At 36.6% G+C, this 72089-nt stretch overlaps 1 protein-coding gene and 1 pseudogene across 5 annotated transcripts; both read right to left on the reverse strand.

Moving 5' to 3' along the window:
- Positions 1 to 4810: 4810 nt before the first annotated feature.
- LOC148949558 (uncharacterized) lies at positions 4811 to 6248 on the reverse strand (annotated as a pseudogene).
- Positions 6249 to 16409: 10161 nt separating this feature from the next.
- LOC148949559 (uncharacterized) lies at positions 16410 to 55772 on the reverse strand. 5 transcript variants are annotated; one of them, XR_016142146.1, is made up of 7 exons: positions 55387 to 55770; positions 44731 to 44868; positions 36203 to 36634; positions 29557 to 29967; positions 26329 to 27359; positions 20617 to 21069; positions 16423 to 16546 (listed from the first exon to the last, which is right to left on the reverse strand). XR_016142146.1 is itself a non-coding variant. In XM_089093589.1 (5 exons), the coding sequence occupies exons 2-5, from the start codon at positions 44786 to 44788 to the stop codon at positions 26422 to 26424; spliced, it is 1839 nt and encodes a 612-aa protein (XP_088949715.1). In that variant the 5' UTR covers positions 44789 to 44868; positions 55505 to 55772; the 3' UTR covers positions 25443 to 26421. The 5 variants fall into 5 exon arrangements, 2 of the variants coding, with proteins under 2 accessions (XP_088949715.1, XP_088949714.1); XR_016142145.1 differs by lacking the exon at positions 20617 to 21069 and having other exon boundaries at positions 16410 to 16546; positions 26265 to 27359; XR_016142147.1 differs by lacking the exon at positions 20617 to 21069 and having other exon boundaries at positions 16464 to 16546.
- Between the last annotated feature and the right edge of the window lie 16317 nt (positions 55773 to 72089).

Genomic DNA, 72089 nt, shown 5'->3' on the forward strand with positions numbered 1-72089 from the left:
CTTCAATGTTATATTATGATTATATAGGCATGTTTATTTTTAGCTAGGCCTATGTAATTAGTGATTTAATGGGAAAAAATACCTTTGATTCTTTCCCTTTCCTCTGAGGGACAATTATAAATTGTTCAAGTCATATATTCTTTATGAATTTTTGCCATAAAACACTTTTGAATCCAGGAAATACAGGCCTGTATAATTAAGGATGGTGAAATAGTCGAGAAAAAGCAGGATGATGTAAAGTACTTTAGGAATATTATAGGTAAGTATTTTAGTATTTGTAATGTTGTTTTCAGAATTTTATGTTTCCTCTTAAGTAGGCCAAACTTTTAGCTAATACAAATCAATATAATCCACTAATTTTTTATACCACCTTCCTATAGGTTAGATATATGGCTGATATTATTTATTCTCCATGATTTTTTTTTATTGTTTGATTATATTGATGTCTGTTAAAAATATATTGTTAAAATGAAGTTTCTTTTTTCTTAAAAGAAAACATGAATTACTGTTCTTTTACAGATAGTATAAATTGTGATGGAGTGCTTGGCCCCTCATTTCAAAGATTAGACTAAAAATCTTCGAAGTATCATATCAAAATACATCTGATACAATTTAATTGTTTTTAGAGATAATAAAAAATAGCATTAAAGCAGTGCATTGACTTTGCTGAAAATTTGTCTAAAAAAAAGTATCAAGTTTAGAAATTTATGTTGATATTCTTCTTGCTGATTGGCATAATTGTTTTTTAAATCCTTTTCTGTTTAAAGTATTTTAGAGATAGTTTAAGCCAACCATGGGCATATTGTTGTCACAAATGATTTTGCTCAAATTAGCTGGTGGAAAACAAATAGAAAATATAAATTTCCTTTTTTTTTTATTATTTAAAGACTAAAATATCACAAAGCATTCAATGTGCTTGTTTGTATGTTATGTAAATACAATCCCTGCTGGAGCTTCGTTGATACCTGTCTTCAAATTAATTTATCTAAATGAAATATATTGTTTATGGGGCAGTAGTGAAAATGGCAGTAAATGTGACTTGTTTTGCTTTTTTTTAATATTTTCTTTTTTCAAATAATTGTTTTTCTCTGGTCATATTGGTGTTTCTGGCTTATTGGTTGGTGCTCTGGATTGGAAATCTTTTGTCCAAGGAGCACAAGTTTGACACCTGGTCTTGCCACTTTATTTGGTTTGGGATGGGGGTCAGTGGTGTGACTATAAGCTCATCCAGGGTCGACCCAGCTTTTAATGTGTAACCAAAAAAATCTGGGAAATACAAGCAGGAAGGGTGTGCAAAAGCACAAGATGGATGGCCCCCCATAGCACTTCATGGCTAAAGGGCCACAAAATGGAGATCAGCACTGCCTGTTTGGACCTAGAGGGTCTAGTGCCACGATACTTACACAGTAAGTAAGTAAACGTGTTCAGTTTGCACACAACATTTTAACTTCATGGATTTTTAAAAGCATTTACTCAATTAGCCAAAGGTCTGAAAGCATGATTAGTATTAAATAATTTTTCAGGCCATGCTGATTTTCCATTGAAAACAAATATGTATTGTTGTGTATAATGTAGAGATTTTAAAGTAATTGTTTATTGAGAAGCCCCTTCTTCAGTTTTACCAAATTTTTAGAGAATAAACCTTTTTCAATCACCTTCAAATATTTATTTATGTCCCTTACCGGTGGTCGGCCTTTCTATTGCATTTGGCAGTGATTGAAATGTATTGTGGTCACTAAAAATTTTCAAAATATAACCTATTTAGCCAACTTAAGGCTGCTCAAAAAGGTGTAAGAAAATATTTAAGTACTGACTTAGCCACATAGACCTTCTTTTAAATCCATTAAATGTAGGATAGAAATGAAGAAATATAAGTAAGATGGTCCTTATTTCTGCCTGAACTGTGGAAGTATGGATGAGAGTGTGGGCCATTTGATGTATGTGTAGAATTCAGTGAGTTGAGAAATAAATGGTGGTTTTGATGAGAGATGGCTGGTGAGTGTAATGAGGAATGATTTTTTGCCAGATTTGAAAACATGGACAATTGCTCAGGTTGGCAATAGAGCACAGAAGCAAAATTTTTTGATTTGTTTTGCTTTGTTTCTACTATGTTTATGTAATGTCAATTATTTTTGAAGTAATTTTCTTTTTGTTTGTTTAATATTGCCATCGCTCTAGAGTTCTAATGCAATAAAATTTACTTCTGTCCTTCCATTCTCTTAAAATTGACAGGAGATCTGTGTCTCCTAGCTTCAACAAATTCAAATATAATTTTTGAGACCACGGATTCCAAAGTAGGTCAAAAACTTGCAAATGACTCTCTGGTATGACTGAGTAATTTATATATATATAAAAAAAAGATATATCAATTTAAAGATTTAAAGTTTGTACCCTTTCAAACATATTGAATGAAGTGTCATAAATCACCCTTAAGATAGAATAGAACAAAGCTTCAATTATGCATCTGTTGTCCTTAAACAGACAGAAGGGGGTAAACCTCCAAGCTTTGACAAATTCAATCTCACTTTTTGGCTCTTTCCTTTTCAAAGGAAACTTTCTTCAGATTTTCTTCCATCCAACTAAAAACAGTAGGGACAGCGTCAAGTACAGTTGACCATCTACTTAGTCTACATATCCAGGGGAGAATCATGCAGCTCTACTATACTTTACCCCCAACCCCCCTCATGGGCAAATATGTAGCCCAAATTATATATTTCCAACGCATTCTGCGACCCGTTATTTGTTTTTGCAGTTCTGGTTTTTTCACAGTTGATTCAATTTACAGGTACTTGGGTTGAAACAGGAGAGACAGATGGGCAGAATAAATGTGAAAATATTTAATTTCAAATATAAAATTTAAAACTAGGAGGGTTTGGGGGTTAGATAGAGCAGGGCTATATGTAAAATGTGTTAGCTACAATTATTCTGCAACTTATGAAGCATGAATTGTTATTTAACATGGTTTTTTTTTCTCCAGGTACTTAGGCTTATACCTAATCAAATATTGTGTATGCAGAGGAAAATTGCAACAACAACAAGCTATATATATATATATATATATATATATATATATATATATATATATATATATATATATATATATATATATATATATATATATATATATATATATATATATATATATATATATATGTATGTATGTATGTATATATATATAAACACACATTATTTAACTATGACTTCTCTAGGACTTAACCATGACCCCTCAGTAGGAGATATTTGCCTATCCTACACAATTTAAATATTTACCCTTGTACAGCAGAGCATTAAGACAATCCATTACAATAAAAGATATCCAGTGCAATTTGAATGGAATGACAAAAAAAGACAAATGAAAACTGCAGTATACAATCTTACAATTATGCTTTCAGCAACACACATTGTATTTCCCAATTCTGAAATAATTGCTGAAGATGCATTTGCCTGGATATTTAGACACAGGCCCAAAGCACCAGTTTCTTCCTCATCAGAACTTCAAAATTTCAAACAATGCAAACACACCTTTATAATATGAAAATATATAGCCTTTTCTATATTTCTTAGACATTTTCAGTTTTTTTATTTGGTCAAAATTGCTCATTTATCTATTTCATAAAAGGATTCATGCATGGCAAAATGTAAAGAACATATATAATTTGAGCAATTTATTTGCATATAAGGAGGGGGGAGTGAAGTGCTTTTAGAAATGATATAGGCTTAGCAAGTATTTTAGGGTTCTTTGAACCCATTTTCAGAATTTTATAGCATTTTCTTTGAAGTAAACTTAACTTTACATAATATCAAATTATATTTTCAAATACAAGTCATTGAAGACATTGCTACACTTCAGAGCCAAATTTGTTCCTGAGTCTTATTCACCTAGTTCAACTACTTCCCAAGACAACAAGTAGCCACTCAATCGGAACTTTAGATAAGGTTTGCCAAAAAATCTAGCAGGAATTGACAGAACATGGATGAATTACAATGAATATCATTTATTTCTAACAACAAATACTGATTCATGTTCTGGCGAAAAATATTGTTGATCACCGAACGCATTCTTGCGATTGTTCATCAACATTATGTTCGCCATAAAACGCCTTATCTAAGCATCAAATGAAATTTGTGAAAACGGTAAAAACTTTACTGTAGACCAAAGAGTATGGGAAACTATAGTTTCCCATACTCTTTGCCGTAGACGAAGAAATACCATATATGCGTTTGATAAGAATTTTTGTATTCCAGTGTTTTTTTTTTACTTTTATTTTAAAGTCACACTTATACTAAAGAAGAGGGAATTGAAGTAGCAAGAAATTGGTTTATATGAACTCTACAGTCAATATACTCCGGACTATTGCTTTCAAATTTGCCACTGGGCCAAAGAAGAAAGTTTATTGGAAGGGAAAGGTCAAAGGCTGGTCCATATTTTTGTCCTATGTGTGGAGGTCTGAATGAAAATGTAAGTCACTTGATGCATTAATGTGAAAAACTGAATGATTGGACAATTGACGTTTTGGCAGGGAGGATTTTGAGCAGTTGGCGAGAGTGTGTGCGGATGAGTGCTTTATGGGTGTAAAAACTTTGGCATGATTTCTCTGTCTTGCAATGGATCATAGAGCTAGGTCTCTGTAAGATTATGTTAGATTTTTTATAATGTCTGTATAATTGTTGTTTGTTTTAAATATTTTGCCATGGTCTTTCGGCTTTAAGCGCAAATAAGTTCTATTGAATTGAATGGAAATGGATGGTTCCTCCTCTTCCTGCAAGGACTCAGGAGGCTTCTTGTAATCACTATACTAGCCTACTTGGTTTATATAAGATGTATCCGATTAATATCCTTTAAAAACTTGCATATCAATTTAAGTCCATGAGCACAGTCACTATTCAATCCCGCTCCACTTAGTTTGTCGCTACACTGTGAAATTCTTTTTTCTCTGCTAAACTTTCTAATATCCTTCCTCTTGGCTTCTGTTCCCGCACATTCAAATAACAGATGTTCTACCGTTTGCTCGTTTCCCTAAAATGCACATCTCGGATCTTCGTTGTAGAAACGGGCTCTGTATTCCTGAGTTCCTACATGACCTGTCCTTAGTCTGAATATCACCCTGGCTTTAGATTTACTTAGCGGTCCAGATATTTTCTTTTCAAATTGCCTTTCCTTCCTTTTGTATAACTAATATATTTGTTAAGAACGCACCGTTGTCCTCGAATGTCTTTATTCTCAATTTGTTTATCACTTTTCCAATTTGATTAACCATCCTGGGCGTGATATCGCAAAATGTTTGCCCATCTTCTATGGATGCTTGTTTTACTACAGTGTCAGCCATTTCATTTCCATTAATGTTCGCATGTCCCGGTACCCAATCTTATGTGATGGTTACTCCCTTTTTCAGTAGTTTCTGTAATTCCTCATGGTAAAAGATCACTTTAGGAGCTACTTTATTTGCTAGATAAATATTCTTGATTGCCTCCAAACCACTTTTTGAATCCGAAAAAATTCTATATTTTTCACCTGTGTATCCCAAATATATTATGTATCTCACTGCATTGACTATTGCAACTACTTCTGCCTGAAAAACTGTAGTTGCATCACTTAATTTAATCAGTTTAAATATATTCTTGGAGGGACTTACAAAAGCAGCCCCCACTCTATTATCCACTTTGGATGCATCTGTGAAGATATCCAGAGTGTCAAGATATTGCATTTCTTTTCTCATCTTGAATGATTGATCATAATCTAGATTATCCCACTTTTCAAATTCAGTATTGCACTGGTATGGGATGGATTTCCACTGAGGGGTTATAAACATATTGGACACTCTCAACATTGATGTCAACTGACAATCCATTTGAAACTCTTCCATTATCTCCTTTGCCCTCACAATACTGAATAGTTTCTTCCATGAACACCACAACCTTCCCTCTTTTAGCATTCTTGATTTAATTGGATTCGACTGGTCAGAAATCCATGTCTTCCGTAAGAACTTTAATGTTGCTATGTCTCTCCTGCTACCTAGCTTCTCAATCCCACTTTCTGATTCGAGAAAGCTTTTTGGAGTTGTCTTTCTTGCTCCAAAAGCTGTCCTTAAAGCACTGTATTGAATAGTTTCCAGCTCCTCTAACAAGGACTTAGACGCTGCCATGTAAATTAGTCCATCATATTTTAATTTCGCTTTTATGTATTTTACGTAAAAGCCCTTAAACTAATCAGGCTTAGGCCCAAAGTTAGTTCCACACAGCACTTTCATAAAATTTAATCTTTTGTAACATGTTTTCTTTAATTGTCTTACATGAACTTTAAACGTCAGCTTTCTATCAATGGTAATTCCAAGCCATTTGAATTGATTCACGGTTTCAGTTTGTTCCCCATTTAGAAAAAGACAAAGAGCAGAATACTTTTTTGTTCGCGTGATTACCATTGCTTTGGTTTTCTCGACCGAAAACTTCACACGATTCTCCATGGCCCACGTTTCCATTAATTTTATTTTCTCCTGGGCCACTCGTTGCCCCTCCTCAACACTATCACACACTATCCACATTGCGTTATCATCAGCGAAAATCCCAGCTCTATCCTCTCCTGTATCCAATGGTATGTCAAATTCACTTATATTGTAATAATCTGGCCCCAATGAGGAGCCTTGTGGTACGCCACGTTTTCTCAGTACCTTTCTTTTCGAATATACTTTACCCACTTTTACTGTCACTTCTCGTTCACGTAAATAATCATAAGAAAATCTTAGTAAACGTCCTCTAACTTGTGCTGCAATCACTCCTTCTAGTATATGTCGATGAACCACACTATCAAAAGCACTACTCACATCAAAGAAAACTGCTAAACAGATTTTTCTATTTTCCAAACAATATACTGCATCATTTACAAACATTTGTAACACTTCTATAGTAGATATGTTCTTTCTAAACCCACCTTGATCATCTTTCAAAGTGTTTGTTCTTTCCACTTTCCATGTAAGCCTCTCCTTAACCATTCTTTCATAAACTTTTCATAACACATGTAGTAGAGTAATCATCCTAAAGTTTTCCATTTTTGAATTATCTTTGCCTTGTTTAGGAATTATAGTTACTACCCCATCCTTCCATATTTTTGGAAATTTTCCGTCTTCCCAGGCTTTGTTAATAATTTCTAACAATGTTTTTATCCATTTGTCACTTAAATGTTTGACATACTGTGGGTAAATCATGTCTAAACCTGGTGCTTTTAATGGTAATTTTCGAATCACATTCTTTAACTCCTCTACCGTAAAATATCTGTTATAATCCATATCATTTTCTATTTTAGAGAGTCTTATTACCTTAGCAAATGTAAGTTTTTCATCCTCCTTAAAATCATCTGGTCTTCCAATCACTGACTCTACAAAATCTACTGCTTTATTCGCTTTTTCTTGTTCTTCCACTAAATCCTCTCCATTAACAGTCAAGGGTGGGCTACCATTATCATCTTTCTTCCCTGTAATCAGATTTTTTACTGTTTTTTATACTCTTCTTGCAGGCTGTCTAAAATCATACTTTTTCACGAATTCTTGGTACAAAATTTTCTTTGCTTCTACTGTTTGGCGCCGAAATACTGCATACCTTCTTTGACGCATTAAAAATATTTCAAAGTTTGGAAGCTGATTGTACCTTCTTCTTGCCTCTATTAGTTGTTTCTTTGCTACTGTACATTCATTGTTCCACCAAACACTCAGTTTGTGGTGAATAGGACCTCTTTTACTTTTTGGAGCCAGTTCTTGTGCTATTTCTAAGAGTGAATTTTGAAATACATCCATCTTTTCATCGACATCTTCACAACCATTCACCTGTAACTGAACGTCTGTTTCTTGTAATTTATTTGTAAAATCTTCCCAGTTAATCTTCTTTAAATTCACTTTGCTAGTTTCTTCATGATTTTTGCATACACTATTATCTTGAGAAATCTCTACCATAATGGGAAAATGATCACTATATAGAGTGGATTCCATGTCACTTGTTACTGATACTTTTGGTGCCAATGAGGCTGATTCTATGGCCAAGTCTATGGTCACTGATCTTCCTGTTCTGTTATTGATTCTAGTTGGTAGATCCTTTGGAGTAAACAGGCATATATCTGAGTTTTTCATTAAAAATTCAAAGATTGTTCTCCCATTTCTATTATCACTTCCGCATCCACACCAAAGACCATTGTGTGCATTTAAATCACCTATAATCATTAGTTTCTCTCCTCCAGGCACTGTTTCTATAATTTTTTCTAGACCTCGATCACTTAAAAGTAAATTACCATCTGGGATATAAATATTGAATATATTCAGCTTTACTTTGTTTTTAAGATGCATTTTGCTTCCAACAACCTCCATATGATAATGTCCCTGTATAGACAAATCATTTTTGATGTGGTTGATTTCCTTGTTAATACCAATAATCGCCCCACCTCTCTCTTTAGTTCATCTATCTATTCTCACTACATTATAGTCTCTGAATGATGGATGTATATATGGTTTCAAGTAAGTTTCTTGAATGATAAAAACGTCAATATTATTATTAATAAAATAGTCTAGTACTAAATCCTTATTCACTTTAACTAATGATCTTGTATTCCAAGACATAATTTTTATGGATGATTTAACAGTCATTTATTTACACACTGATTCAAAATAAGGCTGCTGTTCATTTGCATGATTCCCAAACTTTCAATAAAATTACAGAGTTTATCTACTTTTTCCCTGATAGGGCAAGTTTTCTATGCTTAAAATTTCTGGTGACAACACTAGACCAATCACAATCTTGTTTATAGTATTACTCACTATACTTTGCTGCATCTGACCAGTTTCTTTATCCCTAAGGGGCACGTTGATTTTTACTTGTTCTTTATATGCCTGTTTGTTAGTCATTTCAGCATATGACCTGTAAACTATTTCAGCTCTTCTAAAACTCATTTGATGTCTTTCAGCAACTTTTTAAGATCTCGGTATTCCTTTGTCTGACACTACATTGCATTGAAGTTGATGGGTGGTTACCATAGCAATTGATGCATTTATATAAATATGTTTTATTTTGTATATTGTTGTTCTTCATTTGACACAGTCCAGATGTATGCTTGCCAGCACATCGTAGGCAAATTTCTTCTTTTGCTGGGCAATATTTCTTTACATGTCCATATCTTTGTCACTTATGATATTGTAGTAATTGTCTCTTATATTCATGTACAATTCGTCTCCTTCCCCCCATCCATACAACCGGAGGAAGGAAATTATTTTCAAATGTTAGCAATATTGCAAGACTGTCTTCCATTTTTCTAATCTCTCTATTAAATCTTTTTTGCCTTTTGGCCCCAATTATTACAATTGGGCTATCTATACTATCTAAAATATCATCCTCTGATACTTCAAGGGGTACCCCCTTTAATATCCCTCTTAAGGTCTCCACTCTTCTCTTGGCCTCGAGTGCCAAGCCACACATTTGACTTTGCTTCAACATTTTCTCAGCTGCGATGTCATTTTTTACAAAAATAAATATTTTCATTATTTCAGCCAAAACTTCGAACTAACTCTTGTTTTCTGTTAATAGTTCTTTCATGCACTTTGAGAGTCTGGAATCTTCTGGGAATCTTTTTGATTCATCTTCCTCCTTTACTTCAATGACCATTCCGATCTTGAAAAGCTCTTCTTCTGGAATTTCAAATTCTTTGTTGATATTTAATTTTTCTGACACCCACTGTCTCTGTTTTGACTCCATATTTATCTCTTTTCTTCCATCTTTTGGAGCCTGGGACGAGTCTCCACCATTATTCTCTGAATTAAACTTTTTCGTTTGAGGTTGTTGACACTTCACCTTTGTAGCTCTTCTTTTTGTAGCTGAATGGTCTATTTCAGTGTTCACACCTTCTGCAATATAGTGGTTAACACAATCGAACATGTCTATTTCCTGTTCATTATATGCTTCTCTGCTACTTGGTAAGGGTGGATACTCCTGATCAAATAATGGACTATATCTATTTTGCGTGGGTACCATTGGTACATAGGATGATACACTGGGTAAACACATGTTATTAGGGCTATTAGATTGGAATTGTATAAACATTTGCCCAGACTGGTTAACTACAGGCATTGTTGTTAGTCCTTGCATATTTTGGTAGCCATAGGGGATTTGGACAGGAGCCCCTGATGGCTCCATTATTGTCTACTTTCCTCTTCTTGCAACAAATATTCTTCAAGTTTTTTCAAATTGACAATATTGTATCTCCTTCAACACTACAGCTCTAGTCTGTCCTTCTATATTCTGTTGCGATTGAATTGGATAACTTTAAAATGTCTCAAATTCATAATTAGTAATTTACTTCAATCTTTTCTAGGCAAATTTCTTCAATAAGTTCTATTCTATACTCCTGGTTCTATTTTGAACTATTTTGCCAACTATTTCATACTCCCGATTCTATTCTATTCTGTTGCCAGATTCATCTTACAAATAGGAAAGTGCTCTGCCAAATAAAAAAAGAGCGCATTTTATTCTAATTTTTAAAATCATGGCTTTAAATCTTTTATTCTTCACCCTGACTCATCAAATATTAACACACTTGTTCTACGTTTACACATGAACAAAACACACAATTGAGGCCATGAATATTCCCTAATTTGATTTTATTTCATCAGTTTAACGTAGCATTTTAAAAAGTTTATGATAAGCCCGCAAATAGCTCGCCTGACTTTATTCCTTGTTGATTATATTATTGAAAATCGAGGACTTGGAGAATCCATACAGAATAATTGAGTATATAATAGAACCCGGCACCACTCCAGTTTTCTTTTCGGCAGCGAATAGCTAATTATAAGGGAAAATGGTGGCGTGTCTCCAATTTTTCTTCGGTGGCGTGCCGCCGATTTTTCTTAATAAGAAGAAGTTTCAAATCTGCTCAAAACAACCCCTAGTGACGTATTGTTCAAATCCAAAAAAACAGACGACTCTGTAAAACACATTCGGAACTCCGTGGGCACGTACTACACGACGACACACGTAGATTCGAGGGAAAGACGACACAAGCAACAGCGCACAGGGTCAAAAGTCTTTATCAGACTTTTAAATATCTTGCTATTCAATAAACAGTATCGTTCACAGGGGCAAAAGTCTTTATCAAACTTTTAAATATCTTGCTATTCAATAAATGGTATCGCTCAGTGTCTGTGTTTTCATGATACCGGTCGTTATACTCAATGAAACCTAGAAATCACAGTTTCACGCCTTTCAACTCAGTGCGTATCACGATAGTGAAGTAGTTTTTGTTCTTCGCTTCCAGCAGAACACAAAAGAAGCTAACGATTCTGTTTGTTAGGGAGAAGAGGAAGAAAAACAACAAACAAAAGCTTCTTGCAAATGATTTAAAGCATTTCAGTTAGACCTATTTTGGAGGCCTTAACTAGGACAAAATTTGAATAATGGAAGCCGCAATGAATGTAAAAGCAATTGAATGCTTCTTTCTATCTCAGTTCTAGCAGGCAGGCATTACAAAGGAGGGGGGGGGGGGAGCATAACCCAAAACTTTTTGAGAAACGGTAAAATTTGTATCAAAAGTCCAAAATTATACTGAATCCAAGAAAAAAGTGGATTAGTTATAGCAGAATATTAGGGAGTCCAATATTTCAATCCAATTCCCAAGATCTGGTAGAGAAGGTCCAAAATTTAGTAGTACAATTTAAAAATACTGCGAAGGGAGTCTAGTAGCATCTCTCTTTTATATCCTTAAAGTCTAAGCTCTTCAGTTTCACCCAATCTTTCCTCGAAGGTTCGTCTCAAACTCTCATCATCGAGTCTATCAACATCTTATTTATCTGGAAGGTAGGTATCCTTCTTAAATTGCAGCTTTGGATTGACTCTAAACCCTACAAGATTGTGTTCTTTGTTTTAGCATCAGCAACAATATTTCTGTATATAAGACGCTGCGCCGGCTTGGGGAAAATTTTCGACGGCGTACCACCGGTACCATCGGTGCGCCAACCGTCTGTATGTTTAGCCTTTTGTTTTTGCGGTGATTTGTTGATTTCGGTGTGGTAAGTAAGCTCACATGCTAAGTAACTTTGTAAAAGTCTGTCAATATTGATTTCTAACCAGAAAATGGGAATAAGAGCCTAGAAATAGAGTAGACAGTGACTTATTTAAGGGAAGCCCCGGCCCTCCAGAAATTTGTCAAGATTGTCTTAAAGAGCTTATTCTTTCACTTGCAGCAGTCCTCTTGATTTCTTCTAGCATAGTTTGACAATTGATTTGAAGTGGCTCACAGCAGTAAAAATTTTTCCCTTTTCAGATCTTATTCTGCTTTTATACTTCTGTTAAGATTATTCACTTTAAAGATTTATCTTACATCATGAGCCACAATTTGTCATTATCGCGTTTGTTTACAGCGTTTTTCATTTTTTTTTTTTTTTTTTTTTATTTTATATCTTGGGACTAAGGATTATCAGTTTCCACCTTTCAAGTGACTCAGTATGCCATGAAGTGGCCAAATATTTGGAATTTAGAGGATTACAAAGTATCTTTTCCCATAAAAGTTTCTTCGTTTATGAAATGATCTCATAATGTCATGCATTAACAAAAGATTTAAACTGCTTGGATCTATGATAGTGTCTAGAAAGCCATATCAGTTTTGATTTGGTTTAAATTTTGCACACTGAAAACTGGGGGGATAATATACCTTCACCTGTTATGTTTGTTAAAAACGCAGATTCAATTCAATTTAATTTATTCGAATAAAAGCATAACACAAACATCAATAACAATAAAGATCCTTGAAGAGAACTTGTTAAGGACCAAAAACTAAAACGGAAAAATTAAAGTAACACTGAAAAAAAGATAGAAGAATAAAACATGGGTAATTAAAACAAATTGGTTAAAAGTTGAAAGATTAAATTATACAATCAAGTTTTGTTACACTGTTGTACAGCTTGCAGAAATTTGTGGCTAGCTCAACACTGGAGGCATGGGTGCCCATAAGCTGAATTCCAGGGGGGGGCAAACCTCATCTAATTGGTACTTTTGATGCTATATAATAGAAATCTCCGAACAAAAAAATAAAAATAAGACAGCATCATTCAGCCAGGGGGGGGGGGCGGGAGCCCCCCCCCATATGGGTGCCCATGACTGGAGGGTATTTTGTTCCATTGAATAATAGATTTGTAAATGGGAGATTGCTGGGCAGCATCAGAAACGCATTCAGGAATTATAAAGGTTCTATTGGATGATGGTTCTATGGTTGACCTGAAAGAAAACTATCCAAAGCTCTACTCAAGTTTCAAAATCGGTCAGTTTTTTATAAGAAGAAGCGATCGGTACTGGGCTGAATTGTCACCAGATCTAGTCATTGAGCAAGATCTAATGCGCAGTTTGAAGACACCAGATGGACTAACTCGTGGACGAGGGGTCACGCAAACTCAGAGTCTGATGTGGGCGTTTTCGATGCCAATCGGTCCAGAATTAAATATCTCAATGCAAGGTCTGACTAGCCTGAGTTACTCAACAAGTTATCAACACGTCGAAACGCTCCAGTGGCGGATGAAGAGAGATACTGATGACACGGAGGTGGTCTTAGATTTTTTGCGAGCCTTGATTCCGTTCAGAGAACACGGAGGGCTCCTCAACATCGTTACTGGCGTAACTGCATCAGCTAATGTAGATGCGGACAATGCAAAAGAAGTTGGAGCCTGAATTCTAGACGAAATGACTGGGAAGGCAGCTGAGTCATTTTTGTTCCAGAAGAAAAACAAGGCTGTTACAATGGCATCCAAATCAGCTGTTAACATAGATGATGAACTGGCTCATGTAGATCAAGGGATTCTGTTCCAGTGCTTAGCTACGGTGGCGAACCGGGAAGAATTCGATCTTCGAGACCTTTTGTCGTATGAGCTTTGTACGTATCCCCCATCCCTTTTTGGATCCTATGAAGTTCTGCGTCCTGCCAACAAACCATCTCTGTCAAACGCAATTCGAAAGGCGTCAGGGGACCATTCGGATGAGCGCTTAGACTTGTGCCACTATGTCGTTGACGACGGCTGGCTGCTCCAGAAACTAACTTGGCAACCAAACTCTACATTTGACTTCATTTGCGAAAGTTACGTCAAGTATGTCACCACTAGATTTGGAAAAGCTTCGGTAGTTTTTGACGGATATGACAATGGTCCTTCGACAAAAGGTATGGCTCACCTCAAACGTTCCAGGGGTAAACAGTGCCCAGTGGTAGAATTCACTGGTACAACAAAGTTAACAAGAAAGAAAGAAGAGTTCTTTCAAAACTGCACAAACAAGCTGCGGATAATTCTAGCGATAGGAAAAAAATTGTCCTCAGCAGGTTGTTCGGTACAACATGCCTTTGCTGACGCGGAAGTCCTGATTGTAACCACAGCCATTCATAATGCATGAACTCAGTTGATGTGTCTCATCGGCAGCGACACTGACCTCCTTATCCTTCTCCTCTATCATGTCACTGCCACCCACAAAGGCCTGTATTTCAGATTCAAGGCGAAAGCTTCAAACGAACGTAAGCTGTGGAATATATGCTCCATCAAAGAAAAACTAAGGGACATGTGTGGTGCAATTCTATTTCTGCACGTGTTCCTAGGCTGTGAAACCACTTCAAGATTACAAGGAATTGATAAATCTGTCGGACTGTCATTGTACTGGTCCGACCCGTCTTTCCGTGAGGCCACTAAGGTCTTTATGGACTCGAAGGCTACGAAAGACGAGCTCATTGTAGCTGGTGAATAAGCTTTTTTGAGAATTTATAAAGGAAAGCCTGGAGAAACTCTCGTGTCCTTGAGACATCGTCTGTTCTTGGCCAAGTTCACTTCCTTTTCCGCATTTGTCTGCCCTGATCAGATGCCTCCCACACCCTCAGCTGCGAAGTTCCATTCGTTTCGCTTGTATTTGCAGGTAATAGAATGGAAAAGTGAGACTGCTGCGATGAAACTTGAAAACTGGGGATGGCGACACTCGGCCGATAATTATATCCCAGTAATGACGGAGAAGAAACTAGTTCCCCAAAGTCTTCTTCAAATTATCCACTGCAAATGCAAATCAGGTTGCGATACGGCCAGATGCACTTGCCGTAAGAATGGCATGCCCAGCACACTTACTTGCGGAGAGTGCATGGGAACAAGCTGTAAACTCTGAACCAACATCTCTAGAAGAAGAAGAATTTTAGTTTTTTGCAATAACGGTGGTTGTGCTCTTTTGTAGTGCTCATTAATGAAATGATGATTCTCAATATTATGTGATCTAAAAATAATGATTATCAAAACTGTGATTTATATATAGATGTGTTAATGTTTTTGTTATCCAACTGTAAAAGAAGCCAATAATAAGAATGATTTTTCAAGTTTATATGTGACTATGCCTATAGTTTCCCTTTTCTGCAGTCTGGTCTTCACAAAGTTCATTCTCGTCAAATAACCAGGTTTCCAACGATTACCAAAGCAGAAAATAATAGAGTGCTTCTCTGCTCCTTTAAATTTCCATACGAGATGTTCCTGTGTTGCTGTTTGAAGTATTTCAGGCTTCCATTGATCTGATCTTTTCAACACTTAGGAAGAAAAGCTATTTCCTTTATTTTTGCGATGGAGTTATTAAAATCTTATTTATAGTTTCTTTTTTGCAACTTTAAGCATATTTGAAACTATGACGGAAGTAATTTATACCCATAAGTTTTAATTGTGTTTTTTTCCTACTTGAAAAAGCATACATTTTTTTTTCTTTTATCCTGCATGATGAGAAAGTGATTATCTAACCCTCTCTTTGGCTCTCTCAACGAGCAAAGGTCGATGCCATATCTGGACCTAACAAGGATGAAGCCAACTTGATTACCTCATTGAATATGGCCAGGGAATCTCTGATCACCTATGCACCGCCATGTCATAGGCAGGACATTTCTGTGGAGTTACCTACAGGTGTCCCCCCCATACATTTCAATCGCCACAAGAAAATACGAATAGTGGAAATTGAAAACACCCCAACCAGTATCCGATGTCTGGAGTACCTCAACATTAACTGAAGATGAAGAGGCATGTTTCATAGAACTTACCATTAGAGTTGAAAGTTGGGATTGTTTTGTAAAGAATTGGGACAACCAGGCACAATGTATTGAACTTGATCCCTATTTTGCCTTTTCTTTTTAAATGCTTTTGATCTGAGTCAAACCAATGCCTTTATACATCATTCTTTTGATCTAACTTAAGTTGAAAGGGAGGATAATAGAATAATGCTTCTTTTCAATGACTAAACCATTTTATTCAAGTTTATAATGCAAATAAAATTTCACAAGGAGAATAAATCTTGAATACTAAATTAGCGGGAACCTAAGAGATTGGATTTTCTTTCTCCTTATCATTCTTCTCTTTCTCCTTATCATTCTCGTCTTTCTCCTTATCATTCTTCTCCTTCTCCCATGCCTCTCTCTCGGTAAGACCCAGCGGCCGTCTTAGTATTCTATAGTGGTGGCATAGTCCGCTTGTCCGCCAAATTTCCACAAACCCATCATGAGTAATAAACTGACAATCTTTGGTCGCTGGCTCGCGAGCTGAAGGAGAAAAAATTAAAGGGTCAAAATATGCAAAATTTGTATGATCTAAAACAAACAAAAATTATTACTTCACGATTTTTTTTAGAATTTCGAAAAAAGCCTAAAATTATCAAAATGGTGTAAAATCAGATAAAAAGCACATCATTAGAATCACCATGCTCAAAAACACAAAATAGGAGAATTACAGAGACGATGAGCAAACACTTTTTTGCATGGAAAACCTCATTTTTTCTATCTGTCGCTAGTGTCATTCTGAAACATCATAGAAAGCTTTTTAAGTGCCGAATTGAAAACAATTTTTTTATATCTACTCAGTTTTATAAATCCAACTTGACAACATCATCTTTAAGTGCCAAGGTTACTAGTTTTATTATTACGTCAATCATTAAAAGATGTAGTTAAAAGGTTTTCAACTTTAGATGACAATATGCTATGCAACTCGAATTTCACAATAGATCTAATCTACAATGCCTATACATTCCATAAGGAAGCCGAAAAAAAACTTTGACTTTATGCGTCGGTGCGTTGAATTTACGTTAGACTGGTTCAATTTCCATGTAAGACATTCTCGTTGAAATGTATGGTCATAAAATCTAAGTTTAATTAATTTTGACTTTATGCGTCGGTGCGTTGAATTTTGGTTAGACTGGTTATAGATGGCAACACACCCACTCAGACACACACTCATACTGAGAGAGACATGCAAAAAGTTATGTTAATTTAGGTTTACCTAGAGTAATATTAATGTTTGCGGTCAACATTGATCGCGCAAACGGCGCGCCGCCTCAACCCTGGAGAAGAAAAACAGCGATGAACCCCTTCATAACAATTTCCATGTAAGACATTCTCGTTGAAATGTATGTTCATTAAATCTAAGAGTGGCGTCACTCTAGGTAAACCTAAATTAACCTAACTTCTTGCATGTCTCTCTCACTATGAGTGTGTGTTTGAGTGGGTGTGCTGCCATCTATAACCAGTCTTAAACTTAGATTTAATGAACATACATTTCAACAATAATATCTTACATGGAAATTGTTAGGAGGGGGCTCATCGCTGTTTTTCCTCTCCTGGGGTAAGGCGGCGCGCCGCCGGCGCGATCAATGTTGATCGCAAACATTAATATCACTCTAGGTAAACCTAAATTAACCTAACTTTTTGGATGTCTCTCTCACTATGAGTGTGTGTCAGAGTGGGTGTGCTGCCATCTATAACCAGTCTAACCTAAATTAAACGCACCGATGCCTGAAGTCAAAATTAATAAAACTTAGATTTAACGAACATACATTTCAACGAGAATGTCTTACATGGAAATTGTTAGGAAGGGGTTCATCACTGTTTTTCCTCTCCTGGGGTGAGGCGGCGCGCAACCGGCGCGATAAATGTTGAGCGCAAACATTAATATTTTCAAAAGTCTTTCTCAAATCATAGCTTAAATTTACAACAGATTCGGGCCTATTCATGACTTCAAAACTTCACAAGTCGTTGTCTGGAAACTGGTCTATTCATTAGTTCAAAACTTCACAAGTCGTTGTCTGGAAACTGGTCTTCTTCATTATTCATCAAGAGATGGTCTTTTCATCGTACATTACTGTACTTTCGCCATTTGCACATACTGTTCATTTATACTACTTGTTTTTGCCATCTTTGAATAAATTTGCTTCTGCAGATGTTGATTAATGGAGAGTTCTAACATTTAAAGTTTTAATGGCGTTATCTATTAATATTTGGAAAAACCTCCGAAATTCTTTAGAATTTTATACTAATTCAATGTTAAACGCAACTGGAGTTTGTCGTAATGAGAGTCCATGGGGTATCTTTCAATAAATAAGAAATTCAATTATTTATGAGATACTATTCGGTATAAAATATATTTAGATTTTAGAAACCTGAAATGAAATTAGAAGAACTTAAGTTATGTAATCAATGTACTTCGTTTTTCGATCTTGCCTTGCCATATGCGAGACATTCCTTTGTCGAGAAATTAAGCCATTTTTAATGATTGACGTAATAATAACACTACTAACCTTAATTTCTAAAATAAAATGTATAAAACGTTAAAAATGTAGGATGAATGATCAGTTGAATTTCATGTTGGTATGAATAGAAGAATATATCTTGCTAAACTTTGTGAGTGCCCCTTTCAATTTTAAGTACATTTTTAGACAAAAATTAAAAGTTATAATGACCTTTTCAAGTGACGAAGAGATTATGTCATGGGAAAATATCAATTCGGCTGTAAGTTACGCCATTTGCGCATATTGTTCATTTATACTAGGTGTTTTTGTCATCTCGTTTGAATAAATTTGATTCTGCAGACGTTGATTAATTGGAGAGTTCTAACATTTAAAGTTTCAATGCCGTTATTTATTAATATTTGGAGAAACCTCCAAAATTCTTTGGAATTTTATACTATTTCAATGTTAAACGCAACTGGAGTTTGTCGTGATGAGAGTCCAGGGGGTATCTTTCAAAAAATAAGAAATTCAATTATTTATGAGATACTATTCAGTATGAAATATATTTAGATTTTAGAAACCTGAAATGAAATTAGAAGAACTTAAGTTGTGTAATTAATGTACTTCGTTTTTTCGATCTTGCCTTGCCATACGCGATACATTCATTTGTCGAGAAATTACCGTATCACAGAATTCGTCCGATATCTACGTAAAAACTATGAATATAAGTTTGAACTTATAAGCTTAGTTTTTCCATAGTGCCCTTTGCCAATATCTGTTTTGTCACCTTTAAAATAGTTGAAATGGGCGAGTCTGATATTGATTGTATTTTTTGCTCTTTTGGATTCCTAAAAAGCCTTTCTTATATCCGTAAAACACGAAATAAATGGGTGTTTTGCATATTGGTGTAGATCCCGGTGCCACGCCAATGAAGGAAGACTGGCGACGGCGGGGGGAAAGACAGCAGCGCCGGCGGCGCGCCATCGGCGTGATCAATGTTGACCGCAAACATTAATACTTTCATCAGTCTTTCTCAAATAATAGCTTAAATTTACATCAGATTCAGGGCTATTCATGACTTCAAAATTTCACTTGTTATTGGGAAGCATACGGACATTTTTCGCGGAGAATTTTTCTGCAGGGGTGGATTGTCTAGGAGAATCTTCAGTGGGGAGAAAATTTTCGGGAATAATTTTCTTTTAGCGAGGAAATATTTTCCAGGAGCGGGGGGGGGGTATTTTGCACGGGGGGTATTTTCCATAGAGGGTGTTTGTTGATGATGTATTTCATCAACAAATATCTCTGTCGTAATCACTCTCGTCGATAGTGCCCTAAACATTTGTTCTGATTCACAGCAGAAATTAAAATTTACCCTAAAATAGGATATCCTAAATAGGATATCCCATTTTATTTATTAATAATATAATTAACCGTAGACTGAAAATAGACTCCCGTAAAATCAATGGTAGTTTACCATGTGAGAATCCCGATAAGCCCTCAAACATAATTTACCTCCCTTACATCTAAAAAATCTTAAAAAAGTTTGCACACAAAATAAATCTGTATGTAGTATTTACCAATAATTTCAAAATCATAAAACCTACTAGAAATTACAGTTCTGCGAATATGATCCACTTTACCGATCGCCTAAGAACTACTGACTTGTCCGATGTTTTAAATTGTCAAGAGGTAAATTCTGCCACAAATAGTTTTGCGCAACGACAAAGTGAGATTATCCAGTCAACTTTTCGTATTCGTAAACGTAACCGAAAAACTATCGCTATATGCCCCTGGATGTCAAATAGCTTCATTGTCTCCTCGTATTGTCAAAATAAATTATGAAAGTTAGCCTGTAAGACCAGTAGTGATATTGACCTGTCAAATTATAAAAATTATCAAAACCTTACACTAAACTCATCCATGAAGCGAAGAAAAGTTTTTATTATACAAAAATTATCAATTGCAAAGGAAACCTGAAAAAGATTTTGTTCACCATTAATGATATACTCTCAAAAAATAGAAAATCAAAGTCTATACCTATTCGCCTTATGGACACAAATGGCAGATTAATTGACCCTTTACATGCACCCGACGCATTTAATAATTATTTACCCAATATTCCTCATACTGACTCCTGCTCCTCCTTTTAGGCTGTACTCCCTTGCTTCAATTCTAGATCCATGTTTCTCTGCCCTACTGATAGCAATGAGGTATTTCAAATCATCGGTTCTCTCCCTATTAGTTTAACACCTGACTGTCTTGGATTAAGTAGTAAGCTCGTGAAGACCATATCTTCTTTTGTTTGCGAGCCCATCAAGCACATTTGTTATTCCAGTTCTTAAAAAGGGTGATCCAACTGAGATAGGTAATTATCGTCCAATCTCAATTATTCATGTTATATCCAAAGTACTCGAGAGAATTATCTTCAGACGTCTGTCTCCCTTTATGTTCGGCAGTCAGCACTCTGTTTCCTTGATTTCTCCTCATCAATATGGCTTCCGGCCGAAATTTTCAACTTCTCATACTCTAATTGACGCCACACAGTTCATACGCTCACAACTCGACCTTAAAGAAAATGTATTGGGCTTATTTTTGGATTTCTCTAAGGCCTTTGACACGGCTGATCATAATATTTTAATAAGTAATTTAAATAGTTACGGTATTCGTGGAGTTCCCCTCTCTTGGTTAAGCTCTTATCTATCTGGAATGGTACAGTGTGAGCCTAGGTGGTGTATCTTCTCAGCCCTGATCTGTTCGGAGGGTTGTCCCGCAAGGCTTTGTTCTAGTCCCAATTTTATTTCTCCTATACATAAATGATCTCGTTTTGGATCTGGGCCCTGTAGTGTATCCTGTACTAATTGCTGATGACAGCAAATTCTTCCTCACTGGCACCAATTTACCATCGGCAATAATTTTTGCCCAAGCCCTTCTGAACAAAATCCAGGCGTGGTGCCTTACAAATAACATGACCATTAATAGCAAAAAAACGTCTAGTAGTATTATATAGAAGCCCCTAAAACAAACACGTAATGTAACCTGCTCTTGGTGTGCAGTACTTCTCCGACATCCTCCCACAAGTGGAGGTTGTCAAGTTTTTTGGTCCTTTTATTGACTCATGCTTATCATTCTCTAATCATATTTCTTACATCACAGCACTAATTTTGAGACAAGTAGCTATGATTAACTCTGTACAATAATGTAACGAAACTTGACAATATAATTTAATCTTTCAACTCTTAACCAATTTGCTTTAATTACCCATGTTTGATTCTTCTTTCTTTTTTTTTTTCCGATTTCAGTGTAATTTTTTTTTTTTTTTTTTTTTGGTGTCATGATCCTTAACAAGTTCTATTCTAGGATCTTTATTGTTATTAATGTTACGTTTTGTTTTTATTCGAATGAATTGAATTGAAAAACTAATTATGATTAAAATATATGCAAACACATAATGTATTATTGCAAACGAGAATATGAAAAATTTACAAAATAGGGTTTAATATCTTCCCAAAAGTGGTTTGATTTTAATAAAAATTACACGGTGAAAAACAACATGCATGAGAAACCTTTAGCTGTTATCTACATTACGTAAAATTTCTTGTTTTTCTACAAAAAGATAGTCACGTAGGCGTTTCTTTTCTCCTAGGAATGATCATATCGAGCCAGTACTCGTAGATTATTGAAAGAAGATTCATTCGAAAAAAATATGCAAAAATATAGCGTTCTTCTTCAGTAAAAAAAGAGATCGCACCACAGGCAACTACCACACTCTAGAATTTTGACCCGTACAAGAGCAATTTTGGTCTGACAGGGCTGAACCATTATTGAACGAAATCCTGAGAGCTTTTGAAAGGGTCATAGACAGCATCCAAGTTTCAAAGGTCTTACTAGTGTGCGGTATACTATTCAGCAACTGACAGGTTATTTTGAAACGTTTATCTAGTAAAACTAACAACTATAGTATTTTATAGTTGTTAAACTATTTATAAGGATGATGGCTAATGGATTCTCTTATAGGAAGGAGTTATATATACAAAGAGTTTGAGTAAGCTGAGTGAGTGAGTTAGTTTTGTTTCTCTGCTTTACATTATATTTTTCTGAAGACGGCTATTAGTCATATAACTGAAATATTCGCTTAGGCTGTGCATTATATTTTATTCTTTGTCTTCAGAAAATTCCCCAGGGACTTCTTATATTTTGTATGATAGAAAAGCAGTGTGTTCTTCGCAATTATTTACTAAGACTCAACTATAGAGTTCTTTTAAGTCAGTTGATAACGGATCGGATTTATGTGGTTTATATTAAGTGCTGATTTTATCACGGTCCATGTAGGACTTTGAACAAATAAATTATTAATATTATTGTTCAGGCAAATGAAGCCGGGTCCTCTTTTCAAAACTGCCGCAGAGTTCTGATTAGCCATGGACCTAGAAAGACATAACAAATTTCGTGGCTGCTACTATCAGTCAAGCTTTTTTTTCAGATTCGACAAACCGTTTTGGTCGATGTCATGATCACAACAATTTAGGTACCCCTTTCCCCCAAAAGGTCACAAAATGTTCAGAACCAAAAAGAAGGTGTAAATAAGACCCATACTGTTACCTTCGACTGTGTTTGGTTAGGATCGGACAATAAGTTCTGCTATAAGATAAGGATTTTGAAGTTGTATTTAGATGACAAGCATTTAGCCAGTATGAGAATATGCACTAGCTTTTACCTCTCAGAGTGTTTTGTTGTGCTCCGATCAATTTTTGTGACATACATTGTGATACCATGAATTATGCGCCCCCCTTCTCCTTCGAAAAGGAAGAATTAGCTAAACACAAGAAATATCCATCTAGAACAATTACTTATACTACCTATATGGTTTGATTAACAACCACTTCCGGAAGAAAATCTGATTACTAGTTTTTGAAGACCCTTTCCACATATGACAAATTAATGTGGAACCCTAAAAAGTGCGGTAAATTTCGCAGTCCTTTGCCTGACGGAAGTCTTTAATGACACTATATTGGACCAACGACAAACCAACTTTTGTAGGGCTTGGTTCACCACTTCGTTTTCTAGGGGGGCAATTGTTTTCTGTCGACTTTGCGCAGTTGAAGCATAAATTTTTTGGTTCTTCGCCCAATGGAAGTTTTTTATGACGATACATTAGACAGAAAAATACCATGTTTTGTAGGGCTCTGCTCGACTAGTCGTTTTTTAGGGGGCCAATGGGTTTCTGTCAACTTCATGCACATGAAATAATAAGTTTCGTCGGGCTTCGTTCGACAAAAACTCTTCCAGAAGCTTCCCTTTGCGCCAAACGATATTGACTTTTGTCGGGCCTCGCCCGAAAAGTCCTTTCTGAGGACCTTTAGGGGGGGGGGGTCCCCCCTCCCTTAGTGGTGCCCCTGCTAGTACAGACAGTGAATACGGTGAAGATGTAAAAAGAAGAATAGTCAAGGCGCATGGTTTTTCCGCAGTAGAAAAAAGTCCAAAAGAATAAGAAGACAAGTCCATAAACTTGAATTAGAATATTGGAAGCCACAGTCTTTAAAGTGGTTAAGTATTACTTTGAAACGCGGCTGCTTGACTGACCGTATATCAAACAGTAAGATGTGCAAAATATATTGTTCGATCCCACTTTCTATGGCTATAATGAAATAAATGTTAAGATGGCTAGGGCACATTTAACAGCTGAAGGGTGACAGATTGCCAAAGAATGTGCTTTTTGTCCGAATAAAAAGCAGGTCGTCCCCAAATGGACTACGACTAGATCGTGAGAGATGATTTAAAAGGAACAGTAACTACATGAGAAGGGGTAAAGAGTGAAGCTCGAAATAGATAGGAGTACAGAATGAGCGTGTCCAGCTGTGTTGACCTCAGTTGGCTAGGTACTGTAGAGAGTTATTAGCAAGAGGAAACTTTTTTTGCCATGAAGTTCTAGAAAAAAATATCCAGTTTAAAAAAGATTAAGATTTTGAAAAAAATCTTAGTTTTTAATCTCTTAATCTTTTTTTTAGATAAAGCCAGTTTAAAATTATTTTTGCAAGCGAGAAAAGACGACGTAAAGAATCTGGGAAACTATAAAAACTTCTAAATATTTTAGGAATAAAACAACATAGAAGCAATAGATTACGCCAAACAATAGGACTAGTGTTTTTTGAGGGGAAGCAAATCCAACTTTTCCTTAGAAATTCCGAAGTGTCCTTTGAATTTGCACAGCTGAGCCAGAATGATGGAGGCAAACCTTCTCAGTCTCGTTATAAAAAGTGCAAGTCATCCCAAATAAAATTTCCTATCACACTTTAAGAGCGCTTAATTAAACTTTTTATTTTTGCAGCCAAAACATTTTTCGACGCATAATGCTACCATTTTGCAGCTTTGGCATTGTAAACCTGGACGGTTTTTTATTCAGCAAAAATGTAATTGGTAGTTGCATCCGTATTCAGAGGCAGAGATAAGGACCCCCTGTCCCCAAAAAGATAAGGGGGGACGAGATCAATGTGTGCTTCCTAACATTTTAGCCTCAGTTGAAGGGGCACAACATACTGTAAAGCAAAGGAACAAAGCAAAAACTAGTATCCAGATTAAATTTTTAGCTATACCCAATTTAAGAGCATTCTTTTAATCTTCCTTATACTATCAAATATTAAACATAATCAGAACTACACTTAATTTCAGATAAATCAGTCAAAGGAAAGAGGTGTAAAAATCAATGGAAATACGCAAAGCACTAGAGTAAATTTAATTACTCATCACTTCTATTGTGTAGTTAATTATTAATGCTGACTTGTTAGTTGACTAGGTTGGCTAGTTAATTAATACTAAAATAATCATTTGGATTGCAAGAAATAGTATTTGACAACTTTAGTTGCTGAATTGAAACTATGAATTAAAGTACTCGAATATTTTTCAAACATTCAAAACTACTATAAAATTTCCTATATTAGGACCACAGTTTATAACATGTACAAATTTTAAAATAAACATTTATTATAATGTATAAAAATCGCTGATTAGTGCATCCAATAAGCATAAAAACACTCAAATGCATTTTGACACTCGTAGTTAACATCAACTATAATTAATTGGTACAAAAAAAGGGAATTTGAAAACCACAAAATTCGTTCAGTATGTTAACTTGGAGAGAAAAGGCATGGTACTGAGCTAAATTAAAAATGCTAACGCGCAACAGAATTGACCTTTATCTTCGCGTACCATTATCTAACGCATATCTTCGAGAAAAGCAGACGGAAAATCTCAGTAAATAAATCGCCATCCTTTTGGGACAAGAAACTGTCAATGGCAAGTCAAAACAAATTTATTCTAAATATGGCAAAAGAAACATACAGAATTTTAAATTTTGGCTCATTCTAAGAGGTGACTGATATTAGAAAGAAAAATACCATATTTGGTTCGGATAAATAATGTTAGAGAAAGAACGGGCATATTTGTACATAATTGGAGAGTAGATGGATATCGCCCTGAAGTATCCAAGGACGAATATTCAGAGAATTTTATTTTTAAGAAAATACAGTAAAATAAACAAAAGCTTAAAAATAACAAGACTTAATGTTTAGTTACAAGACCCCTCCTAACCCAGAAAATCAATAGTCCCACTTTCTTCAAATTTGATCCTGAGCACCCAGTACAGGGTATTATAACAAACAACATTTGGGGGTACGAAATTACTATGAAGATCATGCTTTCATGATCAAGCAGAAACTTATAGATACAAACTTTTTTTTTAACAAAAAAACATTGTTTTTCATTACCAGCTTCTTTAATGTCGAATGAAAAACAGTCCTGTTTTGCTGCTCACACCAGTGGCCAACTCACCTTAGCAGAGTTTGTCATGAGGCAACCTCTTTGGACTGTCCCAAAAAGACAACCGTCAAAATGTTTTCAAAAACTCAGCAGCAAAGTCCGATGTTATCTCTGAGCCTTAGAAATAGAAGAAAGCATCTCAAGAATTTTATCAAATTTCTTGTTTTGAATAGTCTCTACTCGAATTCGCCTTTCTTTTTCCATCCTAATTTCAGTTTGTATCGTCTCAAAACACTTTTCAGTTTTCTCTTCTAACTTATACTGCCTTTCTTCTAGCCTGTCTAGCCTATCCAAACATTCACTTACTAAACAACTGTCTAAACTTTTCTCACTTGTTGAAGTTGAAATTTGTCGAGTAGATAGTCTAGTTGAAGTCCTGTCTATTTTAAATTTCTTGAAGGACGGGAATCTCTCTTCTTCGTCTTCTACAGCAGGTGATTTATCAGCGGCTATCATTTGAGTACGAGGTTGGGCTCTTTGCCGTTGCTTCTGAGCTATAGAAAGAGTTGATGCATCATTATCACTAACAGAAAAGTTTACCGAGCCTAAAGGGTCAGGGATCTCCGTTTCTTGGGTCTCATAGCTATCACGTATAGAAACATCACAGAAATCTGACACTTCGTCCACACTTACTTCCGGAGAATCAGTGAAGAAAAAACCAGTATCGTCATCATCATCATCATCATCCTTTTCTTCTTCATTCACCACAGGAAAGTCTACATCATCAAATAATCCTTTAGGTTTCTTCTGCTGAATCTCCCATATATCCTTCATGAATGGCGGAGCATCACAAACAGACCCACCAGCTGCTACTCTGGCCAAAAATCTTTTAAACTTCTTCAGAAGATTCTGATATTTACCATGTACTTTATCGTTAGGATTTTTACCAGTATTAAACCCAACTTCCTGCATAATTTGACTTGTCACCACAAAACGATTTTTAACCAAGTGAGTTGCTTTCAAAAGTCTTATTAGAACAATAGTCGCCATTTTATCATTTACAGGATTTAAAAGTCCATGTTTAGCATGAGTCCATACTTCACCTGAAAAAAAAAAATTATACAAATAATAATTGTAGAAACAGATTATTATTGCTGGTCACAAAGTCAATTGAGACTATACCCAGTTTTGCCAGCATTTAAAATCTTACTTCTCTGGTGTTTCACATCTGATCGACATTTTTTTTGCATCCAGGCGGCAGTTGTGAGGTATGAAAATCAAAAATTACCAAACACTATCTTTACAACCAATAGCTCATAAAAGATCACTTACGCCACTAAGTTACATACGATATGAAACAAGAATATTTTTTATTCTTTCCGTCAATAGGAAGAACTGTTCTATGATAGTCTTGTTAATCTTGTGATGAACTCTTGATGAATCCCTTCTTTTTATCACAGAAGATCTTAGCAGTCTGACTAGTAAAAACAAAGGCTTTCGTTATGCACCTTTTTACTTTGTGGATGAGCAGGTTTTCTATAAAAAAAAAGAAAGAAAAAATAGCCAGAAAGCTTAATTATTTTATTATTTGCTTTTAGTTTCTTTGGCTCTTCAAACGTATTTTTCTTTTTTCCAGCGTTTACCAGTTTCACTGGTAAACGCTGGTTTCACTAAGTTTGACTTGCCAATTACGTTTATTATTCAATTTAAGTTCTGTGGTTATTTTTTCATTCATAGTACTTTCTGGTGGTTTTAGGTTTTAAATTTTCCATTACTTTTCGTTGAAAAATTCCTTATTTTTATTGAAGAAAGTAAAGAATTAAAAAAAAGAAAAGATAACTTAACTTCCTTTTACGTCATTAAAGAGAGAAGGGAGAAAGAATGTGGGATCTCAGGTGGACCAGATAAGACTTTCACCTTTTGAAAGACATTTTTTCATGCTAAATACAACTCCTTTTTCTATTCGAGTTCTTAGAACACAGAAAATGTGAAAACTTATTCCGTCCTCCCATAGTTTTAAGATTTAAAAGGGGAAACAATTCTATGAGAAATCGAGATTCACATCTAAAGCGAATAAAGAAGAAATTGTCTCACCCTTCACCATCTAACTATATAATCCGTCACCAAAGTCATCATGTCAGTAACTCTAAACAGAACCCAAAGTCATCAGGATTAAGACGACTTCAAAATTTGTCTGGAGAACAATTTTAATCTAACCCTGACGAGAATACACGCTACGTTTTTCTTATACCTGTCGTTCGACATGCTTCGTTGCTAGTATTTTATTTAAGAGTCCTCTTTTACTCTCTTAGTAAGAGTCCTCGGCAGTTCCGCAGCCTTCGTTGAGTAGTCACGTAGGTAAGGAGACGTCAAGAAACGCCAAAATATTCCTATAACGAAATTATAATTTTCTTTCAACAAAGAAAAGGTATTTCCTGGCCAAAAATAGTGCATAATGATCCATATTACTGTCAAAGCATCATCAGCCTTAATCCCAATTCAAAATTACGAGCCATATAAATCAAACCTTTAAATTTGTAAGACGAACAAGCAACTGTCAACGCTTCCATCACTGACATGTTTATTACGAAAATATATGGATTTATAAAATATTCATCCGAGTATTATAGAAGGGGAGAGGGGAGGGGGAGTTTAAGTAATTAACCAATTTGTCAATAGAAGAGCAATGCGCCATGCGACAGCGATTCATAATTACTAGGGATTCCACAAAAAATATTAAGTTCAACAATAAATACCATTTCTTTAGTTGGATCCCCCTTCACCAAACGGGAGCTGGCGTCCCCCCCCGCCCCTTCAGAAAATGCCCCCAGTTCTAAGGGAGAGACGCGGGGTAGGTGGAGGCAGATACTGATGTATAATACACAGGGCGGTATCCAGGACTTCTGTTCGGGGGGGGGGGGTGCAATAAAAAAAAACACATCAAAAATGTGAAATTGGTAGACCTATTTAATCCCTCTTGATTTCTGGGAGTATTTATGGTCTACGCTGTTAAAATGAAAACCCCCAAAATGAAGGCAAAAAGTGGCAGCAACCTGCCACTTCCTCATCCCCATGCTTGTAGAAACTTCGAAGGATGCTCATTTGGTCAGGAATTGAGAGTTCTAGTCCTTTTCATAAGCAGAAAATGAGAGTATTTCCGGGGGAGGGGTAAACTCCTGGAATCCACAAAACACAGTTCTAACCAACCCCTGGCTGTCTGCCACATTGCAACTCGCCTTTCGTACTGGTATAACTCGTAGTTTTGACTTGATAGTTTTAAAATAAATAGATAATATTTACATTCTGCTGGTGTATATCCAGCTAGAGCTTTTTGGGCTATATCAACAAGATCCTTGCTCTCCATATTGTTAGTACAGCTCAATTCGATAGAAACTTCATCACATTCTTCTGATTCTCCCGAAATTTGATGCATATCCCAAAAATAAGGTGGTAAATCTTTTCCAGATTTCTTGGGTTCCATCAAATTTTTTTTATTCATTTGATACACTCGTGACATGTTTTTAAACTTCAATTTACACTTATCCACTGATTTTGATGTCATATTGAAACCAAGATTTGTTAGAACCCATGCAGCTCGACAAAATCTGGTTGTGTTTTCTGTTTTCTTCAGTACGTGCAGAAATATCTTTGTCGCCATTTTATCATTCTTCCACTGATTTTGGCTCTTGGGAAGCCGTGCCCATACCTCTTCTGGAAAAAGGAAAGCATATATAGTGTTTGATCACTGGATCTAAGGGGATTGGTTCGAACCTAATCAGGTTCTACAGCCGGGATCTACAAGGGGCATATTCATAGAGTATAATTTTACTAAAATACTTCCACAAGAGATAAACATAACACCCCACACTAAGTTGCGATGGCGTTTGGCGAAAATTGGCTAAAATACTCCTAGAATTCCTCTGTAAGTTTTTACCTAATAGTCGTGTTTGCAGAGACTTCATCTTTTGCCAATGTGCGAGCACCCGTTAACGTAGAAAAGACGAAAAATATTCTAATACCAATAGACCAAAGACTACCAGACATAATCCTACGTAATATAGAAAAATAATAGATGAAGCCCCACGTGTTCAGACAACATATTTTGATTCTACAGGTTTTCCTTATTTCAATCCTTCAAAGGAAATCCCGAGAAATGGTTAAAGCCTTGGTGAACTCAGCTTTTTTCCCATTGTTTATTAGCTATATAGAGAACAAACGTGCTGTCGATAGCACCTTTCTATGCTCTTTCCGAATATACTAATCATTTCCATTACTAATTTTATATTGAACCCTAAAAGACCCCTTTAAGTGACACCTTGTTCCCTATTCGAAAACGTTTACCAGAAATCTTAAAAATTACCTTAAAACAGTCATAAATACTTACTTATCTCACCCTAAAACCACATTGCTTCACTTTACTTCCTCCCTCTCTAATGGTGGATAAATACAAGATCCACTCTATATATTCTAACGGTGTTTTTTGAAAAGGCGCGACTCTTTTCTCCTTTATGAGTTTACGACGAACGCTAATCAATCAGAGGGAGGAAAAACAGATGTGCTAATTAGAAAAATATTTTTAGGAGTTATGGGTTATTTATATTTTTACTATGGGACATGGTCGTCTCTTACAAAGTTGATAGATAGCGCTGCGACCCGGATAGCGTAAATATTTATGGTGGGCTGTATATCTATCCACCTGGGGCGGGGGGGCCGGGGTAAGAAAATCAATGCACTTTCATTACTGATATAAGCAAGTAGGCCTAGTTTTCCCCTCGGCCAATTCTGATTTCGATTCTGACGCATGATTATTAGTGAGTGCTCGCTTCCGCTTAATACGTTATATCTTCAAAAAATGTGCTGTTCGTTAATGTTATTTATCTTTTTGTATTTTTCCCTTTTATTTGTCTTTCTTTACCCCCAGTATTTACACCTTCCTGTGCTATTTTACTGGTTATTTTTTTTTTTAGAGCAAAATAATCAAGTTCGTGTCATAGCCTTTTTAATTCGGATTAGGATGACGTCACCGGTGTTCACGAGACTACAGCATGGCTCTCTGTCACCTGCATCGGTAAGTAATTATGGTTGAGACTGATTCTCTGTTGGGGATTAACGCTAACATAACACTAGGGAAATTAAGTGATTATGAACTTGAAAGAGTTAATTTTAATGAAATTATAAATAATCCGGTTGGTAAAGCCCCCAATATGAATTTCTATGAAAATTTTGAGAATTTTATTGATAGTGTTTGTGGAGGAACTGGGGTTTTGGGACTCCGGAGCTCGGTGGGGTGATGCATTCCTGGGTGTGCATCTAAACGTTCAGGGCCTAAATTCCTCGTTTGATGATATTCAATTATTATGTAGGAATTCGTGCCCTGCAATTATCGGTCTCTGTGAAACATTTTTGAGCGAGAAAAATCAGGTACTTTTGGATATTCCCAGTTATATGTCGATATTTCTTAACCGCAAGACAGCCCAAAAAGGTGGACTTCAATTTTACATCTAAAATGATTTTCAGGCTATACTAAGACATGATTTATTTACAAATAAGGAAAAGGATTTTGATTTACTTTTTACAGAAATCCAAATCAATGCTAAGGACAGGGCAACAATAGGCTAAGTATATCGTTCTCCAAGTGGGTCTGTCACCCAATTTATGAAAACATTAGAAGATGTTCTTGGAAAAGTTTTTGCTGAAAAATCCGAAGTTGTATTGATGGGCGACTTTAACCTTGACCTTGTGGAACCGTCATCTAGACAGGCTTCTGATGTTTTGTCTTTACTAATTTCGTAAGGATTAGCTCCTTGTATAAACATACCGTAAAGGATTTCTAACCAGACAGCAACATTAACTGACAATATTTTTTTATCACTACACTCCATTAAGAACGAAGTACTGTTTTCTGATACTTCCCACCATTTGCCAGTTACAGCCTTGTTTCCAATCCTCCAAAATCCACAAATATTAGTCCCCCAGGATACACCGAGATTCTGTTGCTCACCAGTGGAGCTGGATAGACTGAAAGAAGATCTGAGTGAATCTTCATGGGACTTTTCATTACCAGAAAATATTAGTTTGGGCAATTATAACGATATATTTGGCCAGTTTTATGACACTGTTAAGGAACATTTCTCGGCTTATTGTCTAAAAGCTCCTTTAAGGGATCCTTGATCAAAAAGATCAACGCCCATAGCTCCCTGACTAACATGGGGAGTCCTCAAGTCAATAAATAGGAAGCAGAACCTTTGGAAATAGTACAAAAAGAGACCAAGTGATGCTAAATTAGAAGCATTTAGGTTGCACCGTAATATGCTGAAATCAATTATTCGGAGAGCTAAAACAGTATATTTTACAAAGAAATTTGATGATTGCGGTAAAAATATAAAGAAGATGTGGGACATGATTAAGGAAGTTAGTCGGCCATCAAAAAAACTAGAAGGTCTCCCTAAGTCTCTTGTGGCAGACGATCAACTTACCACAGAAAAAGGGCAAGTACGACATCATATGAACAAATTCTTTGCGGAGATAGGGAAATCAACTGCTAATAGTGTTTCCCACTGCTCGGTGTCTCAGACTTGGAAACAGTTCCTAGGCCCCCCGTGCTTGAAATCAATAGCTCTTGAGGACGTTATGGTGCAGGAAATTACAAATATTGTTTTGTCTTTAAAGAATTCTTCAACAGGTTTTGACAAAATTTGTGCTAAAGTAATCAAACATATCCTTCCATCGATTATCATCCCACTTTGCCATTTGATTAATAGGTCATTTCAACTAGGAGCATTTCCTCAACGTCTTAAATTGTCGCGTGTGATAGCTCTCTTTAAAGGAGGTGACTGTGAGGATCCTGGGAACTATAGGCCGATCTCTCTTTTGTCAGTGTTCTCTAAGATATTTGAAAGGCCAATGCTAAAACGTCTGGTGAGATTTCTGGAAGCAAATTTTTTTCCATCAACATCAATTTGGGTGTCGCGCAAAGTATTCTACAGAAAATGCTTGTAATAAAATTCTCCAGTTTATACGACAATCTTTAGATTCTACTCTTATTCCTGCTGCCATTTTGCTTGATGTAAAGAATGCTTTTGACAGCCTTACACACAATATCCTCACTGGTAAACTTTCTCATCATGGTGTGCGTGGGGAAGCATTATCTTGGTTCTATTCATACCTTACTGACAGATCTATTGCCATGGAAGATACAGACAAGGAAGTTCCAATTGAATACGGAGTACCCCAAGGTTCTATTCTTAGGCCAACCCTCTTCCTGATATATGTGAACGACCTCTACCGAATTCTTAACACCCCAATTCCCAATGTATGCTGTGGATTGTGTCACAAATGTCACTCTCAGACTATGTCGGCGTCCACATCTGATAGTCGAGAAGAACTGGTAGCATTTGCAGATGACACTACTCTAGGTGCTGCAGCTCCGGATGAGTCATCCCTTATTCTAAAGCTTCAAGCAATGACTGAGAAGATACTTAATTGGTTTGACATAAATCAACTAGCTTTAAATGTAAAAAAGTCGTACCTTTTTATTTTTGCCCGTACAGGTGTGAGCTGCACCACAATTACTGAGCTTCCTACACCAAGAGGCTCCATAAGTCCCCCCCGGATCGATATGTGCGATTCCTTGGAGTTCTTTTGGATGAAAATTTATCGTTTAAGTGGCAAGTACCAGTAATAAGAGTAAAAATTTTCTGTTGACTTGGACTCATCTGTAAATTAAAGCGTTTATTTTCTTTTCCTATACTCTGTCTTTTGCATTTCTCTCTCATTTTCCCATATATATGTTACTGTTCGTCTGTGTGGATGTCTATATTTTCTTCTGTACATCCTCCTGTTCACATTCTTCATGAGAAAGCGGTAAGAGTTCTCCAGTCGACTACACACACTCCTATTGATCTCCTTAAGATTAGACATATTTATGTTATATCTCTATCTTCGTTGGCATATCAATTCTTCCACGGAGATCTCCCATTGTGTTTTTCTGGACTACTTAAGCTAGTAGGGGAAGTAAATTTGTACGCAGTTCGAAACTGGGAGGATGTGATAATTCCGGCTACTCCCTCGGTTAGTTCAGGCTTAGATCTGGTCGTGACTGTGGGACGTGCTTGGAACTTGGCTCCTGCTGAGATTCGTCAGTCACGAACACTTGGCTCCTTTAAAAGACAGATGAAAAGTTTCTTATTAAAGGTAAATATTAAATAATTTATACTTGCTTTATGGTGTTTTTTTTTTTTTTTTTTTGTTTGTTTTTTGTTTTTTCGTGTTTTTTTTTTTGGGGGGGGGGGTTGTTTTGTTGGCATTGGATCCTCGATGATGTAGAGAATTTTATTTTTTTATTTATTGTCGGGTGATAGGAGGGTCACTGTTTCATGTGGACTGTCAGTGAGTTGACTTCTTTTCCTTATAGATTTATAAATTAGACATTGTTTAGTATTGTTTATGCCAAGTTTTAATATTAGTCATTTATTCTGTGTCGTTTCCCAAATAACGGGCCATAGAGCCCTTTGGGATACTGTTTTTGTTATTGTTATTTATGGAAATAAATGGAACTTGAACTTGAAACTTGAAAGGCTATTTATGATTGGTTTAAAGTGGTTCCTAGATTTGGTAACTGTTTTCTCTTGGCAAATATTAAGAAACAAGGTGTCAATTTGAGGACCTTCTTAATGGCTGAACATAAAATTTGCAATCGAAGCAATCAGTATGTTTGAAAAGAGCATTTAAGGACCCATCGAGTCCTATATTCACATTCTAAGCAATAGAAAGTAGCTAAGAAATAGAATGGATAGTAAGTAAATTCAGTAGCTAGGTAATGAAAACAACTTAAAATTTACCAAAGCCCTTACTTTTAAGCTGGACTAGACCGCCCTGTGAATATCGATGGGGACCAGGGTGGAGTGAAGAAATAGTATTAGCCACTGTGTTGGTCTCCATTAGTAGTTTTCTGATCAAAATTCGACTTTCTTTGCAGTAAATATAATTTTTTAAATAAAACAGAAATTAGCATCAAATTTACATGAATTTTACAGTTGCAGAAAAAAAAGGCAAAGCAAAAATCAACTAGATAAGTAAACTGCTCAGAATCCAAATCCACCAAGTTAAAATACACACAACACAATAGAAGAAGAAAATCGTGAAGACACGTTCAAGCTATTTATCAGGACTTACTGACCTTTTTGTATTTGTTTATAGCTTAATTGTGGGGAATATGTATAAGCGCATTTTAGCATGGGCTTGTGGCCATTAAGCCTAATTCTCGTTTTAGAAAAAATCCTTCAAGTAACTGGTCTACAAAGTGGCACAAAAAGTTTCACAATATATAGGAAGTAGACTACATAGAAATGGCCTCTGAATGGTTCAAATGGAACAAGCATTCCTTAGAATGGGGAAAACAGCAAGGATAATACCCCATTTTCTTTGGCAATTATACATAAAAGCAGTAGCGATTTTAAGACTCATAATAAAGGGCGGGGGGGGGAGATATACCATACGAGTGAAAATAAAAGGAATTTAATGCTAGATGTAAAAGACACTGGGGGGAGGGTGGCAGCTGCCCTCTCCCCCGCCCTGGCCAAGAACCACAACTGAATGAGAGATTTCCTTGCTGGTAATTATGTGAACAGCATATCTGCAGAAAGAGTGTGGATGGTATACTGAGCGGTTGGGAGCAGAAAATATGTTCATGAAAGCATGAAAACATGAAAGCCAATCGGACTATCATTACCTAAAACGCTGAAATTTTTCAGTATCACCCCCCCCCCCCTCCTGAGAAATCATCCTTGCGTGCATCAAAATTCTGAGAAATGTTGCGTTAATCACATTTATTTTCCACCTACATCCCCCAAACACTTAAAAAAACTCATTGGAACATTTGGGCGAACCTTGCCCAGCAAAAAAGCAGACGCAATTAAAGAATAGCATTAAAGAGATAAAGCTTTACCATCAACAGGAATGTACCCATCGAGTATAATTTTACATTCCTCGAGAACTTGCTCATCTGTATTCGGGTCAGCAGTCACTTCAAGAGTATCAGATACATATCCATCACTAGGGGTATCGTCATCACCAGTTCCTTTCATCTCTTCCAATAGTGGGAAATAAATTGGCAAGTCGGAAAAATGTTTTTCATTCCGCTTCAGTTTTTCTTTTAGTATTCGATAGGCCTTCGTCAACGAACTGTATTTAGCCGATATCTTTTCAGCGGGTTTGCTGCCAAGGTTGAAACCACGAACAACCATCTCTTGAGATACCAATCCATTTTTAACCCGAGAATTGATGTGCTTTAATGAAAGCTTTAAAAGTATAAGGACTGCCATGTAATCATTCTTTATTTGTTGTAGGCTTCTATTCTTTTTCAGTGACCACACTTCAACTGAAAGAAAAGAAACAATAAATGTTCACCAACTGTAAAGTAGATTTATATGAGTCTACAAACACAGACAACAAGTAGAACAACAGGGAATTTTTTCTTAAGACAGGGGAACTTTAAACCTAAATGAATATTTCAACCTTATGTCTAAGGGCCATCTTCAGCAAAACAGCAAATGAAAATATAAAAGAAACTTACATTCAACCACGACCATTAAACCAATTTTTTTAACCAGTCCTAGCATCCTTACTTCAGGAAAGTTCAACCAGGACTGATAAACAAAGAGAGACGAAAAGAGGCAACTCATTCAAGTGAAATAAAAACCAATTTAAAACACGCTTTCAATTCTAATTTTGACTTTTGGGCAGCTCAAACTACATCAAACAATTCCTAGTAACCAACTCCGACTTAAGAGCAATCCCTAGCAATCGACTAAAGGCAATGGTAAACAAATCTGCAAAAACGAAATAATGGTGATTATGAACACATAAAATCCACTAAGTTTCAAGTTATATGTTTTAGACACATGCCAAAAGTAACCAGCATGAGAAAACTTGCATAGTTTTAGAAGACTGACAAAAATGGAGAAATACTGATAAAAATTATACGATTAAATTCAGTATTTCCAAGAACTTTTTATGGGAGTTTTCAAGTTTCAACTGGTTTAGAACTATTGGAAATCTATATACCAACCGGTCGAGCTTCCGATTTTCAATACTATTCGGCCACATGGTGCTGTAATTGTTCCTAACCTACATACAGACAATTTGCACAAAACAAACTGAAATTATACAAAAAACAGATATAATATTATTAATTGTTCTACAAGTTGCTGTAGAAATATTGTTAGTTTGCAACAAAAGATCAAATTCATATGCTTATCAGCACCAAGGCAGAAAGGGGGAAACCCCTTGATAGGAATATTTTGTCCAATCAATTCGCCCCTGTTGAGAAATACAGACATCACAGAATGAAAAATCCTTTATGAGCCCTCTCCCCCCCCCCCCAAAAAAAAAACACAACAAAAAATAACAAACGAAAAGTAAATTGACACTGCTCTTTCAGGGCAGATTCTGAACCATTATTAAGCAAAAGTTAAGCTTTAGAGCAAAGATGGGACGCTGAGGCAGGCAGCAGATCCCTTAGTTTTGGCATAACTCTTGATATGATCTTTAAAATGAAAGACAGCTTTCCAAATTATCAAAGTATAGATCTATATTAAAACTTGAAATGAATAAAGATTACCACAAATACCAGGTGCGACCAACCCCCTAAACGCGTGGCTCTTTTCACTAAAGTTTGGCTTATGACTTATCGAGAGTACAATTAGTACCAATAATATGTTGACACTTCAGCTTGAACCCCCTAGTTTTTAGTCAATCAGATTGAGGAAACAAACTGTATGTAAGGAGCAACCTTCAGGAGAGCAACCTGAACTCTGAAACTAACACTTTTGATAATTAAATGTACGTCAAAGAGCCTAATTTTCATGATAATTAAAAACATGCAAGACTAAGGTAATCGTCAATAGTTATAAGCACGGATAAGTTTGCAAGATTTCAGAAAAAGGAGTAATCTTACAACCCACAACCACCATCAACACCAAAAGTGATCCAATACTGATAAAAATTTAACAGTAAAATTCTGGTAGTAGGAATTTATTGCTTCCTTGTGATCGGTGCAATATCGCCTCTCTAGCTGCAATCGAAAAATGTTGTTCTAGACGTCAAATAGGAAATTTTCCATTTCAGGAATCTTAGCTGGATCTTAGCCAGCGATATAAACAGCTACATCCTGCTGCATTTAATAGATCAACGCCTGTTAAAATTGCTTTCCATTAGATATCATATCGCGGACAAAAATCAATCGTTTATGCATAGTCATCATAGAGGTCAGGCAAAATCACGCACAGATGCCTGATTTTGACCGCGTCATATGCATTAATTATCGACTGAGTTATCAACGTCGATGAATAAAAAATTGATGATGACAGCCCAACGACACCCAATGACAGTCTTCTGTCTAATGACAGTTCGATCTCTTCCATGAAAGTCTATGTTGAACAATAATTATAACTGGAAAAGTGTTGATTAAGGGTGCCACCCTTAATGTATTGTTATCATCAATAAAAAGCCCTTATCATTTCCAGTTGCCAAGAACTTCTGACCCTGTTCAAGTAAGTAGTATTGATTTAAACTCTTGTTATTACCAGATATTTGATTGTTTAAAAGCTACCACCAAAGCCAAAGTGCCTGTTGAAAGATTTTGGTCTGGTATCTTATTTTTCTTCTGTTAGAACTAAGGGTTTTTCAGTCAAGACTATTTAACCATCTTCCGTTTACTCCGTCATAATGCTGCGTGTTAGACAATTACAGGCTCCTGCAATTTATGCGTCCCGTATTAGCTCCTTGAATTCCAGGCACTGGATTATCCTGGTGTATATTTCAAGCTCAATACTCTTTGTGAGGGTTTTACTACCCAGATATTTAACTGAAGCTGGTAGTTTGTGGTGTTTGAAGCACTTTAAGAAATTATTCTGAAGGGTTTTATTTTTGATAATTTATCTTTAACCCACTACAAACAACCAGACAAAAGTGGAGGAATAAATTATAAAAAAAGAGACCAAAACAAAAACAATCAACTAGAAAAAAAACATAGGGCAAGACCATGGAATGGCTAGAACTTTGAAATAGCAGATTTGGACAACTCCTCGTGTAACAGGATCAGTCTTGTCGTTTTAACTGGAGCATTAAAATTCTGCAAAACATTTCTATTATTATATCATGGTGGCAAATAAAGTAAAAATCTCCAGTACCGAAAATAAGCTGAGCGGAGAGCTCGGGTATCTTTTAAAATTTTGTTCAAACAAAGCAGATAAAGATAAGACGAATTGGTCCTCTTAATATATATTTTGGTCCTCTAATTAATATATTATTGGTCCTCTAAATAATATATTTACTCCTCTTAGCAACGACTTTTGAATATCTAATCTGGAGCTTAAAGTTAGCGTCAGAAACTGAACGCAAACAATATGACTGTAAACTATCTGTAATGCAGATTCCCAACCATTTAATAGATTCAACAAAAGGTATAGAAAATTTTGGCAACTAAATGATGATTTAGAAGAAGCCTTGACATTAAAAGAGAGAAACTCAACCTAATCAACATTCAGAGAAAGTCCAATAGTGGAAAAAAAAAAAAGATACAAGCAAATTATCAGACCACAAGTTTGAGACAAATCAGGAACAAATCTGGGTTTCTGTTTATCACACAAGCCTCTGATAATTGCCATCAAAATATATCTCTTAGGAGGATGAGTCTCCTACTTAGCTCGTCCACGTGTAGGATTATTTTTTTTAGTAATTTCATCTGCACGAAGATTACCGATAATACCTGACTAGCTACGAATGTACCTGAGATAAATCTTTATACAGCATATTTGCAAATGTTCGACAGTGAAAAGGATCCATATCTAACTTCTATTGTGTGGCCAAATCCAGGAGCTCAAGGCTAGACAATGAATCTGAAGAAATTATAATGCTATTCAAATTGAATCTGGGCAGAACATTATTTATAACATATTATTGGGTCATACTTACGGCATTTCTTTCAGCTGCCATAAAACACGAGCTATCAAGAAGTTTCTCACCAATCGCACCTTTAAAAGGGGAGGTATGACACCTTTTTACCATTTTTTGACCAATTGGAAAACAGAGAAATACTCTTTATATGTAATTTTATTGGTGTGCGAGCAATTAAACCACCATTTAACTGAACTCCATGCAACTGAACCCATTTAGCTGAACCACCGTTTAACTCAACACCCGTTCGAAAAAAAAAAAAACATTATACTTAACCCCATGCAAATCAGCCCGCATTCAACTGAGTCCTATTTAACTCAACCACATTTAACTCACCTCCCCCCCCTTTAAATATAGCCCCGTTTGACTCAAACTCAACCCAAGACCTAAGAATAAGTTTGAACTAGGGCTGATTAGAACCTCAAAAAAAGTCTTTGCTCCAAATTAGAAATCTATTTTTTTTCTAGTTGGGCTTAAATTTTAATAGGATGTATTCTCTAATCTATAAATGCAATATAATAGGAAAGAAAGAAAATAAAAACTTAGAGGCATAGGGAAGAAACCAAAGTTTTGCATGCTTAAAAATGACAACTGCACTAAAGTCCTAAAAGCAGATTACGACGGTAGTGATTATTATACTTAGAAACAGCTTTGAATAGTAAATCACTCGTCCTTATTATTTTGAACTTTCGAGTGAATGTGCTATATAACATCAAAACCAGTGACCAGTTAATACACAGCTTTATTGGGTGGGGAAATAAAACCATAATTCCATGAACCTTGGATTGTTACTCATTTTAGGCCCCTACAACGTTCCTGTGACCTGCTAATGGCGGATAAACGAAGAAAGAAAAAGAAGACATACTTTTGATGTTGAGATAAAGACAAATAACATGTATAATTAACGAATTAGCTTTGTACTTTAATTAGGTCCCTGCCGATATTATCGGGCTGATATGGAGGCTAGTGTCATTATCGGATATTGGCCTTTTTTTCTTTTTTTTATCCAGAAGATGGCACCAGATTTTTTTCAGTAATTTTTGCTTGTCCGATCCTTGGGGATGAAGCCACCAGCTAAGTCTGGCCATGGTGGAAAGAGCAGCAGAGGTGAGTCAAGTGTTTGGTGTCAAAACACACCTGGTGCAGCAATGTTCGAAACTTATGGTGAGTTCAAAACCTACAAGCAGAGAAGTTGTTCTTGCTTGTCTCCTGGATCCCACATACAAACACCAACTCCTAAATCAAAGGATACTGAGTGACACTAAAAGGTGGCTACAAGAAGAAACAAAGAGTCCATTGTAAGAAACAAAATGAGCCACTGCAACAGAAGAGAAGGAACACCCAAACGAAGGAGAGTAGGCACAGCGAGTTTGATTGATTGCCTGTTTGATAACATGCAAGCAACTCCAATAAGTGAGGAAGAGGAGTCAGCACATAATATTGATCAGCAACTAGAAAGGTACAAGAGTGATCCTCTCATTGAGAGAAAAAAAACTTTCCGTCAGAGTGGTGGCGAAATAACAACAGTCGTTTCAAGAGACTGACACAACCTGCTCAGAAGTATCCCTGCTGTCTGCCCTCTTCTATCCCAGTCAAAAGAGTTTTCGGCACAGTTGGGAACATTTATGATGACAAAGGTCTCTGAAAGGGAAAAATGCTGAAAAGTTGTACTTTCTGCATTACAACTTGCCCTAGCTGGACTGGACTTATTAATCACTGTCTGGACTAGAACTATTTGATTTGATTGTTTCTCTAAATCTTTTCTAAATAAATCTTTCTAGCAATATTCGGAATCCACAGTGAATTATTGGGGCTGTTCTTTGATGTATAATAGACCAGGGAAAATACTTGAGTATGAATATGGGCAGAGAATGAAGTGTTTAAACTTTAGGTAAGGTTTTTTATTGGAGGGATATTTATCTGCAAATCATATCCAGTATCGTATTGGTACAATACCAATATATCGATATCGGACACCAAAGATCCTATCAGTTGGGCCCTAATCTGAATGATTTTCTTTCACTCGGTAGTTTTTATTAAACTCTTTTTTTATTTTCTACTTGTAAATGAGAGTGTTTCCAATTATGGAAATTTCTGTGGTAGACATTTTATAGTTTCAAGCCTTTACACTTCAGATTTGACACTAAAATCACATTTTGGTGCCGTAAGGCATTTTATAATGGTGTGGGTATTAAGAAAGTATAAAAAGCACATAAATATAAGAAATTTCTTTCAAATAAGCTTAATTAGTACTATTGATACTGGGGGAAATAAAAAAGAAAAAAAGACTTATAAGTGTTTCCAGATATTTTAGAAAATTATTTAATGTAAATTTGTTGCTGCAAGAAAATTTTACTGTTAAGATGAATCTAAATAATAGCGATCATTCCTGAATCAGCATTAACGAGCAAATTTTTCATCTAAGACAAAATCTTTTTAAACGTGTTTTTAAGCTTTTGGCTTCTATAGGCCATGGTTCTCTCTGTGCTAGGTTGCAGCTATTGCTGCAACCATAAGATTCAAGCGTATTCGGGCCTTGGACATGAAAATTTTTGCTAATTTCAAATATATAAGATAGAGGGATAATTTTTTGTTTGTTTTAGAGATGAGGGAGGGGGGGGGGGGAGAAAGGAATAGTTTGGCATTCAAGCAGCATAAAAAACAAACAAAAAATGAATTAAGACCATGAATAAAGACCATTTCATTCAAAACTTTTGTCACTTAGAACAATATGGGCTACACTTTCTAGTCATAATGTTAATTTGAGGATGGTTAAGGTGAATAGGGTTTAGTCAAACAGTGCTTGGTTAAATGGGGGTTAAGCTACATGAGGGTTGAATTGCACAGGGGTTGAGCTACATGAAGGTTCAGTTAAATGGAGGTTCAGCTAAATGGGTTCAATTGCATAGGGGTAGAGTAGAAAGAGGGTCAATTTAAACAGGGTTGGATTGCACAAGGGTTGAGTTACGCAAGGATTCAGTTAAACAAAGGTTTAGTTGCATGGAAACCAATTTTACCAAGTTTAGTATTTTTTTTTTGATATACTGGAAGGACGTAAGCTCTTTTTCCTGATATGAAAAATTAATTTTTATCGGAGGGAGTATTCAATTCTATAGGAGTACCTGCAGGAATGCAAGGGCAATGTAACCAGCAGGAAATGGGAATTTTATTTGAAAATTTTGAAATTGATGACAAAGGCCTCTAAAGATGGATACATTTCATAGCCAATTGTTCAATGTGTGTTTTATATTAGATATTAGTTTTTATTTTTGAGAAATATTTAATGAGGGTGATATTTCTTCTTTGGGTTATGATTTATAGCCCACTCTCATTATGCAGGAATTTATTAGTTGTGGATTTCCTAAGACCAAATATGAGGTGGATTATGTAATTTTTGTGGTTCCAATTTTCTGCACATACAATAAGCCCATAGTCAGTTTAATGTCTAACATGGTATCTATAAAAACTACACCCCAATGTGTAGACTATATTCTTTTTATTATTCTAATTTTACAACAGCATTTCCTTATTGTGTTCTTATAGCACTAGTGGAAATTAAGTAAGAATCTTGTGTACAAGAAAGTTCATGGCATCTATGTACTTTTATAGTACTACTCGACTAAAATACAAGAGACATCGAATCAAAACTTTTGGGAAGCAAACAAAAAAAAAACAAGAATTTAGCATTCTAGATTTAGTTTTCAAAAAAAATTTCCAGGAAATCTAGAAAAGATCTGAATTTTTTCTCTGATTATCAGAGATATAATGCAATGTTCTGCATATTCTAATGTACAATACAAAAATTTTCCAAAATAGTGTTCTTTCCCAGCTAGGATAGTTTTGTTTTGACACCATATGCAACATGAGAAAAAAAAGGCTTTTGTTTTTGTTCTGGAAATTTTATTCTGGAAATATAAATTTTACAAATTTCACAAGAGCTTTTCTGCCCTACTTCACAATTCCCATACCCATGAAAAATTTTGAGGTCGCACCTTTACCATTTTCGAGCTACAGACCACTGGTATTTAGGAATAAAAATATCTAGATAGGTCTTAGTAACAAAAAAGGTTACACCATAGCAGTGCTGTTTTCTGCAAATGTGTGCAGCAAGCCCTAAATTCTACCCCAAACTTGGCTGAATTAACAGATGACCCATACTTTAAGATAACCAACTGAGTTTTCATGATCTAAAACTTTTAACTGGAGTCTACAGTTCCCCAGCTTGAAAACCAACCCCAGTTCTAAATGGGTACCTGGAGAAATCTGGGGAAGGTAAGCAGGAAGGCTATGCAAAAGAACAGAATATTTGCCCCCCCCCCCCATTACACTTCCTGGATAAAGAGCCATGAAACGGAGGTCAGCACCCTGGTTTGGACCTTAAGGGTCTAGTGGTGTCATACTTACAGCTTAAAAACCAAGGAAAATCACATTTTAGCATGGGTAGCACACCTGTTCTGTTCCTGTATATTTTCTCCTTAAAACACAATGGAAAAAGAGAGACCCTGCATGCAGGAATACCTGGTATAGGTTCATATTTTTCAGCCTTATCCATTTCTTCTTTTAACTGTTTCATCATCCATGTTTTCTTCAGTTCTTCCACCTCCAGCCCATGGCTTAAGACATCGGCTTTGGTCCATTCAAATATTTGTCCTGATTCTACAAAATCAATTTCAAATAAAAATCTGATGTACTGTAGGGTCTTACTGATCCCTCATGGATTGTACTACTAACCATTTTTCCTACAGTGTAAAATATTGCATATAAAATAAATGCATTAGTTCTCATAAAAACAGAAGAAAAAGTGCAAACAACAAAGTTGTAAAGAATAAAAAAAAATTGAAATACTATTGTGAACAAACAAGGAAATGACCATTTTATCTAAGCCTAAATGAACTATCAGCAATGGATTGCTAATAGACGAGGGAAGTTAATTTTTGCATAGCAGCAGGGGCACCAATTAACTAAAATGGAGGAAGGGGTAGGGTAGAAAAGACTTTCTTCTTTTTTGTTAATGAAGATGCAACAAGTGATAATTTTCGAACTATAAAGGGGAAGGGGATGGTGGTGGTATTTTGAATATTTTTTAATTTTCTCAATGAAAATACCAAAAGAAGTATTTTTCAAAGTCTAGGGGGGCAATTACTCTGCCTGACAACAGGCATCCCTGTATAGTGAAGTAATTTGTTTACAATATCTGTTTAGCATGTTGATTTGCCTGTTTTTAATTCTAACCAATCCAATTTTTACCAGTACTATCAGCTGTAGTTGTCATGTTTATGACAATGTTATGTCAAGTAGTGCCAAAAGCCTTTCCCCTTATTTTCACTAGGATTTAGCATGTTCAATTTTTTCAAGTAAGGGTTTGCCACTTATGATCCTGTTGTCCAATTTTATGCAGAAAATTAGAAGTGTTTATTTTTCATTAGTGTCAATTACATTTTTGCATCAGACTTCAAACGCCTTATTTTCCTATAAAATTGTATAAATAAAAAAATGGATATAAAGAAATAAATTTATTTTCAACATTCCTGAAATACTGTAGGGGTAATTAGTGAAAATTTGGGTGTAAGTGAGTTAAAAGAACATCTTTCCAGAAAAAAACTCATATATACCAAAATGCCATAGCCATGGAGTAATTTGGGTGGGCATGAGTTTTGGACTATGTTTTGAGCCAAGCAAGCAAAAAAAAATTAATTGGTGTAAAACTATTCTAGAAAATCTTTATGCACTTGTAGATTGAAAAAAAAAACTAGAAAAAAAGATGCCAGCTTCAGAAAAAATTAAACAAACAAAACAATGCATTTTACACCCAGATTGATCCTATTAGTTTCTCAATACTCTTTGCATGTTGTTTCTATTTGTTCAATCAGCAACAAAAAAAAACATCTATGGTACGCTAAGGATTTGATGGTGCAGGAGGGTGATGAGCAGATATATTAAGGGATTTTGAGTGCTTATGCAGGAAAAGCATTCTAAAGCCATGTATGTGCATTGAAAAATTCTGTAATTAAATATGGGTATTTCTCACAGATTTTCTGTTCAGGGTGTGCAAGATTGTATGGGCACCATTGAAAGGGTATAAAATATATTTAACACTCCAAAGACCAAGCAGTTTGTACAACAAAAATTGAAAGAAGAGAAATGACAACAGAAGAAAGGAAAAGCCTAAGAGAATGTACCTCTTGTTGCCTCAAATTGCCACAATTCTGTGCAGTCTCTTGCTTCACTCAATACAATCAGCTATAGATGAAACCATAACATGGATTGACAACAAAGCTGTCATTGAGGCTTTACTTCTTCAATATTGTCATTGAGGCTTTGCTTCTTGAAGACTTGGAGGTCCCTGTTTTGAGACCAAAAACATTAAGGCAGAAAACAATGAGACACAATGTTCCAGCCATTTCAGTTGAGGAATAATTCAGGAGGTCCCTATTATTTCCTTTCCTTGAAAACACTGTCTAAACTTTTGCCCAGAAGTTTGAAATGCACCAGAACATACTATCCCCTTTCTAGTGTCTAATACAAGCCAGTCTATAAGAAGTGAGAATCAAAATACTTCCAGAATTGCCAAGCTAGCAGAATTTTACAACATTGAAATTTCAGGGGTGTATGATAAGATGATCCTGTGGCAACAAATTGTGAATGAAAAGCAATTGAGGCTTTGCAGCATTGCAATGCTGGCTTCTTGCCTATGGCAAATGCAATAATTTATATTATAGCAGCAATCCATGTCACTACGTGTATGCTTGAGAGGTCACTGTGCAAAAGAAAAAGATTTACAGCTGGTGTAATGTTTCTAGATCTAATGAAGGTTTTTGACACAGTTAACCATTCCATGCCCAATTATTTTCCTCTTCTTCATTAATGATATGCCTAAATGTTTCCACAATTGTTGTTTTAGTGTTAGTAATATGACTAATAATCCACAGAATGAAACAATGTCATCATTTGCTGATGACACTATAGCTATCAGCATTGCAAAGACAAAATATTTACTCTTGGCATCAATGAAAGATAATGTCAATATGTTACATTCTTGGATAAGGGTAAATAGGCTTAAACTTATCATAGATAAATCAAATATTGTCATTTTTTATTTTTCTCCTGTTTTTTAGCTTTGGATGCAGTATTTTAAAGCATATTTCTTTAGCTAAATATTTGGGTATTTATATTTGTGGAACTGTATCATTCAAGCACCATATACAGTCTGTTTGCAAAATTTTGTCTTGCAACTCAGGCAAAATGAGAGCCTCTGTTTGTCCAATACCTTCTTTATTTTCTCTTATCCATCCATTTATACCATACAGTAATAGAATTTGGCTTCAAACATTTTCTTCCATTGTCCAGCCTATATAAGTTTTAAAAAACAATACTGTTGATTGCTGATTGCCCTACAACCCTGAAATTTAGTACAGAATGCCAATGAGCAGGTAAGGACACTACAAGCTTCTGAATTAAGACAGGTTCATGCACTTTTGTTCATTTTTAGACTACAGTACAATATAAATCTTATACAATATAAATCTAAGTACAATATAAGAAATATTTATTTATTCAAAAGTGTAATTGTGGGTCATTGTCAGAAGAGTGAGCATTACACTTGGAAAGAGCTTAAAATACAGAATCTGATTGTAATAGGCCTACTTTTATTTGTGTAGCATCTTTCCTTCAGAAGTGGTCAACCAATAAATATTTGCCCAATACGCTTTTAGAAACGAAATAAGTAAGTGTTTAAGATAGTTTTAAGGTAGTTGGTAAATATTTAGTGGTTCTACTTTCCATAAGTAAACAATATAGAATTCTGGAAACTGCTTTAAAATATTATAAAATACTTTCATAAATATGTAATTTTCAACATAATTTAGCCAGGACAAAAGTAATTACATCAATTGAGGTCTTTTTCTATGCTCTTTCATAATTCAGTAGAACTCTAGAGGATATTACATATAGAGCCTTTAAAGGGGTCAAGACAGCCCATAGTAACCAATAATCCAAAAACATATTTCTAAAAAACTGGTAAATTTAAGCAGGTCATATAATTCAGCTAAGATGAAAGTGAAAATGTCATTTGATGCCTTTTTTATACTCTTTCATAATTCAAGAATTGCTTCTGGGGCTAATTGCATCTTGAGCCCTTAAAGAGGCCCCAAAAATATTTTATGTGAATAATAAAGAGCATAAAAAAAGTATCAAATGATGTCTTCACTTTCTTCCTTGCTAAATTATATGGCCCACTGCAAATTTACCCACCCCCACCCCCCTAAAATGCAAATATATACCCTGAACTGGTATATCTAGGGGTGGAGGTAAAATTCTTTTCTGACAAAAATGATTATTATCATAGGCAGCACACAAGCGCTGCCTAAGTAAAGAACAATGTGGGCACAATGTGTTGTTTTTTTTTTTTTTTTTTTTTCTCAATACCTGGGGACTTTGTATTGAAGGAGTTGTCGTAGAAAGTTCGAAAAGGGCTTATTCGACTGCAAATTGGAGTGGCTAGTGCCCTTTTTAATAGTCGAAAGTGATTGGAGGGCAACTAGACCCCCCCACCCCCATCATTCCCCCAAACACATCCAATAAAAATTTGGAGATAGCCATTTTGTTTAGCGTAGTTGATTTCCAGATGGAAAATGTCTTTTTGAGGAGGACACTCCCTCAAAACCCTCGGGGCAAGAGTTTTAAGTTATGCCCTGGGGGCATATAAGATTTTTATAGAAAGTTTTGTCGTAGAAACTTCAAAAAAGGCTCAATTGATTGGAAGTTTCACGACTTAGAGCCTTTTTTGAAAGCAGAATGTGTATGGAGGGCACTTAGCCCCCCCCCCACGCCCATCCATACTCCACATGCGTCCATCAATATTATGATATGGGCATTTTGTCCAGCGTAGTTAATTTTTGCATAGAAAATATCTTTTTGAGGAGGACACGCCCTCACAACCCTCAGGGCCAGGGTTTTAAGTTAAAGGGGGCATATAAGGTTTTTATAGAAGGCGTTGTTGTAGAAACTTCAGAAAAGGCTCATTCAATTGAAAATTCAAATGGCTAGTGCCCGGTTTAATAGTCGAAAGTGATTGGAGGGCAACTAGCCCCCCCCCCGAGCCCATCATTCTCCGAAACACATCCAATCAAAATTTTGAGATAGCCATTTTGTTCAGCATAGTTGATTTCCAGATAGAAAATGTTTTTGAGGAGGACACTCCCCCACAACCCTCAGGGCAAGGGTTTTAAGTTTTGCCCAGGGGGCATATAAGGTTTTTGTAAAAGGCGTTGTTGTAGAAACTTCAAAAAAGCATCATTTGGTTGGGAAATCAAAGGGCTAGTGCCCTTTTTAATAGTCAAAAGTGGTTGGAGGGCACCTATCCCCCCCACCCCCACGCCCATCATTCTCCCAAATATATCTAATCAAAATTGTGAGATAGCCATTTTGTTCAGCATAGTTGATTTCCAGATAGAAAATATGTTTTTGAGGAGGATACTCCCCACAACCCTCGGGGCAAGGGTTGTAAGCTATGCCCTGGGGGCATATAAGATTTTTATAGAAGGCGTTGTCATAGAAACTTCAAAAAAGGGTCATTCTATTGGGAATTCAAAGGGCTGGTGCTCTTGTTAATAGTCGAAAGTGATTGGACAGTAACTAACCCCCCTCTCACGCCCACCTTTTGCCCAAACACCTCGAATCAAAATTTTGAGATATCTACTTTGTTCAACGTAGTTGAAAGTTCTGGAAATTATGTCTTTGAGGATGACAACCCCCTCACAGCCCTCAGGACAAGGGTTGTAAGTGATACCCTGGCGGCATATAAAGTTTTTATAGAACGCGTTGTTGTAGAAACTTCAGAAAGGGCTCATTCAATTATACATTGAAATGGCTTGTGCCCTTTTTAATAGTCAAAAGTAATTGGAAGGCAACTAACACCCCTTCCACGCCCACCATTTCCCCAAACACATCCAATCAAAATTTTGAAATAGCCATTTTGTACCATGCAGTTAAAGTTCAGGAAATATACCTTTGAGCAGGACATTCCCCTGACAGTCTTCAGAGCAAGGGTTATAAGTTATGCCCTGGGGGCATATAAATTTTTATTGAAATCTTTATTGTAGAAACTTGAAAAAGGGCTCATTTGATTTCAAATTCAAAGGTCTAGTGCTCTATGTAATAGTCAAAATTGATTTTAGGATAACTCCCCCTCTTCTCTCCCTCACTTCTTCCCGAAACACAACAAATCAGAAATTTCTTTACAAGCATTTTGTTAAGTGTTGTGGATTTCCGGATAGAATTTATGTTTTTAAGGAGGACACTCCCCCACAGCCCTCAGGTCAAGGGTTGTAAGTTATGCCTTTGGGGCATATAGGGTTTTTTCTGAACGAGTCCTCATAAAAACTTCAAAAAGGGCTCATTCAATTGGAAATTGAAATGGCTAGTGCCCTTTTTAATAGTCGAAAGTGATTGGAAGGCACCTAACACTCCTTCTTTGCCCACCATTTCCCCAAACATATCCAATAAAAATTTTGAAATAGCTATTTTGTTCCATGCAGTTAAAGTTCAGGAAATTATACCTTAGAGCAGGACACTCCCCCCACAGTTTTCAGGGCAGGGGTTATAAGTTATGCCCTGGGGGTATATAAGGTTTTTATTGAATGTTTGTTGTAGAAACTTGAAAAAGGGCTCGTTCAATTGGAAATTCAAAGGGCTAGTGCCCTTTTTAATAGTTGAAAGTAATTTGAGGGTAACTAACCCCCCTCTCACGCCCACCTTTTCCCCAAACACATCCAATCAAAGTTTTTAGATAGCCATTTCATTCAACGTCGTAACAAGTTTGGACAATAAGTCCTTAAGGATGACAACCTATCCCCCCACAACCCTCAGGGCCAGATTTTTAAGTTCCTCCCTGGGAGCATGCAAGGTTTTTATTGAAGGCGACTTTGTAAAAACATTCAAAGGGCTCATTCAATTGAAAATTGAAAGGGCTATTACCCTTTTAAAAGTCAAAAGTGATTGAATGTTAACTAACCCCCCTCTCATGCCCACCATTTCTCCAAACACATCCAATCAAAATTTTGATATATCCATTTTGTTCAACCTATTCAAAAGTTCTGGAAATTAAGTCTTTTAGGATGATAACCCCATCAGAGCTTTCAGTGCAAAGGTTGTAAGTTATTCCCTGGGGGGCATATAAGGTTTATATAGAAAGTTGTAGTAGAAATTTCAAAAGGGGCTCATTTCATTGGAAATTGAAATTGCCCTTTTCAATAGTTGAAAGTGAGGGGAGAGTAACTAACCCCCCTCTTACGCCCTCCATTTCCCCAAACACATTCAATCAAAGTTTAGACATAGCCCTTTTGTTCAACACAGTTGAAAGTTCTGGAAATTATGTATTTAAGGATAAAAAAAAACCCAGAGTCCCCAGGGTGAAGGTTGTAAGTTATGTCCTGGGAGTATATAAAGTTTTTAATGATAGTTGTTGTAGAAACTTCAAAAGGGGCTCATTCAATTGGAGATTTAGAGGGCTAGTGCCCTTTTTAATAGTTGAAAGTGATTGGACGGTAACTAATCCCTCTCTCACACCCACAATTCCCCAATACACATCCAATCAAAATTTTCAAGTAGCCATTTTGTTCAATGTAGTAGAAAGTTCTCGAAATTAGGTCTGTGAGGATGACAACCCCCCCCCAGCCCTCAGGGCGAGGGTTGTAAGTTATCCCCTGGGGGCATATAAGGTTTTTACTGAAAGCGTTGCTGTAGAAACTTCAAAAGGACTCATTTGATTGGAAATTGAGAGGGCTAGTGCCTTTTTTTATAGTTGAAAGTGATTGGAGAAAGACTAACACCCCTCTCACACCCACCATTTTCCCATACAAATCCAATCAAAATTTTGAGATAGCCATTTTGTTTAACACAGTTGAAATTTCTGGAAATTAGGTCTTAGAGGATGACAACCACCCTCACAGCCCTTAGGGTAAGAGTTGCAATTTATGCCATGGGGGCATATAAGGTGTTTACAGGAAGTGTTGTCACAGAAACTCAAAAAGGGCTCATTTGATTGGAAATCAAAAGGCTTAGTGCACTTTTTAATAGTCAAAAGTGATTGGAAGACTTGATATTTTTATAGTAAAGATCAATGTGGGTTAAATGTATTATTTTTGTTGTTGTTGTTGTTTAGACCAGGGCACTTTGTATTGAAAGAGTTGTCATAGGAACTTCAAAAAGGGCTCTTTTGATTGAAAATAGAAAGGGCTGATGCCCTTTTTAATAGTCGAAAGTGATTGGAGGAAAACTAATCCCCTCCCATTTGATTTTATGTTTAAAAACTAAATGTTGCCATAAGATTAAATCAAAATGCACTGTGATAATGCAATTCCCAATAAGGCATCTCAGCAGTATCCCAAGAACAACGGAGGGTTTTATGTTCAGACTTTTGGGGCTGCTTCTGCTCTTAAGATTTAACCAAATCAAAATAGTGTAAGTGTATTCAAGCTATCAAAGAAAGTAAACAAATTTTTTTGCAAATGGTATCAAGTTTTCCATTTCAGGTCAACTAGATGAGGTAAGAAACTAAATTAAACACTTCTATTTGTGTCCAGATTTTTAAAAGGGTGTATGTTGTTAAAAATTGCTGAACATTTTTCTACAGCATACAAATAGCAGGCCAAACTATAAATCTTAAAAAAAAAAACGAAAAGATTTAAAGTATTATTTTCTTTTTCTCTGAAAAGATTATGTCAATATAAAACAAACAGAAATTAATTTAAAAAACTTTTTCCACAAAATAAGTTTTCAAAGAAAAGTAAAGAACTCCATTAAACAAAAATGAGCAAAAATAAAATAATCTACCAAGCATGAAACTACCACAAATCAGCATCAATAAATAAATGAAACCCAAAACAAACAGAAATTACATTAAATAACCAAGTCAAACTCAAAATGAGCAGAAATTAACATAAGTTGGGCTCAAACCCCTATGCCTTCCCAAGGCAAGATCATAATTTGCACTTTACTGAAAGAAATTCAAATGAATGTGCATTGTCAGTTTCATATACATATGCTGATATTTAGTAATCAAAATCTTAATATTATTTGATTAATTAAAGTTATAAAAGTAAAAACATTTATATTTTTCTTCAGTAAAGTGCAAATTATGATCTGGCCTTGGGAACGCATAGGGGGTTTTGAGACCAACTTATGTTAATTTCTGCTTGTTTTGAGTTTGACTTGGTTGTTTATTGTAATTTGTGTTTGTTTTGGGTTTCATTTATTTATCAATGCTGATTTGTGGTAGTTTCATGCTTGGTAGATTATTTGATTTTTGCTCATTTTTGTTTAATGGAGTTCTTTACTTTTCTTTGAAAAACTTAATTTGTGGAAAAAGTTTTTTGATTAATATTTGGAAAGAGCATAAAAAAAAGGCATCAAGTGGTATGTTTACTGTATCTGTAAGTCAATAATATGATTTGTGAAAAATTTACCAAAAAAATGATATACCTTTGGGGCACCTTTAAGGACTCAAGATGCAACTAGCCCTAGGAGCAATTCTTAAATAATGAAAGAGCATAAAAAAGGCATCAAATAACGTTTCCAATTTTATCTTAGCTATATTATGTGGCTTACTGCAAATTTACCAATAAACTAGCTAGTGGGAAAAATAGTAATTTGTAGCTTATTCAGGAATGGTAGGCCCTAATTATTTCTTTAATTAGTCTTAATAGTGCAATGTTATTGTGAAAACAAACTTGCAGAAATTTTTAAGAGTCAGAAACCCCCAAAAATGGTATCAATTTTGCACTGGTGTCATTTTTGAGGGGATTCAAGATCTTTTTCAAAATTTCAGCAATTTTTTTTTTTCAAAATAACATTTTACAAGGCTATTAAGACTAAAGGTAAAATTCAACTTAGGCTACTTCTGGCTATCTTGGAATGGGGTTAGGTTAGGAAAATGAAACTTTCAGGGATGGATCTACAGGCTAAAGTATGTACTGGGAAACCTCCACTCCTTCTCCCTCTAGAGGGTCCTGAAATTTGCCTACATGACCTATTGAAATCTTTACAAAATAACATTTTACCTTAATTTTCAGTAATCAGTTTTTTTTTTCTCTAGGTTTAGTTCTAAAAATGCAATTCCTGTTATTTGAGTAGAATTTTAAGCCATAGGCTATGATTTTTTCCCCCAATTTAGGAAATGTATTTGCATATCTTTAAAACCTTATAAATTGGGATTCAGCAAAGTTGTGAAGCTGAAAACAATTTTGTTCTACTTCATTTAAGCAGAAGATCTATTTTGCAAGGTTTCACTTTTGTAACATACAGATCTTTAAAGGTCATCAAAGATCACCCTCTAGAGGGAGAAGGAGTAGAGGTTGGTACTTCAAAATACCTTCCCAGGACATACTTTAGCCTGTAGACCCATCTTTCCAAGACAGCCAAAAGCTACTAAAGTAGACTAAATTTAGTTAAATTAGATCATAAGCTTTGAGAGATATGAGAATGCTACTGTGATACAGTCACAGCCTACCAAACATTATCTCTTAGTCTAGGCCTGTGCTAGACAAACAGCACAGGGTAAGAAAGCCTTAAAAAATGGCAGTAAATTTTTACCAAATCATATTTTTGACTTACAAATAAAGAGAATATACAACTTCATGCCTTTTTTTATGCTCTTTCCAAATAAAATAATCATTTTGTCAGAAATGAAATTTACCCCCACCCCTATATACCAATTTAGGGTAGGCCTATATGTTTGCATATTAGAGGGATGGGGGTAAAGTTTAAACTTACCTCCCATTTACATATGAAATAAAATTCACCCCCACCCCCCCTAATGTGCATTTCTATCAGAAATGAATTTAAGCCCCCCCCCCTATATAAGCCAATTAAGGGTTAGGTATAGCCTAAAGGCTATGGGGGGGGGGGCTGAAATTAATTTCCGATAGAAATGCTTATTATATTCGTAATCAGCATAAAAAAAAGGCATCGAATGGTGTATTCACTTTATTCCTAACTCAATAATATGATTTGGTAAATATTTACCAAAATATATACCCTAAATTGGTATACATAGGGGTAGGGGTAAAATTCATTTCTGACAAAAATGATTATTATAGGTAAATAATGATTATTATTCACTTTGCTTGTAAGTTGATATAATTTGGTAAAAATTTACCAAAATGGCATAATCCTTACCATTTACAACAGTAAACTTCCCAGATTTGTATCCAACAATGTCCCAGTAGATAACCTCTGCCTCTGACATGATAGTGCATAGGGTTTAGCCCAGTAAGATAATAGGCCTAAAACTGACCTTTCAATCCTTGCAAATAAACTCCAAATCAGAGTGACATTTTTATTTTTAAAAAGTTTGCTTAAAGCTGCATTTATAAAAAAGGAACTCGATTTTACTAAGGTTCAGTTACTGGGTTTACACAGTGACTTGGAGCCAACTCTCTTGGATCAATACACAGATTGAGATATCGACCATGATCGAAATATTGAGCCCAAGCAAGAAGAAGAACGATCGAGATTTTATTCATACTGCAGATGGTGCTCTGTCTGGATTTTCAAATCTAGACAATACCTCACCAATATTTTCACAGGTGAAATCATCCCAAAACAAAAGACATATTTCCACCACTTAAAATCTTTCAAGTGTAAAACTACCAAAGATGCGTTTTCCACTGATGTCCTACGAACGAGACACAGAAAGAATCGGCCCTTAGGAGACACCGTTTTACTTTGATGTTTAAAGGACTGTCAATACCAAAAATGTTATTTTACGAGTCTCAGTGGCGGCTAAAAACCTCAAACCAAATTTTCCCAACACCACAGGGAGATTCCAAAGCAATTTTGGTAGACATTGATCGTCCATCTTAGATGTGTCAACAGTTCGAAAAGCTAACAATAGGCTACTTTTAAACAAAGGAAAGCACTGAATATCTCTATCTCTGAAATGAATCGAAAGTTAAATGCTTTTTCTATGATTTCCGTGAAAGTTGGTGTTGAGTTTTGGTTTTCCGTTCTTTTTTTGAGTCTCTTATCAAAGCTGTACAAGTTATGGCAAGACCGCCGAATCAGTTCTGAATAGCACAAACTGAACCACAATTCTGAATCAATTCTGAACCACACAAACTAAAAAAAAACTTGTAATGGATAAGATAAGGTGATCCTTTAGGGTGTAAAAGGGCCTTAAAATGCACTTTCCTTGGGATTTCAATGGTCAACCAACTTTCCAGTTTGCCAATAAACGTCCAAATAAAGAAACACAGTATTGAACAGAAATTGGATGAACAATCAATGCAAACAAACATACAATAAATATTAGTGTAGATGAGTGAATGAGTCTTCAAGCGAGTGGACCTTGAATTGAATATGCAGGTCAAGCTTGAAACAAACATGGGTCGCAGACGGGAGTTTCGGTGTTGCCTCCTTCTCTCACTGTGGGGGTCTGAAACCTACTGCGTCATTGGTGCTTTACTGAAAACCAATTTTATCACAAATATTTTATTTTGTACTTAATGTTGAAAATAAACATTAAAATTATAGCAAAATTTTGAACTGATGAGCTTTCAGCAATCAATATCATTATACATCAAATATTCAGTTTAATTTATTAGTTCTATCTAAAGTTGTTCAAGACAAATATAGTTTCACTACAAACAAGAGTTTTGATACTGCCCCCTTCCTAAACTGTAAATAAAAACCAAAAACCTACTGCGTCGTTGGTGCTTCACTGAAAACAAATTATATTACAAATATTTTCTTTTCCAGTTCTTACAGCATTGAAAACAAAAATAAAATTATAGTGAAATAAATCCCCTCCCCGTTTTCTTGCTCCTACTCCTCCTGAAACCTTTGCCACATCTCTTAAACTCCTTGGTGTTACAATTTCTTCCAATTTGAAATGGGATGCCCATTTAAATAATATCCTACGACAAGCAAACTCCTCGCTTTCCCTCCTTAAACTTTTAAATAAATTCAGTTGCCCCCAATCACATTTACTACAGGTATACATTTCTTTTGTGCGTCCCATATTAGAGTTTGCTTGTCCTGTGTGGCACCATGGCCTCTCAAATGAAGCAACACAAAAAATTGAAAATTTCCAAAAGAGAGCTCTAAGAATAATTTTTAAAGAGGGCAAGATACCATATTTGCATTTGTTAAATATTTTGAAACTAGAGACCCTCGAGAGACGAAGAAATAATTTGTGCCTCCGTTTTGCAAAAAATGCCATAACAAACCCTCGGACGGCAAGTATTTTCCCCAAACGTCACTCCCCATCTAGATTATGGCCGCCTCGAGCTGTTTCTGAGCCCATCCCTGTTTTGTCCCCCATTCGCTGCGTTACTTCGAGATACGAAAGAACTTTTGTCCCCTTTATTACAGAAAAAATGAATAAAATGTCCCAATAGTTTCTTTTTCTCCCTCTTTTTTGTTTGTTAGCTGATGGTGCTGCCCAGGTTCTTGCACTCATTTGCTTGTCCCCCCTTTTTTTTCAGTTCCCCCTTTTATTTTTATATATTTTATTTTTCGTTCTTTTTTTTTTGGGGGGGGGGGGGGGGTATTTATTTATTTTTTTCCCCTCCCCCCCACCCCCCTCTGGACCAGTTTTTAATTTTTAACTCTTTTATTGACTTAATGTAGTTGAATTATTGACACTTTCTTAGTGTCCCTTTTAATTTATATGCATTTATGTCTCACTCTTTTTTTTTGTGTATATTCGCTTATCCCCCCCTCCCCCCTTCCTTTTTTTATGTCCGTTCTAATTCTTTTTCTGATTCGTATTTGTGTAAGTTTAGTTTGACCAGTTTTTATCTTTTTAACTTTTTAATTGACTTTTTAGAGTTTTAATTATTGACTGTTAAATGATTGCTCATTATGATTTTCCTGTTTCGTTGTTGTCTTTTGCATTTTGGCCAGTTTTAGTGCAACCATTTATATTGTCGACTCCGAAGTCCGAATTCGGCCCTTTGGGGGCTTGTGATAGTGATTTTTTTGAAATAAATATCTTATCTTATCTCTACCTAAGACTGTTAAAGACACATATAGTTTTCAGTAAGGCACCAGTGATGCGGTGGGTTTTGGACTTTTGTGGTGGGAGAGGGTGGCAGTACCCAAATTCCTGTTTCTAGTGATATTTGTTTTGTTTCGAGCTTGATTTGGGTGTTCAAGTTGAGTTTCACTCGTTTTGAGATTTTTTTATTCATTTACAATAATTTACAATATTTTTATAATATAATAATTTACAATTCATTACAATAATTTACAATAAGAAGTTACAGAATTTTAGACCCCCACAGAGGGTCTTTGGTCTGTGATAGTAGGAGACTACTGGATGACAGCTAATGTTGAAGTGAATCAATAAATCGAGGCTAGATATTAGTTTTACATTAGTTTTGCAAGCTAATGTTGAAGTGAATCATTAAATTAGGCTAGATATTGGTTTTACATTAATTTTTAAGCTAATCTTGAAGTGAATCAATAAATTAGGCTAGATATTGAATTTACATTGGTTTTGCAAGCTAATGTTGAAGTGAATCAATAAATCTAAGCTAGATATTAGTTTTACATTAGTTTTGCAAGATAATGTTGATTGGTCATAAAATGGCTCATAAGTTAACGTGGTATTCACGTGATGGTAAGACAGCAAACCTTACTGATTATGTTATTGTAAACCGAAGACTAGAAGGATCAATACAAGATACTAGAGTATATAGGAGTGCTGTTATTGATGTTAAGAGTAAATATCACAATCTAGTACTGTCAAGGGTTAATTTAAAGCTGAAATATCGGAAAGGTAACAACCTCCCGGAAAGTTATGATGTTGGTAGACTCCAGGATAAGAATTTGAGAGAAACTTTCCAGGAACAGTTGAATACTAAACTTCCGAGTTTAAAATTTGATAATGTGGAAAATGGTTGGAATAATTTTAGAAAAATAATTTGTGAAGTTGCTGAAGGTGTCTTTGGGAAGAAAGCTAGAACTGCAGCTAAGAATATTATTGAAAAAGTTTTATGTTTTATATAAAGGAGAAAGGACTTGTGCAAGAATTACCTGAGTGATAGATCATATGAAAACGAAAGGAATGTAAAGAAAGTGGAGAAAGCACTAAAATATGAACTAAGAAGGTGTGAAATAGAAGCCATGGATAAAATTGCTGAGGATCTGGAAGATGCAGCTAGACGGCATAATAGTAAAATATTGTATTGGCATGTTAACAAATTGAGAGGGAGTAGTCAATGCAGATTTGGCCCCGTTAAAGATAGTAATGGGGCCACAATTAGCGATAAGGAAAAAACTAAAGACAGATGAGCCGAACATTTTGAGAATTTGCTGAACCGAGATAGAGTTGAAGGAAGAGATATAGAGGAAAATGAAAAAGTTTGTGATACCTTGGATGTGAAGAAAGATTTGTTTTGTGAGGAGGAACTAACGACAGTACTAAAAGGACTAAAAAATAATAAGGCTCCAGGTGTTGATAGGGTGGTAAATGAGTTTCTTATATATGGTTGCTCTGAGGTTAGAAATAAGTTACTGAAGATTATGAATATGATTTTTGAAAAAAGGGAAGTTCCTAACGATTTTAGGAAAACTTTAATTAAGCCACTTTATAAGAACGGTGATAAAAGTGAGTGTGGTAATTATCGAGGGATTAGTCTGGTTTCTGTAGGTAGTAAATTACTTAGTAATATTATACTTTTTAGACTGAGAGATGCCGTAGACAAAGTTTTAAGAGAAGAACAGTGCGGTTTTACAAAACGTAGAGGATGTGTCGACATAATTTTCACTCTTAGGTTAATAATTGAGAAGTGCCTGAGTTTTCAAACACCTTTGGTCCTCAGTTTTATAGATTATGAGCAAGCGTTCGATTCTGTTGATAGAAGAGCTTTAGTAAGTGCTTTATCCTTGTACGGTATACCAGAAAAATACATTAAAGTGATTAGTGCTATGTACGAGAATAATACTGCTGCGGTTAAGGTAGGAAATGAGGTAAGCAGCTGGTTTTGTATTAAATTAGGAGTTAAGCAGGGTTGTGTTCTATCCCCCTTTATATGGATTATTTTGATGGACTTTGTCTTAAGGAGCACAGGAAAAGCAATGGGAGACCACGGAATCAAAAGGGGAGGAAAAAGTCTCCGGGACTTAGATTATGCTGATGATTTAAGCATCCTAGATGAAAGTGTGAGCAAAATGAATAAAGTTTTAGAGGTTTTGCAAGTTCAAGGTGCTGGAATAGGTTTGAAAATTAATGTTAAAAAGATTAAGTCACTAAGGCTAGGAATAAGTGAAGATGAAATGGTGAAGTTGGGTAATGAAAAGATTGATCAGGTGGACAGGTTCATTTACCTTGGAAGTATTATTAGTAAAGATGGTTGGAGCAGGGAAGATGTCAAAAGTAGAATAGCCAAGGCTCAGGGTTTTTGTTTCACAGTTAAAAAAAGTTTGAAAAAATAGGAAGATAGGTCTGCAAATCAAGATTAGAATATTATAAGCTACAGTGATGGCAGTGGTCAAATTTGGCTCTGAAGCATGGGCGCTCCGAAAAGTTGATGAAGATTTGCTAAATATTTTCCAGAGAAATTACTTAAGGATTGTTCTGGGTACACGGCTGACTGACCGTATTTCAGACTATAGTCTATACGAAAAATGTGGTTCAATATCGCTCTCTAGGGCTATAATGCCAGAACGGTTGAGGTGGCTAGGGCACGTTGTGCGGATGAAGGATGACAGATTGCCGAAGATTGTTCTTTTTGACCAACCGTCTAGGGCTAAACGGAAAGCAGGTCGTCCTCGTCTGGGGTGGGATTACGTCATAAAGAAATATTTAAAGGAAATAGGAACATCATGGGCGGGCGTAAAAAGGGAGGCTTTGAATAGATTGGGATGGAGGAGGAGTGTGCGTAGCTGTGTTGGCCTCAGGCAGCTTGGTGCTGCGGTGAGTTGTTGGTAGTAGTAGTAGTAGTTTGCTCCTATCGTACTTCTTTTAATCTATGGAGAAGGCTGTCCTTATTTTCCCTTAAGGGTGCCTTAGAGAGTTATTCAACAAATCGTATCAAAGGTTTAGTGGCAAAAACATCATTTATGTCTAATTACCAGGATTTTGCTGTCATGAAAGGCTGTATTTGCAAAATAAAAAACAGAGCCAGAGAACAATTCGGTGTACGGGATAATATTTAAATGCTCCAGATAGGATAATCCCTTACAGTGTCAAACCACCTTAAAAACACTTCCACTTTCCGGTTCGCTAATAAACAGTCAAATGAAAAAAGAGTTTTAGCATCAGCGTTGAACATAATACTGGTTGTGTGTTTGCTAAAAATGTAAAAAAGGCTTTCCATAAAAAAATGCTGTCCTTATTTTCTCTAATGGGTTTTTACTTTTCAAAGTAAAAACTTTTACTTTTTTACGACTGGACACAGAAAAAAAAAATTCAAGGCGTCCGTTTTTCATGACTGTGGCTCTTTTGCACAATTATCAAGAGTCTGTATGATGTCAATCCGGTTTTTACTTCTAGAATTCAGACTTCCATTACCCTATCTGGAACATTTAAAAATTAAAAATCTCCTCAACCAAATTGTTCTCTGGCTCTGTTTTTATTTTGCAAATACAGCCTTTCAATACAGCGAATTCCTGGTAATTGAACTATTACATATAAATGATGTTTTTGCCACTAAACCTTTGATACGATTTATTGGAAACCACTCTAAGGCACCCGTAAGGGAAAATAAGGACAGCCTTCTCTATAGAATATAAGAAGTACGACATCATATTCGACCGAGAATAGATCAGATAAAACCGAGAATAGATAATATCAGACCGAGAATAGATCAGATCAGACCGAGAACAGGTCAGTCAGACCGAAAACAAATCTTTTCAGACCGAGAACAGATCAGATAAGACCAAGAACAGATCAGATCAGACCAAGAACAGATCAGATCATACCGAGAACAGATCAGTCAGACCGAAAATAGATCAGATCAGACCAAGAACAGATCAAATCAGACCGAGAGAAGATCATATCTGACCAAGAACATATCAGATAAAACAAAGAAAAGATCCGACCGAGAACAGATCACATCTGACCGAGAAAAGATCAGATCAGACCGAAAACAGATCAGTCAGACCGAAAACAGATCTTATCAGACCGAAACAGATTATATCCGACCGAGAAAAGATCATCCGACCGAGAACAGATGAGTCAGACCGAAAACAGATCAGATTTGGTCGAGAACAGATCAGGTCAGACCGATCACAGATCATATTTAACCGATAACATATCAGATCAGACCGAGAAAAGATCAGATCAGACCAAGAACAGATCAGTTGGACCAAAAACAGATCTTATCAGACTAAAAACAGTTCATATAAGACAAAGAACAGATTATATCCGACCGAGAACAGATCAGATCAGTCAAAGAATATTTCAGATCAGACCAAGAACAGATCAGATAGAAAACAGATCAGTCAGACCGACATCAGACCAAAAATAGATCAGATAAGACCTAGAACAGATCAGATCAGACCGAAAATTGATCAAATAAGACTGAGAATAGATCAGTCAGACCGAAAACAGATCTTATCAGACCGCGAAAAGATCAGATCAGACCGACGACATATCAGTCAGACCGAAAACAGATCATATGAACCGAGAACAGATCAGATAAGACCAAGAACAGATCAAATCAGAACAAGAACAGATCAGATCAGACCGAGAACAGATCAGTCAGACCGAAAAGAGATCTTGTCAGACCGAGATCAGATCACATCTTACAACATATCAGTCAGACCGAAAACAGATCATATGAACCGAGAACAGATCAGATAAGACCAAGAACAGGTAAAATCCAACGAAAAACAGATGAAGTCAGACCGAGAACAGATCAGTCAGACCGAAAAGAGATCTTATCAGACCGAGAAAAGAACAGATTGTACTGAGAACAGATCAGATGAGACCAAGAACAGATCAGTCAGACTAAAACAGATCTTATCAGACCGAGAACAGATCAGATCAGACCGAGAACTGAGCAGATCAGGCAGAGAACAGATCAGATCAGACCGAAAACATATCAGTTAGACTAAAAACAGATCAGATCAGACCGAGAACAGATAAGTCATAATGAAAAAAGATCATATCAGACCAAAAACAGTTCATATCCGAGCGAAAAGAGATCAGATAAGACCGAGAACAGACCAGACCGAGAACAGATCAGACCGAGAACAGATCATATCCGACCGAGAACAGATCAGATGCGACTGAAAAAAGATCAGTCAGACCAAAAACAGATCAGATCAGACCGAGAAAAGATCTAATGAGACCAAGAACAGATAATATCTGACTGAGGTCATACCAGATCAGACCAAGAACAGATCAGACCGAGAACAGATCAGTCAGACCGAAAACAGATCAGATCAGACAAAAAAAAATATCTTATCCGTTCGATAACAGATCAGATCAGACCAAGAACAGATAAGTTAGACAAAAAAGAGATCTTGTCAGACTGAGATCAGATCATATCAGACCGAGAACAGATCATATCCGATCAAGAACATATCACATCAGACCGAGAACAGATCAGTCAGACCGAAAACAGATCTTTTCAGACCGAAAACAAATCTTATCAGACTGAGAACAGATCATATCCGAGCGAGAACAGATCATATTAGACTTAAAACAGATCAGATCCGACAGAGAAAAGATCAGTTCATACTTACAACATATCAGTCAGATCAAAAACAGATCAGATCAGACTTCATATCAGTTCATATCAGTTCAGATTAAAAATTTCATATCAGACAGAGAAGAGATCAGATAAGACGGAACAGATTATATAAGATCGAGAACATATCAGTCTGACCAAAAACAGATAATATTGGACCAAAAACAGATCAATCAGGCCAAAAATAGATCTTATCAGACCGAAATCAGATCAAATCAGACCGTGAACAGATCTTATCCGACCGAGAACAGTTCATCATATCAGACAGAGAACAGATCAGATAAGACTGAAAACAGATCAGATCAAGCCGAGAACAGATCAGATCAGAACCACAACATACAAATCAGACCGAAAACATATCTTATCAGACCAAGAACAGATCAGAAAAGACCAAGAACAGATCAGATCAGACTGAGGACAGATCAGATCAGACAGAGAACAAATTATATCCGACTGAGAACAGATCATATCCGACCGAAAAAAGATCAGATCAGACCGAGAACAGATCAGTTAGACTGAAAACAGATCTTATCAGACCAAAAACAGATCATATGTGACTGAGAACAGATCAGATCAGACCAAGAACAGATCAGTCAGATCGGAAATAGATCATATCAGACCGAGAACAGACCGAGAACGATTAACACACACACACACACACACACACACACACACACACACACACACACACACACACACACACACACACACACACACACACACACACACACACACACACACACACACACACACACACACACACACACACACACACACACACACACACACACACACACACACACACACACACACACACACACACACACACACACACACACACACACACACACACACACACACACACACACACACACACACACACACACACACACACACACACACACACACACACACACACACACACACACACACACACACACACACACACACACACACACACACACACACACACACACACACACACACACACACACACACACACACACACACACACACACACACACACACACACACACACACACACACACACACACACACACACACACACACACACACACACACACACACACACACACACACACACACACACACACACACACACACACACACACACACACACACACACACACACACACACACACACACACACACACACACACACACACACACACACACACACACACACACACACACACACACACACACACACACACACACACACACACACACACACACACACACACACACACACACACACACACACACACACACACACACACACACACACACACACACACACACACACACACACACACACACACACACACACACACACACACACACACACACACACACACACACACACACACACACACACACACACACACACACACACACACACACACACACACACACACACACACACACACACACACACACACACACACACACACACACACACACACACACACACACACACACACACACACACACACACACACACACACACACACACACACACACACACACACACACACACACACACACACACACACACACACACACACACACACACACACACACACACACACACACACACACACACACACACACACACACACACACACACACACACACACACACACACACACACACACACACACACACACACACACACACACACACACACACACACACACACACACACACACACACACACACACACACACACACACACACACACACACACACACACACACACACACACACACACACACACACACACACACACACACACACACACACACACACACACACACACACACACACACACACACACACACACACACACACACACACACACACACACACACACACACACACACACACACACACACACACACACACACACACACACACACACACACACACACACACACACACACACACACACACACACACACACACACACACACACACACACACACACACACACACACACACACACACACACACACACACACACACACACACACACACACACACACACACACACACACACACACACACACACACACACACACACACACACACACACACACACACACACACACACACACACACACACACACACACACACACACACACACACACACACACACACACACACACACACACACACACACACACACACACACACACACACACACACACACACACACACACACACACACACACACACACACACACACACACACACACACACACACACACACACACACACACACACACACACACACACACACACACACACACACACACACACACACACACACACACACACACACACACACACACACACACACACACACACACACACACACACACACACACACACACACACACACACACACACACACACACACACACACACACACACACACACACACACACACACACACACACACACACACACACACACACACACACACACACACACACACACACACACACACACACACACACACACACACACACACACACACACACACACACACACACACACACACACACACACACACACACACACACACACACACACACACACACACACACACACACACACACACACACACACACACACACACACACACACACACACACACACACACACACACAGACACACACACACACACACACACACACAAACACACACACACACACACACACACACACACACACACACACACACACACACACACACACACCACCACCACCACCACCACCACACACACCACCACACACACCACACACACCACCACCACCACCACCACCACACCACACACACACACACACACACACACACACACACACACACACACACACACACACACACACACACACACACACACACACACACACACACACACACACACACACACACACACACACACACACACACACACACACACACACACACACACACACACACACACACACACACACACACACACACACACACACACACACACACACACACACACACACACACACACACACACACACACACACACACACACACACACACACACACACACACACACACACACACACACACACACACACACACACACACACACACACACACACACACACACACACACACACACACACACACACACACACACACACACACACACACACACACACACACACACACACACACACACACACACACACACACACACACACACACACACACACACACACACACACACACACACACACACACACACACACACACACACACACACACACACACACACACACACACACACACACACACACACACACACACACACACACACACACACACACACACACACACACACACACACACACACACACACACACACACACACACACACACACACACACACACACACACACACACACACACACACACACACACACACACACACACACACACACACACACACACACACACACACACACACACACACACACACACACACACACACACACACACACACACACACACACACACACACACACACACACACACACACACACACACACACACACACACACACACACACACACACACACACACACACACACACACACACACACACACACACACACACACACACACACACACACACACACACACACACACACACACACACACACACACACACACACACACACACACACACACACACACACACACACACACACACACACACACACACACACACACACACACACACACACACACACACACACACACACACACACACACACACACACACACACACACACACACACACACACACACACACACACACACACACACACACACACACACACACACACACACACACACACACACACACACACACACACACACACACACACACACACACACACACACACACACACACACACACACACACACACACACACACACACACACACACACACACACACACACACACACACACACACACACACACACACACACACACACACACACACACACACACACACACACACACACACACACACACACACACACACACACACACACACACACACACACACACACACACACACACACACACACACACACACACACACACACACACACACACACACACACACACACACACACACACACACACACACACACACACACACACACACACACACACACACACACACACACACACACACACACACACACACACACACACACACACACACACACACACACACACACACACACACACACACACACACACACACACACACACACACACACACACACACACACACACACACACACACACACACACACACACACACACACACACACACACACACACACACACACACACACACACACACACACACACACACACACACACACACACACACACACACACACACACACACACACACACACACACACACACACACACACACACACACACACACACACACACACACACACACACACACACACACACACACACACACACACACACACACACACACACACACACACACACACACACACACACACACACACACACACACACACACACACACACACACACACACACACACACACACACACACACACACACACACACACACACACACACACACACACACACACACACACACACACACACACACACACACACACACACACACACACACACACACACACACACACACACACACACACACACACACACACACACACACACACACACACACACACACACACACACACACACACACACACACACACACACACACACACACACACACACACACACACACACACACACACACACACACACACACACACACACACACACACACACACACACACGAGTAGTTTGTTAGAAATGCGTCGTTGATAATTAAAAAATCGGATACTAAACTCAGACAAACAAAAGGATTGTATTACCTGATTGGCTCATATATTTTGCATGATATTTCTCAAGTTAATTAGGATGAAGAAATGTTGGACTGTAGGATTGACATCCCCCGGAACTTTCGAGGTACATGTTTGGTGGGTGGGGAACTTAAAAAGGCAAAAATGGGAGAACTACATTAGTTTATAAGCCGGTTTGTTAAAATTCCAAGGTTTTTTCCGATTCTTTGGAAATTGGCCTTAATTTGATAGTAGTTTTTTAGATATCAGTCTTCGATAATAAAAAAATCGGATGCTAATCTCAGACAAACAAAAAGAATTTATTATCTAATAGGGTTGTATATGATTCTTTATACTTCTAAAATTAGTTAGGATGAAGAAATGTCAGAGTTTAGGTGTGATATCTCCCGGAACGTGTGAGGAAACTTTTTGTCTGGTGGGGGACTTAAAATGGCACAAATGTGGAAATTACAAGAGTTCATAAGACGGTTCGTGAACATTCCAAAGATTCTTATGATTTTTTGGAGAATTGCCTTAATTTGAAAGTGGTTTTTTAGAAATGCGTCTTTGATAATAAAAAAATCCGATGCTAAACACAGAAAAAAACAAACATTGTATTATCTAATTGGGTCGTATATGATTCTTGATATTTTTAAATTTAATTAAGATGAATAAATGGCGTAGTGTAGGTTTGACCTCACCCGGAACATTCAAGAAAATTTTTTTGTTGGCAGGGAACTTAAATAAGCAAGAATGGGTGAATTACAAGAGTTTATAAGACAGTTCGTTAAAATTTCAAGGTTTTTTCTGAGTTTTTGAACAATTGCCTTAAATTGAAAGTAGTTTTTTAGATATGCGTCGTTGATAATTAAAAAATTGGATGCTAAACTCGGACAAACAAAAGGAGTGCAACATTCATTTGGCACTTATATGTTTCATGATATTTAAAACCTAACTTAAGCGTCCAGAATGTTATATTGTAGGTGTAATCCCCCGTAATATGGATTAGAAATGTTTTGTTGGTGGGGGGCTTAAAAAGGCGAACAAGATTGACATACATTATTTAATCATCAGACTTGTGAAAATCTAGATGAGCCAAATGATTTTTTGTAAACGAGACATATAGGATGAGTCCTTTGTTGGTACGCGTCGGAGTTAATTAAAAAATCGGATGCTGAAATCGGACAAACTAAAAGATTTTGTCACTTGAGTGGCGCGTATATGTCTCTTGATACTTCTAAAATTACTTAAGATGAAGAACTGTCGAAGTGTAGGTTTGACTTCAACCGGAACATGTAAGAAACAATTTTGTTTCGTGGGGGACTTAAAAGGCAATAATTGGTGAACTACATGAGTTTAGAAGACAGTTACTTAAAATTCCTATGTTTTTTCTGAGTTTTTGTACAAGTGCCTTAGTTTGAGAGAAGTTTTTGAGATATTCGTATTTTATAATTAAAGAATCGGATGCTAAACTCAGAAAAACAAAAAGAGTATATCATCTGATTGGCTCGTATATTTTTCATTATACTTATAAAGTCAGTTAAGATGAAGAAATGTTAGACTGGAAGTTTGACATCCCCAGGAACGTTCGAGATAAATTATTGTTTCGTGGGGGGCTTAAAAAGGCAAAAATGGGTGAACTACAAGAGTTTTTAAGACAGTTTCTTAAAATTTCCAAGTTTTTTATGATTTTTTGGACAATTACCTTAAATTGAAAGTAGTTTTTTAGAAATGCGTCGTTGATAATTAAAAAATAGGATGCTAAACTCAGAAAAAAAAAAAGATTGTATTATCTAATTGGCTTGTATATGTTTCTTGATTTTTCTAAAATCAATTAGGATGAATAACTGTCGGACTGTAGGTTCGAAATCACTCGGAACATACGATAAACTTTTTTTGATGGTGGGGGACTTCAAAACGCAAAAATGGGTGAACTACAAGAGTTCAAAAGACAGTTCGGTAAAATCCCAAGGATTTATATTAGTTTTTGGAAAATTGCCTTAGCTTGAGAGTAGTTTTTTAGATATAAGTCGCTGATAATTAAAAATCTGATGCTAAACTCAGACACAAAAAAGGATTACATCACCTAATTGGGTCGTATATGTTTCTTGCTATTTCTCAAGTCAATTAGGATTAAGAAATGCCGGAGTGTAAGTCTGACATCACCAGGAACATGTGATATACTTGATTTGTTGGCGGTGGACTTTTAAAGGCACACATATGTAAACTACAAGAGTTTATAAGACAGTGCGTGAAAATTCCAAGGATTTTTCTTATTTTTTGGACAATTGCCTTGACTTGAAAGTAGTTTGTTAGAAATGAGTCGTCAATAAATAAAAAATAGGATGCTAAAATAAGACAAACAAATGGATTTTATTATCTGATTGGCTCGTATATGATTCTTTATACTTATAAAGTAAGTTAGGATGAAGAAATGTCGGACTGTAGGTTTGAACTCACCAGGAACATTCAAGAGAAATTTTTTTTTGGCGGGGGACTTAAAAAGGCAAAAATGGGTAAACTACATGAGTTCATAAGACAGTTCCTTAAAATTTCAATGATTTATCTGAGTTTTTGGACAATTTCCTTAGATTGAGAGTAGTTTTTTAGATATGCGTCATTGATAATTAAAAAATCCGATGCTAAACTCAGACAAAAAAAAGCATTGTATTATCAGATTGGCTCGTATATGTTTCTTTATATTTTCATATTTACTTAAGATGAAGAAATGTTAGAGTGTAGGTTTGACCTCACCCGGAACATGCAAGGGAATATTTTTTTTCGCAGGGAACTTAAATAGGCCCAAATGGGTGAACTACAAGAGGTTAAATGACAGTTCCTTAAAATTCCGAGGTTTGTTATGATTTTTGGGACAATTGCCTTAATTTGATAGTCGTTTGTTAGAAAGACGTCGTTGATAATGTAACATTTGGATGCTAAAATCTGACAAACAAAAGGATTTGATCACCTTATTGGGTTGTATATTTTTCTTGATATGTCTTAAGTTAATTAGGATGAAGAAATGTCGGAGTTTAGGTCTGAAATCACCCGGAACGTGGGATGGAATTTTTTGCGTGGCAGGGGATTTAAAAAGGAAATAATAGGTGAATTACATGAGTTCATAAGACAGTTTGTTAAAATTCCCAGGATTTTTACTATTTTTTGGACAAATGCCATAG

The sequence above is a fragment of the Artemia sp. Qi Xiang Cuo genome, chromosome 8 (genome assembly GCF_049724085.1).
Source record: "Artemia sp. Qi Xiang Cuo chromosome 8, ASM4972408v1, whole genome shotgun sequence".
Classification (NCBI taxonomy): domain Eukaryota; kingdom Metazoa; phylum Arthropoda; class Branchiopoda; order Anostraca; family Artemiidae; genus Artemia; species Artemia sp. Qi Xiang Cuo.

Excerpts from the sequence above, each read along its gene's own strand:
- LOC148949559 (XM_089093588.1), bottom strand. The coding sequence starts at position 55,456 with ATGTCAGAGGCAGAGGTTATCTACTGGGACATTGTTGGATACAAATCT. Across the intron at positions 44,869-55,386 it reads GAAGTTTACTGTTGTAAATG|AATCAGGACAAATATTTGAA; the intron begins GTAAGGATTATG and ends TTGATTTTGTAG. Across the intron at positions 36,635-44,730 it reads AAAATATGAACCTATACCAG|TTGAAGTGTGGTCACTGAAA; the intron begins GTATTCCTGCAT and ends CTTTTCTTTCAG.